We start from the raw sequence: 54,550 nt of genomic DNA, 5'->3' as shown, positions 1-54,550 counted from the left end.
ACATCTGACCTATGCATCTGACACTTTTGACACAAATCCAACATCAATGCTTAAAGCTCTTACAGTGATGCTTCAAATCAAATTGAACAAACAACCTTCTTTTATTGACAACAGAGAGTCAATTGTCAGGTTTTTTTTGTATCCTTTCACTAATTACTTCCCTAATTAATTCTAGTTTACTCATGGAAGAAAGTTATAAATGTCATTTTTTATTTATTGTAGTTATTTTATTAAACAATAATTTTTATGTAGAGAAAGACAGACAATATGATGGAAATAAGAATAAAGACAAAAAAGTAAAAAAATAAAATAAAATAAAAATAATAAAAGACTTCAGCAACTGATGAAGATAAAATATAGAAGAGTTCAAGGTTAAACACATAATCATCCAGATGCAAAATTTTCTGTTACAGCTATCATCTAGTACGCCACAAATTTACTGATATTAATTTATTACAACAGTTCGTAAACTAACAGATTGGATTGGAGTGGCTTGCCTTTTAAATAAACACTAAAACAGCTTGATACTATGATTATTATTTATCCAAAGCGACTTACAAATGAGGACAACAGAAGCAATCATTTGTATTATTAAAACAACTAAAAACAGATCCAAAACTAAAAGCTAAAACTTTATAAATACTACCTATACACATTTAAAAAAAAATAAAGAAATGAAATAAAAATGACAAATGCATACAACAAAATTTCAAAACTTAAAGAGGTGGTTTACTGCGATTTCACTTTTTTCATTTTAAAAAGTGTTTAATGTTGCTGTTGGTGCATGAACAGTATCTGCAAAGTTGCTGCGCTGCAAGTTCAATGTAAGCGGAGATATCGTCTTTTAAAAATCAGGAAGTTTAATGCCTACAAAAACGACTCATACGGGACTACAACGAGATACTTCCCGGGTTGCATACGTAATAAACCCATCAACCCCTCCCTCCGGAACATGCCAAAGAGGGGGCAAGGCCATGTTCTGCGGCTTTGTTGAAGAGGAAGAGTTATAGTGGAGAGTTGTAGCCATGCCGTCGAAACGGTGTTATTTTCACCCAGCTGTCAGGTCTTCTATGTTTGGGCTTCCTACGGACGCTGTAGTTCGTCAACAATGGTTAAAATTTATGTTTGATTATGTTCCTGACAATTACAATCCTAATTTAGCTCTCTGTGCTGCGCATTTTACGGAAGACAGCTTCCAGAATCTACACGAGTTCAATGCCGGATTCACACAGAAACTATTACTAAAACATGGAGCGGTTCCAACTTTAAAACCAGAGGCAGCAGTTGTTGGGCCACAACCTGTAAGTAAGATTTAATCATTTTAAATGTATTTGCATGTATAATTTCAGACGTAATGTTTTAGTTTTATCAAGGTCGTAAACAAATACCAATGCTGGCTTTAGTAGCTAGTTAGTTCGATGCTATTTCGTGTGTCTATGACAAGCGCGTACAAACATTTTGGACCCGAATTTGTAATTATGTACTAATTTTGTAAATGTATTTTCCATGTATACTTTATGACGTAATTTTTCGATTTGATCAAGAACGTAAACAAGCCAACGCTGTTTGGTTATAGTGGCCAATTAGTTCGATGCTATTTTGTGTGTATAAGACAAACGTGTACTAAATGATATGTAATCACAACAGCAAACTTCCATTCAGAAACGTTTTATAAGAGCCGTGCTTGCGGAAGTTCTGCTTGACTCTCTTCATTACCGCTTTCTGGGTCTGATTCTGGCTCAAACTGATACGGCAATATTGACACCATTATTTACATTTGACCGCAGCACATGCAGCTGTCGCCCGTAAAGGTAATGGGCGTGAAGTTTCTGGACAATGTGCAGTACGCAGTTTAGCCAATCACAACACATCGGCCCAACTAACCAATCTGAGCCCATCGCCTGTTTCTGAGGGAGTGGTTTCATAGAATCAGGAAGTCAACCGGGCGTTCAAATGACAGAGGAGAAAGCGGCTTACAATAAAGGTGAAATATATGAAAAATAAGGCGTTTTTTAACAAACGAAACACGAAGACATGTTATATTGCACCCCATAAACACAATCAAGCAAAGAAAAAAAGCAGTAAACCACCCCTTTAACATTTAAATGAAAAACAACAAATAAAGCTAAAAACAATTCAAAATATTAAAGAACAAGAGTATAATAATGATTCTAACATAACACTAAGCTGAACACCAAAAAAAACTACATGTGTATGTACAACCACACACACATACATACACAAATGTATGTGTGTGTATATATATATATATATATATATATATATATATATACATACATACGTACACACACACACACACACGCGCGCACATATTTATAAATTCAATATTTATATTATTTCATTTCCATTTAGTTTGTTGAAATATTAAAATTAATATTAAAATTAAAACTAAAACTTAATAAAAGACCTATACAGACATAATAAATTCAGACATATTTTAACTAAAATACAAATCAAATCAAACGACAGTAGTTTATCAGTAATCCTTAAAAATAACACTGCCAACACTGCTGGACACACTTTCCTTATTTTGTCACAACAAATGGCCAAGCAAGAGCAGACACTGACAAGATACATGATACAGAACGAGACCAAACGCGATTAAAGGAAATTTCTCATTTTCAGATGTACAGAATGTCACCTGCATTGATTTGTAATTTTAAGCAGTCTTATTTATTTTCATTGCTTCATCTCGTCTTCTCCAACTTTCACACCAAGGAAAAGTTTTGTCAGACCAGCTTTAAGGTAACTCAGAGCATCTTTATTTGCTTCCTCAGCTTCAGCGGTTCTTCTCATTTCCTCAAGCTCTCGGACCCAGTTTTCTTTCCCAGCCTCCTTCACTCTGGGGATGAAGAAGTCGAGATGCTGAAGAGTGAAGGCAGAGTCTGGTTTTAATGCGATCTGAGACAGATGCTTGATGTTCTTGTAAGCATTGAACAGAAGAATTAACTTTTGATCCTCAAGCTCCTGCAGATTTTTGTCAAGATCATCCATTATAACAGAAAACCTATTAGGCTCTTCTTGGGAAATTTTATATTCTCTTTTAATATTATCAAAATCCATTGACATGCTCAAGGTGCTGATGATGTATTTCTTGCTTTCTTTGACATGTTTGCTGTGATGACACTTCCCAGTGCACACAGTGCAGAAACCATTTTTCATGACTTCACATTTGCTGAGATCAGAAACCCACCAGCAGTCAAACTCATGACAGTTCTCCTCACAGACGGTGCAGGTCGTCACCTTCCTGTTCTTCCATGAAGCACTTTCAATGGGCACCTTCTCTTTGACTGTCTTTTTGACTGTAATAGTGCAAGTTTTGTAAGTCTCAATTTTTTCCTTGTTTTCTCTCATTGCCTTCTGAATCTGAAGTATTTCAGACTTCCTTGACTCTTTCTCTTCAACTCGCATCTTTAAGTTGCAGAAGGACACTTCTAACTGAATGCGCTCAATGAGGACATCTAAAGTCAACTCTAAACTTCTTCTGTTCTTTTCATCCAGAGACTGAAGAAATCGCTTCATCTCTGCCATGCAGCTTTCCCAAGCATCTCTTTGAGCACGAAGGTAAAGGCTCTCATTGTTTTGTGCTTCAGCCTGCCGATTGTTGAATAAGAAATAAACAGGTTGGCCGCTTTTGTCTCTTCTGCAGGGGATTTTAACTTTATTGATGGCACTGAGGATGTTTTTGGGTGCCATACCATCAGAATGTGTGATTAAAAACACAATGTTGTTCATAATGTCTTTTCCAAACAAAGACAGAATTGAACTGATAATGTAATGCTGTCTGTCTGAGAGACGATTCTTAGATGCTTGAATCACGAAACACACGGCATCAACTTCACGAACTCCATCACTGCTCTGAAACAGAGTGGCTAAATTTGCAGCAACTTTCAGATCTTTTTCCAGTCCTCTAGTGTCTCCGTAGCCTGGAGTATCAATGATGGTGAGAGATATGGGACTCTCTACACAATAGACCTCATACATGGTTATTTCAGAGGTTTGTGATTCTGATTGGTCTCCAGCTTCTTCTTCTGTGATTTCATACCATATTGTTTCCTCAAACTTCACTCCCAGTAAGTAGTTGACCATGGTGTTGATGAGAGTCGTCTTGCCAGCTCCAGTCTCTCCCACCAGCAGAACAATTTTGTTTTGTTTACTGGTGTCCTTTTTCCCATAAGTCCATTTTCTGACTTTCCCACTTTCATCAAACACTCTTCTCTTTGTGTCTAGACGAAATCGTTTCGGAGGACCTTGATGAATTAGAGTCAGTTTGCTGGATGAAAGTCTGTAAAATACAGTATAGAGGCAATGTTTCTCAGAATATTCATGTAGCAAGAATTTAAGACTATTAGTTGCAGTCTGTATACAGACATTCTTCTACATAGATTTTCAAAATGTGATTTAGGAACACAATACAAATTGATATCCGTTTTTACTTTGAGGTGAGTGGTCTTCTCTTAGCATGTAGCATGCATGTTACTTTTAAAAATGGTATGGATGCCAGTCCAGTTAAGTTTTGATGTGAATGATTAGTCTATGTGAAAACTTATATGTACATTTTGTCTCAGATGTAGTTAATTTTCCACGTTCAGCTCCATCTCACACACAGTTCAGCACATAAACCAGCCAAATAATACTCTTTTTACCATGAGCTTTAGACAGAGAGAACACAAATCTGCAAGGACACAAAAATCGGGCTGCACGTGGATGTTGTGTATGGACATCAGTGGACTGTGCTGATAACGAAAATTACATCAAACAGACTATCTGCGAACTGGAGCAGAACATGGACAAAAGAGGTGTAGTTTCACCTTCAGATGGTTGAGAGATAATTAATTTTTTTATTATTTTTAAAAAGTGTTTATACCACAGTCTAATTATACCAAGTTCTCTAAAGCCTCCCTACTCAATTCTATCGCGGTGCGTATGCACACATTCAGGAGCATTATACACATCTACTCAACACTGCACGTCACTCTCTCTAATTAATAAATAAAAATAGTTACTGAATTGCTACATTTAGTGCTAGCCTGTCCAGCAGGAGGTACAGGCAGTCGCCTAGGGCCCCCGGCTTATGGGTACCTAACCCTAACCCTAACCCCACGGCTGTGAGGTTGTCAGTTGAATTTCTAGGTGTGTTCTACCTGAAGCGGCGCTACACAGATCGATCAGTGTTTGATATCAAAGTACCGCGAGAGATCTAGAGAGCAGACAGCTCTGCATTCACTCTCGCTATACTTTGATGTCATGCATCAATTGATCTCCGCAGCGGTGCTTCAAGTAGAACACACCAGGGCTGTACAGTGTGACATATATGTCAAACCTACTATGAAAACATCAGTCTGTGCGATGGATAAATTTGCCACAGTAGCACGCATGCATGGGTTTGAGCCTGTTTACAAACCTGTTGTCATTTAATGACATTTTTGCCCCAAATTCATTTCATAACATCACTCGAGAGTGATGAAGGCTGTCGATTAGCATGTCATTATAAATAGACTTTATTCATATAAAAATAAAAGACATGGCTTGAAGAATAGAGTCATACGTTTATTGTCTTCATGTTTCATCAGTTAAAAAGTATCTTTTATATGTATTTTATTGTTACAGTGATAGTGTATGCCTTTGTCCATATTAGGGATTTCCTTGAACATCATATGATTTTTGACTTCTACAAGTTTCAGTTATGGATTTACTGTGTGAGAGTGCCCTCTGGCTATCAGTATGAATGAAACATTACATTACATGTGTGCACTCACTAATGCTCACAACACCTTATTTTGGGTAAAAATAGGAAAAATTATACTTCTTGCTAAGTTTTTCTCCAGTGTACATGAGTTGTTTCCCTCTCTCAGTGAATCCATAAGATTTCCTGACAATAGTTAAAAAATTACTGTTAAAGATTGTTAATCATCATAATTTATAATAAATGCTTAGACCTTTCTAAACAATTACAGTTATAGGCCTCCTGTATGTTAACCCTTGTGCATCAATTAAAAAAAAGTTACACATAGGTCCATAGTGGACAAAAATGTCCATGTCAAAAAATGGTCATGAAAATTTGAAGCTTGGGAGCACAGACTTAAGTTTGGTCTCGTTTTAAAGAAGACCCATGGTAGGTTATTGTTAAAGTAAAAAAAAGTTCAATAAGTGAAACCAAAAAAAAAAAGTTATACAGGTTTAAGTTTATGAAAATGATTTATGAACAATATTTTATATAATACATATATTTTATGAAATATGTTGAACTCTAAACTTGCTAGAAAATCAAAGCCATTAATCTAAACAAGGTGTGTTCCAAATTTGAGGTTGATATCTCAAAAAATTAGCTTTCAGTAAAATTTTGTTTGGGCGCAATACCACATTTAGATGCCAGTAGAACTCTGCTGGTGCACACAGTGGTTGGATTTGTGATTTGCAGTAGAGTTTTTCTCTATCAAATAGTACAATAACACCAAAGCACATACACAGTTTTTTTATGACACATACAAACCACACTCCGACATCCATACCAACACACCCACCCAATTATAGCTGCATTATTTATCCAATTGGCTCCATAATATGCAGAAAACAGGAATAATGCGAGTATTTGCTTAATAGACCCTTTATAGACCAAACCTGAAAAAATGGCACCATCTGGTAAAAAATTAAATTTTGAAGCCTTGCCAAAAGAATGAAAGCCTATTAAAAAAAATTGCATCATTTTACAGTTAAACGGCACTGCGATTAAAAATAGCAATTTCAATGGGTTTCAATGGGGACATTTTTGTCCAAAATGTCCTGAGAGGAAGTATTTTTTGTACCTAGAGCAAAACAGATTTATTAAAAGGAAATGGTGGTGAAATAGTAAAATTCCAATAAAAATACACACCTGTACCAAATTTAACGCAGCTGCCAATAACACAGTCAAAATGATTAAAAAAAAAACCTAAAAAAAAACTGAAAAGGACAAAAATGTCCAAAAGGTCGCACAAGGGTTAAGTTCTCACTGCAGTTTTCTGTAAAATATGTTGATAATAATTATTATGAATAATTATTTTGTTTAATGTTTTTATTTAGTATTAACAACATCAGAATTATTAGTAATTATATTTATATATAAAAACTATATTTTTGGTCAAATTGTGCAGCCCTATAAACAGGCACAACAAGCTTGGTGTTCTTTATCATTTTTGGCAAATAAAGAAAAAGTTTTGGAATTCACTGTATATTGCCTCTCAGAATAATCTCTCATAACGTCATGAAGTCTTGTTACACATCGATGCTATTTTTAATTCATTTGAAATGAAAGAATGATAGAGAGTGTGGATTCTAACTTAAACACTTCTGATTGGTCACTGCATTCAAGAAATCAACAGATATGTCTGATTGGCTACTTTGCTCAACGGTGCAATAACACGTTGTAAATAGAAACCGCTGGTGCTCCACAGAGCACGAACACAAATACACAATGGAGTGTTCACCAAATCTATTTCTATTTCAATCAGAATAGCCTGCATTTCTAATAATTTATGCATAAGTGTGTTTATTATGTTTATTCTCTGTTTATTTTATTACGTTTTTGTGTATAATTCATTTATATTTTATTTAATTTGTTTCATGTATATCTTTTTACATTCATTTTTCAATTGTTCAAGCTTACCTGCTTATTTTTTCAAATTTGTTTAATTTTTTTTTATTATTATTTTTTATACATATGTTGAATATGTTACACAAGACATTTAGGCTTAAATATTGAAATTGTCATTTTATGTGCCATCTCCACTCGTCAAATTGCTATGACAGTTTTTACACTAGTGGGGCTCTATGATCTTGCCTAGGGCCCCACAACCCTATGGACCGACACTGTCTACATTATATTCAGGGGCGCTGCTATGGTTTCTGGGCCCTCTGAACAGCATATTGATTCGGGCCCCCTGCGATTGCGTTCCAGGCCCCCTCTCCCTCGTCAGGTCCTAACCTTCCCCCCATTACAGCGCCCCTGATTATATTTCTCAGCAGCAAGGCTTGAACTCGCTACATTTAAACTCATTGACTATTAGTAGACAGACGCTGAGCACACACACACACACACACACTCTCTCTCTCTCTCTCTTTTTCTCTCTCTCTCTCGATAATTAATTCAAATAAATGCAGTCTTCCCTTGCTAGTGTGCACTACTCAATTTTAATGCATGGAGGCGTGTGTCATGTGGTTACTGCCACCATGTCGTGCATTAAAATCGAGTAGTGCACTGTGCACACTTAGCCATGGATTTTCATCCTGTAGAAAGCAAATAAATTTCAACTCACCCGAAACTCATGGTTATCGCTGGATTGAATGTGTTCCCACAGAAGACCATCACTGTCACACTCCAGTCTGCTTACAACAAAACAGCTCATGTAAGTATGTAAATAAATAAATAAATACTATATTTCTTTACTTTTGCTATTAAATGAAAATATAAACTAATATTCTCACACACCAGCCTTTGTGTCGAGTGTCTGTTAGAACAAAAAGCTTTACCGAACATATAATGATTTGACAAGCCTAACTGGCTGAAGTCCCTCTTAACCAAATGTGCTTTCAATGTAATTTAGAATCTAAACAGTCTGAATAAAATGACAGGAACAACACTTTAATTTTTGTGTCTTGTCATAAATGTGTGCGCTTCATCTCATCTAGTCATTTATTCAGCAGTATCTGGCTGATCTTTTAACACCTTACACTCCAAATCGCAATTTGCAATCTTCTCAGTGTGGTCTCTTAGCTGTTCCCAAAAAACTGCTTCATTCCAGGGGTGACAGGGCCTTCTCATCTTACGCTCACAAAACTGTGGAATTCTCTCCCAGCTGACATTAGGGATGCAAACTCATTAGATATTTTTAAAACTTCTCTTAAAACATTTTCAGGATACATTTTACTTGATTAGTTTTCTATTGTGTTGTTCTTTGTTATCTGCCTTTCCCTATCTGTCTGTCACTACAAGTTATGTCTTGACGACATAAGTGGTCAAACTTGGGAGCACCAATCACCTCTGACTTTAAGAGAAAATGCCAATGAAAATTATCATAACTAGTTACCTACCCTTACGAAAATTAACCATGGTTTTTTTGTAGTAACCATGGTTTAACTATGGTTTTTGCAGTAAAACCATAGTAACTACAAAATCAACCATGGTTTTACCACAGTAACCATAGTTAAACTATGGTTTTTGTAGTAAAACCATAATAACTACATAATAAACCATGGTTTTACTATGGTTTTTGTTGTAAAACCATAGTAACTACAAAATCAACCATGGTTTTACCACAGTAACCATGGTTTAACTATGGTTTTTGTAGTAAAACCATAATAACTACATAATAAACCATGGTTTTACTATGGTTTTTGTTGTAAAACCATAGTAACTACAAAATGAACCATGGTTTTACCACAGTAACCATAGTTAAACTATGTTTTTTTGTAGTAAAACCATAGTAACTACATAATAAACCATGGTTTATGTTACGGGGCTGACGAGACGAGAGGCGTGCGGATCCATTTGCAGACTTTATTATTGGCAAGAGACGTGGTCGTACAGGCAGGGTCAAATAACAGCAAACAGGTATAACAAGGACGAGACGAAGAGTGATCTAAGACAAGCGTGGGTCGATGATAGGCGAACAGTATCCAAGGGGGCGAGACAGGAGAGGTAGTCAAAACGTCAGCGATAGTCCAGGCAGGGGCAAACACAATCCAACAAAGGCAAGGCTAGGCTAGGCGAGGCGAGGCAAAACTAGGGAAACCAACGGGACTTCGTAGAGCAGCGATAATGCATACAATACTCGGCAACGAGGGAGAGAATGTCCAGGGTTGAAATAGTGTGTGTGATTAGTGATGCTGTGTGATCAGGTGTGCGTGTGATTAGTGCAATGAGTGATTGGTGACAGCTGTGTGCGTGTGATTGGTGAGATGGCTGATGGGAAATGCAGTCCATGTGATGTGTGGTGTAAAAGTCCATGTGGTGAGCGGGTGACCTCTAGTGGTGAATGAACGGGAGTGCAGACCAGATTCGTGACAGTTTAACTATGGTTTTAGTAGTAAAGCCATAGTAACTACGAAATTAATCATGGTTTTACTGCAGTAACCATGATTTATCTATAGTTTTTTAGTTATTTCTTACTCTTTAAAAAAAAAATAGGGCTCAATAAAATAATCATAATTAATCTCATGATTTCTGAAAATGAAACAATCAAATTTGGCAAATGTGTTGTCAGTTATTACAAAAAATACACTCTTAAAAAATGGTTATTTGGCAGGGTGTATGGTTCCATGAAGAACCTTTAATATCCAAAAGAACCTATCCATTGCACAAAAGGTTCTTTAGACTATTTAATGGTTCTTCACAATCAACATTTTTGTAAATATTTTTTTCTGGAAAGTGAGATCAAGTGAGCTAAATGTTCCTAGCTGCCTGGTCCAGAACTCATTCCAGACTCATTTTCTTTTAGTTGTGTTCAATTAAAGCTCAATAAAGCATTAATTTTTAGTTATAAATAGTGTTTAATTAAAAAAACACCAGTAGATCAGTCCTTTTATACTTTTTACTCCTATTTTAATGCTGTTTTGCATGACTCAAAAAATGTATTATGCTTATTTAGCAAAAGCAAAGTTTAGTATAAAAATCATGTTTTAAATGAAATAAAAAGGCTGAGTGATACAAATCTTAAAATATTATTATTTTTTATTTATCCCACTATCATACATTTTGCACCAATGTATTTGGTCGTAGAACTACGAAATGAGTTTCAAATTCGCGATTTAAAGAAAGATTTTAAGCAGTTAGTGAATGCTGCATGACTGTGACATTCAAACGCTGCAGCGGCGGGAGTTGCCATGGAAACGGTGAGCAACACTGTAACTGACGAACAGTAAACCTCCGTCTCTCGCTGCTGTTTTCACTGCTTTCAGGTGAGTTTAGTCCCTAAAATCACACAAATATCACATACAACTGTTCCAGACACTTTCTTACATGTTTCTGTTGAATATTTACTTCACAGAAATGTTTTACAGTCTTCGAAAAAGTCCGCTAGCATCTGTTTTCATATGAGGTAACGTAGACTAATGTTCCGTACACTTTTCGCCCTTCGCCGCACGCCAGCGACCACTCCTCCGCTGTTGTAAGCCAGACAAGCATGTTTGTGTGATCATTCTCTGGGGGAATACCCATTGCACAGTCCACACTTTGATTGATGTCTTTTGGACCAATAGTTTTTGAGAAAAGTGGGGAAAAGTACCTCCTCCGCACGTGTACGGAAGATGATAAGCGTTAACGGTGTTCCGTACAGGCTATAATGATGTTCCGTACAGAGCGCATACTTTGATTTAAACGACGAAAATGGACATTTAACGGGTCAGCTGAGAGCTATTTATTTATTTTAACTGAAGAAAACAACATTTCAACGAATAAGAAGGGTGAGTACCTTTTTATTTGTTTAAAATTTACTTTAAATTACTAGAGGACCATGTGAGCTAGGCCTTATTGTGTCGTGATATTGATTATGGCATGTGGGTTAAGGATGAACCATGTGAAACATTAGTGAAGACAAAGAAGAGCAAACAATTTGAACTGATTCTAAATATTTAATGATTAACCAATGTGATTTAAAAACATAAATGATCAGGATGCGTGTGTGTGTGTGTGTGTGTGTGTGTGTTTACAACTATTTACTGTTCATTTTCTGTGTGCACTATTTACATTGTGTGTGTGTGTTTTTATGTGGACAGACAACATTTATGGCAAAGCCAGGCGGTGTCTGGCACTTCCTCCACCTCTGCGCATTCCAGGTGGAACCACAAATGGCACAGGTCACACTGGACCCATTCATCAATGGCCTCATCTGCTGAGCCAGGTGGGACCACTCTACGGCAGAGAGCGCAGTGTTCTCCATCTTCAGTCGAAGGAGGTGCCTGCTTCTTTTGCCTTTTGGCCTCCTGGGCTTGTCTTTTTTCCTCCTTCTTCTTTGCCATCTCTTCCTTGCGCTTTCTCTTCTTTTCTTCCTTCTCTTTCTCCTCAGTTTCTTTTTCTACCAACAGGTCGAAGTACTCGTCGCTGGTGATGACACGGGCTGGCAACGGAATGCGACGCCTCACCTTCTCCTTCCTCTCCAGGGCTGGACTTATGAGGATGTTAGCCAGACTCTCTGGAATTACATCTGCTGTTACCAGATAATTTTTGTGGGCCACTTTATTAATGTTGCAGGTGGGGCAAGGTGTTTGAGTGATGGATGATGTGTGAGTGGTGGGAGTGATAGATGGTGTGTCTGATGGAGTGGCGGGAGCGATGGATGGTGTGGCTGATGGAGTGGCGGGAGCGATGGATGGTGTGGCTGATGGAGTGGCGGGAGCGATGGATGGTGTGGCTGTTGGTGTGGCGTCACTTCCATCTGCAGATAGGAGCACTCTCACCACCTAAGAAAATAAAACATATGTAAAACTCATTAACACACTTGAAAAGAAATGCAAGTAGCTTAGAGGATGAATTATTGTATTAATGTTAAAATTACCTGGGTTGTGTCCACAGCAGCCCTGGACAGAGGAACGATGCCAGCCTTGCGGAACCCAGCCTTGACATTTTGGGCTGTGACAGCAGTTGGATACACATGTTTGAGGAGAGCTGAAAACTGCTTCTTCCCCACAACAATGTCCCCTCGCACCAGACCCATCCTGGAGGCCATGGTGGAGAAAGCAGTTTTCAGTGGGTTGAAAACCGCGATATCCAGGGGCTGTAGAATGTGTGTGGTGTGGGCAGGTAGGCAGAGAATTTCAACTTTATTTTCTCTGCAGAACATGATTACGTCTCTTGAGACATGTGTCTCGTGTTGGTCCATGATTAATATTAGTGGTCTCTCCTCAGGAGCATATCTAATAAAATGGTGGAGCCATTTCAGGAAGAGCTCCGAGTCCATGTAACCCTTCTCCTGGATGCCATAAAGGGCGTTGGGGGGCCCATCCAGCCTATAGGCGTTACTTGGGAGGCAGCCGGGGTAAATGATGAAGGGTGGAATGCTGTTCCCGGCTGCATTCACACAGCAGTGGACCGTGATGTGCTCCCTGGTCGTCTGCTGCTGCTGGTAGACATGTTTCCTCCCAGTCTGGCACAGGACCTTTTCCCTGGACCGAGGCTTGTCTCCAAAGCCGGTCTCATCGCAATTGTAAATGAGATGCGGCTTGTCCTCCAAACTATGCTTCACATAAAGGGCCTCATACAACTTGAAGAACCCTTCAATGGCTTCTGGTTGTGGGATTACAAATTTATTTAAATGTTTAATTTAGATTCCAATGTAATAGTGTACAAACTGAAGAAGTTATATACATTGTATTTAGCATTTATGGTGAAGATGATGACATCAGATGAACGATTCAAGAGGTCCCTGCCAGTTCCTGTTCTCTTATTGTAAGTCTAATGAGCCAGACGACGGAGACTCTTGCCTTTTGTTTGTAATTGCTCTTGATGCCCCTGCCCCAATCTTTGGGCAGTTAGGCTGATTAGATTAGGAGTGGTTAAATGGGGCAGGATTCTATACCTGAATACCTCATTTGCATGCTTAAAGGTCGTCACCCAGGTGCTTTGTTTTCACTCCTAAGCACTGCCCCCTAAATGTATTTAAAACTACAATGTATCACTGCTTTTAGTTAGACTTGGATGACTACAGCGACGCGCAGCGAGTTCTCAATAAAGAGTAACTTCTGGATGAAAGATATCCCAACGTCTCCTGGTCTCTGCTTCGTAGAAGAGAAAAGTTCACAACAGATGGTGCCGTGACCCGGATAGAGTTCCAGCTTCCTCACCTGAATCCAGTTTGAAAACTTCAAGTTCAAACAAAGATCTGCTTCCAGACTGCATCTTTTGGAATCCAGCGAAAACTTCAAGCTGAACAAAGATTTCCAGACTGAATTTTTCTCTCAACCAAGGTTGTGGTGAGTGCTGTCTCTAATCCAAAAGAACCTTTAAGACCAGTACAAATTTGTTTATCCTCTGCGCCGTCAGAGAAGAGTTAACAGACAGCTGTAGGGTTTGGTTAACTAAGTTTTCCTCTAAAAAAATTAACTTTTAGAGATGAAGTTACCCTCTTTCCAGGCAGGGAAGTTTAGCATCAAGTGCTAATATTGTTTTATCCTCTGTTCTGTGTAGGCAGGGAAGATTGGCATTTACGTGCTAGTTATTTTGGTTTATCCTCTTTTCACAGAGAAGTTTAGCATTTCATGCTAATAATTTTGGTTTATCCTCTGTTGATCAGAGAAGTTTTAGTGTTTTGATTGTGTGGTAACAAAGTTAACAGTAGTTAAGCTGTGTTAACAAGTGTACCCTCTGTTGATCAGAGAAGTTTTAGTGTTTTTGTTTGTGTGGTACAGAAGAAACGTACAAAATGGTTAGAAGGAATGCTAGGCTGATTCCAACAACAGAAAAGGGTGGTCTTGCGACTCCTTTGTGGTCAGATAGCGAATTCAAATCACTGTTAGGAGTGCAAATGAACCTAATAGTCACTGAAAAAGTTAGACAAGAACTAATTCAGAAATATGAGATCCATCCAGATAAGACTTGGTCTGTAGATGAGTGTAAAAAGGTATTAGGAGCATGTGTTTGCAAGAACAATGTGAAAGGCATTATCTGCTGCCACAGAGAATTTGGTTTAGCACTAGCTACACAACAATCTCAGCGTAACTCAGAGCTAGAGAAACAGAACAATGAGCTTCAAGCTAGAGTGTCCTCTTTGACTAAGAAATTGAACCGCAACAAAGCTGCAGCAAAAACTGATGTGGAAGTTAGTCAGCCGGATAAAATTTACCCTGATTTACAAGCATTCTTTGAAAGAGATGTAGCTCTCCAATCAGTAATTGATGTGCCTGTAAATTCGGTCAATGTTTGTGGTGCTCGGAGAAGATCTCTCAGAATTGAGGAAACTGAAAGTGTTCCCCTCAACTCTTCTGTTGTGCAAGTACAAACTGTTGCCAAAACACTAGGACCTAAAGATATAGAGAGACTGTCTCAGAGCTTACCCTCAGCACGCACACATTTTTCTGAATTTAGAAGAGTATTGATCAGTAAAATGCGCCTTTACGACATGTCTTTAACAGAGGTAACGCAGTTGATGTCACAAATTCTAACTGAATCTGAATTCAACAGTTTTGAAACTGCTGTTACTTCTGAACTGCGACATGCAAGTAAAGGTGATTTAAGAGAAGGTATTTTGAAAATCCTAAAGAATATCTTGGGACCCAAAATAGATTGGTCTAGAATTACTACCTGTGTGCAAAAGAAAGAAGAAACTGTGAGTGAATATACTGAGAGATTTTGTCAGTCAGCTGTAATTTACAGTGGAATTGTTGATGACCCTGAAAGTGTGCTAGATGACAAGGGACCCCTAGTTCGTATCTGGTCAGATGGCCTTGTAGCCGAATACAGAAAAGCTTTACCATTCTTAGATCTAACTTGGTCTAACAGAACTCTCAGAAGTAACCTAGACAGGTTAGCTACATGGGAAAGAGATGCTGATGTCAAGGCAAAAGTGAGAGTAGCAGCAGCTACGTTTAACACAACAAAACAAGACAAGAGATGGTCTAAAAGAGAAGGCAAATGCAACTACTGTGAAAAATTAGGACATTGGGAGAAAGAGTGTAGGAAGAAGTTGCAAGATAGTAAAAGAAATGCTATGCATAATTCTGTTCCTCCTCAGCCTGCCTACAACCCTGAAGTAGTTCCGCCAGTGACCACTGAAACTTTAGGACAGCTCGTACAGGCTCTTGTAAGAGCACAACAAGACCAGGAAAAAAACTAATTGTTGGGGCTGTGAGTAGTTACCTTTCCCCTGTAATCCATCACAATGACAAAATAATTTTTGTGAAAGGTAGCATAAAAGAGAAAGAGATAGATTTTTTGCTTGATACAGGTGCAGAGTGTACAGTAATTCCTACAAAATTGGCACAAGTTTTAAACATCCCATATAAGAAAACCAAACTTTGTTTAACTGGCGTAATAGGTGAAGATTCTGTTTTGTATGAAACCCCGCCCATAGAGGTACAATTTGGCCCAAAAACTCTGACTACAAAATTGCTATGTGCTCCATTAAATACAGGTGCAATTTTAGGCATGGATCTTCTGAGACAAGTACATCTAACGTTAGACGTGTCCTCAGAATCCGCTAGCATAAAAATTTCCTCAGCACAAGTTTCTACCAATAATGCAATCCCTACTGAGTATGCTTTCTTACAGAATCATCTAATTTGGGCTAAAGACAAGGATGATTGTGGTTTGTTAACAGGTGTAGAACCAGTTAAATTGACGGGAAATCCACCTCCGGTCACCAAACAATATCCGATTAATAAGGAAGCTATACAGGGAATCAAACCTATTGTAGAAAAGTTGCTGAAGCAAGGAGTGCTAGTTAAAACCAACAGTCCATGTAATTCACCCATATGGCCCATCAAGAAATCAAATGGGACATGGAGACTTACAATAGACTACAGAGTAGCCAATAAACATATTGATAAAATCACCCCCCTAGTGGCAGATCCATCTACAATTTGTAATGGCTTACCATCAGATTGTAAGATTTTTTCAGTAATTGATATGTCTAATGGATTCTTTTCTGTACCGTTGCACTCTGACAGCCAGTCATGGTTAGCTTTCACAGTTGACTATGAACAATACCAGTGGACACGATTGCCACAGGGATTTCAAAACTCCCCAACCATATATCATCAGGCTGTCAGACGTGATTTGTGTGACCCAGAATGTCCAGTCAAACAGTCCACTATGATTCAATATGTCGATGATATTTTGCTTGCCTCAACAGACCACGAGGTACATCAAATTGAATTGACAGCATTGTTGGACTATTTGCATAAAAAAGGACACAAATGCAGCTTTCACAAAGCTCAAATTGCTAAAAAGCAAGTCACATTTCTGGGTCAAACAATTGGTGCAGGAAATAGATCCATTACACAGGATCGAGCGGCTTCAGTCAAAGCCATACCTCCGCCTACTACCATTAAAACACTCCGCTCATTTTTAGGAACAGCAGGTTACTGTAGACCTTGGATTGAAGACTATGCCTCGATTGCAGCCTCTCTATGATTTGTTGAAAGGCCATGGTAAAGATTCAGATACTGTTTGTATGGAAGAAATTCATCTCAAAGCTTTTAATGATTTGAAGAGAGCACTATGTCAAGCACCAGCATTAGGAATTGCCCAATCAGATAGACCCTTTGTGCTTTATGTCCATGAACACTTAGGCTTTATGACTGCATGTCTAATGCAAGATCATGGGGGCAGCTTACGCCCAATTCATTACTATTCTGGTAAACTTGACATAGTCGCTCAAGGTATGGGCCCATGCCTCAGAGCAGTACAGGCAGTTCATCTAGCGCTTCAGGCTTCATCAGGAATGGTGTTAGGTCAGAATGTAAATGTAAAATGCACTCACGCAGTGTCTGCACTAATGAATCAAGCAAAAGTCACTTCTGTCACCTCCTCCCGTTGGGGAAATTGGTTAGCAACGCCACAGCCCCGAACATTGTTATACAGCGTGCACCAGTCACGAACCCATCCTCATGTATGATGTCTGCAATGACTGAAGTTGTGTTAGAGGGTGAAGGTGAAATGACTCATGATTGTGTAACGCTTACATATGCAGCGACAAGTGAAATAGCAGAAACTCCCATAGAGAACGCAGAATTGGAGTTGTTTGTTGATGGTTCAGCTCAAGTTATTGAAGGTAACAGACGAGCAGGATATGCAGTAACTTCCACCACTGAAGTAGTTGCTTCAGGTCGTCTTCAGATCATTTTTCAGCTCAAGCTGCAGAACTAGTAGCCTTAACAAGAGCATGCACGCTAGCTTCAGGATCAGTTGCAAATATCTACACAGATTCCAGGTATGCTTTTGGGGTAATTCATGATTTTGGTGTTATTTGGCAAACCAGACAATTTCTAACTTCTGCTGGATCCCCCATTAAGCATGCTGGATTAGTGAAAGATTTAATGTTTGCCATGAAACTCCCAAAGAAATTAGCGGTGATCAAAGTGAAAGCACACCTCACAACTAATACTACGGAAGCTAAAGGTAATGCTCTTGCTGATGTAGCGGCTAAACAGGCTTGTTTCTATGCAACTGTACAAGTGTGTTCAGGTAGTACAGCACAGAAGACAATTCTACCTCCTGAATCAATCATTGATCTGTATAAAGACGTTCCTCTATATGAAGCATGGACATGGTTAGACAAAGGAGCCACTGTGGATTCATCCGGCTGCTGGACCAAAGGGGGAAAGTATGTTGCTCCCGAATCACTGTTGCCATATTTGGCTCAACAAATACACAATTTGGGTCACAGTGGTCCAGCAACGATGAATCACAGGTTCTCAAATCAATGGTGGAATCCAAAATTCAGAAACATAGCCACTGAAACAGTCAAGAGATGTGTAACATGTCAGAAAAATAATGAGGTACCAGCAGCCACCACACCAGCAGCACATACCCCAGCTCCACCAGGGCCATTTCGTCACCTGCAAGTTGATTACATATCATTGCCCCCTTGTAAAGGAAAAACTGACGTTTTGGTAGTAATAGACAAATTCTCAAGATGGGTAGAAGCTTATCCAACAGGGCGTGCTACAGCTGCACATACTGCTAAATGTCTTGTTACTGATTTCATTCCCAGATGGGGATTACCAGATTGCATTGACTCAGAACAAGGTACCCACTTCACAGGACAGGTAGTCAAGGAAGTATCTAGAATGTTGAAGATTAAGTGGAACCTTCACTGTCCCTATAGGCCACAAGCATCAGGACAGGTTGAACGATCAAACAGAACAATCAAAACCAGGCTAAGCAAAATGCATCAGGAAGGAGTACCATGGGTTGAAGCACTGCCCGCAGTACTGTGTAGTATGAGAGCGTCACCTAACAGATCAGTAGGACTGAGCCCTCATGAGATTATTACTGGGCGTCCTATGCAGATGCCAGGTGTGATTGATCTTAGAAATGCTGATGTTCACATTGCTTCAGATGCCCTGATCGCTTACTGTGAAAACCTCACAAAGGCAGTACAGAGTGCCAGAGAGAGAGTTGAGTCGTGTTGGCAGACTCCACTAGAAGGTGGACACACTATCATCCCAGGTCAATGGGTCATGATAAAGTCGTTCAGAAACAAGCCATTAGAGCCTAAGTGGTACGGACCACATCAAGTGATGTTGATTACAGCAGCTGCAGTATTGTGTCAGGAAGGAAAACTTGGACTCATGTGTCACACTGTAAAGTTGTTCCTCCACCTACAGGGATAGGTTAGGACACATGGACCAGTGAGGAGCCGCAGGGAAGAACCGGATGCAACAGGCTTCGGGGGCCAACCCTGTGGTGAACACACCCTCATAGGCCTTCCCCATCCACTAGTCCACCCTCACCTCACTGTTCTTTAGGTGTCACAGGAATTAAGAAATAGGAAAGAAGGAACAACAATAGCAGACGAGATTGAACAGAGGATACAACCCTAATGTTTGTAGTCTTTAGAACAAATACTGCTGTCTTTTGTTTTCTTTCTTCCTCTGTGCAGATACCACTTGATGGCTGTTCCAAGACCCATGCGCACCGAACTCCTCACCTGCGTATGAAGCCACAACCTCTAAAAGACAACGAGACCCACTGCCGAGCCAACTGTCACGGAAGACAGAACAAAGAAAAAAATACACAACGCAGAGAATCACATACGAGAACTTCAGTCATCCAGCAACATGATCAAGACATTCTTGATCTTTCAGCAAAATTACACCTGATGGCTGAAGATAATTCTTCATGGTTCGGAAACCTGTTAGTATCAAGTGTTTCATGCAACAAATGACTCACGCCCATCACGAGAAATGACAGTTCCAACCAGAAAAGACTATTAAGAACTTCACGGAGCTGCATGTTTGTTTCTGTGTCAGCATGCAGTTCGTCCCTACAGACAATCAACACAGAACAAGTGCTATGTGCCTGTAACGATCACATGTTACAAGAATGAACTTTTAAGTGTCTAAATTTGTATTTTGTGAGAGTTATTAGAACTCTCAAAGGGGGAATTGTGGGATTACAAATTTATTTAAATGTTTAATTTAGATTCCAATGTAATAGTGTACAAACTGAAGAAGTTATATACATTGTATTTAGCATTTATGGTGAAGATGATGACATCAGATGAACGATTCAAGAGGTCCCTGCCAGTTCCTGTTCTCTTATTGTAAGTCTAATGAGCCAGACGACGGAGACTCTTGCCTTTTGTTTGTAATTGCTCTTGATGCCCCTGCCCCAATCTTTGGGCAGTTAGGCTGATTAGATTAGGAGTGGTTAAATGGGGCAGGATTCTATACCTGAATACCTCATTTGCATGCTTAAAGGTCGTCACCCAGGTGCTTTGTTTTCACTCCTAAGCACTGCCCCCTAAATGTATTTAAAACTACAATGTATCACTGCTTTTAGTTAGACTTGGATGACTACAGCGACGCGCAGCGAGTTCTCAATAAAGAGTAACTTCTGGATGAAAGATATCCCAACGTCTCCTGGTCTCTGCTTCGTAGAAGAGAAAAGTTCACAACAGACTGGTGTAGCACCATGGACTCTGGCTCTGTCCAGTGAATCTGCCGTCCTTGAGGCCAATTCTGGATGGAGGGCCTTAAACCTGGACCACCACACATCACTTGGCCCCTTCTCCAGGTTTACAGTGGTGGACTCGGTTCTTCCACTCTCCTTTATTATCCCAGTAGCCAGCACCTTGACAAGGGATCTTGTCACTGGGAAGCCATGGTCCGCCATCCAGAATATAAAGGAAAGGAGAGCCTCTTCCTCTCCAGGTGTCAGGGCCGAATTAGGATGAGGGTTGTGGACATATTTATTTTTTTTATAGTCCTGTAGAGTGGTGTGGGGAATGCCAAATTTTTTTGCTGTTGCCCTTAAACTTGCTCCTGCCTTTACTTCCTCAACTGCCTCCTGTAACTTCTCCTTTGAGTACTGTTTTTTCTTTCCTGACATCTTTCTTTACTGCTTTTCCTTTGAAATATGATGTTATGCTAATCATGTAACTTAATGTTAATTTAACCTTTTAATTCTTTATATTGTTTATATTCTTGTAATTAGATTAGTTAACTTGATGTAACGTATGAAATCTTATTAAATAACTTAAATGTCTGAATATCCTATCATTGTGTTTAACTTTGTTAATGTTAAGTTAAATAACTTGGCAATGAAATAACACTATCAATTGAGTTTTAGCTGACAATTAAAAATGTTTAATTAAGTGAATGTAAGTTAATGCTAACTTAATTGATCCTTTATGAATATAAACATCATCACTGCGCGCAGGATGATGAGCAAACAGCGCCTGCTGCACGTCACAGGCGGAGAGTAGCGCCAAGTGGTCATCGCCCACAATTGACGTTTAAATATTCCCATTTCAAATCATTTATTCAACAAAAGGTATTTTATTTAACAATTTGTGATAACATAATATTCCTTTCATAAAGCCTGTAGTACTGTGAGAAGCATAATTTAAATCGAAATGTACGTTTTCGCTGCTCTAGCTGTCTCCCCACCCAAGCGGCAGTCTCGCGTTTAGCTTGCCCACCGTCCATTTTCAAGCGCAGTGGGCGCACCTAGCAAACTTACTGAAATCTCACTGAAACAAATGGTGGGAGGGTCTCTGTCGTGATCGGGGGTGAAAGAAGGAGAAATAAAGATGACACAGATATATATTTTATGTATGACCTGGAAGTATTTATTCAGTGATTGGCGGTACAAGGTAATCTGTACGGAACATCGTTGTGTACGGAACATGGTTAGTCTACGTTATGTTATAACTGAAGCTTTAGCTCTTGTTCATGAAAGTTTGGGCTTTTAATCACATCTTTATGTGTAGATGAGAGGTTTTGATAGCTTTGTAAAGGGTTTGCAGTCAGTTTGTCAATGGTTTATTGGAAGTTGTCTAAGTTATTTAACCTAAAATATGCTTTATACTGTTAATGGGTGACGTCACTTACATGAAGCACGAATTAACTGAATCTAACATTAGTTCAAAAGTGCTTTGATCTTTCATGGTAAACAAATATTGATTAAAAAAAATTGTTCTGTGGTTTCAGGAGTGATAATATAATCTTTCTACAAAGTAAGAGAAAAGTTATTTTTAACGTGTAATTATATTTTGCAATATTACTATTTTTTTTCCCAAAAACACTGTAATGTTTCCAAAATCTTCACAGTTACTGTATAATTGTTACTATATTGCTTAAATACCATTAATTGGATGGATTTGTGGTCCAAGATGCTGGGATAGGCTTCAGCCCCCAAGACCTTAGAGAGGATAAGTGGTTTGGAGAGTGAATAGATGGATGCATGAACTTCCAAAATACTTTGACTTGCTTTGATTTTGTTTCTATTCCGACTGCTGTTCAGCTTAAAAATACCTTTCCATTATCGTTGTTTGTCATTTTGCATCATTATACCTGTGCTAAACCTATTAAAATTAATTCAATTCAATTCAATTCAAGTTTATTTGTATAGCGCTTTTTACGATACAATCGTTGCAAAGCAGCTTTACAGGAAGTTAAGTTTCTACTATATATATGCATATAGATACGCACACATGCACATATATATACACATACACACAGAAGAAACCCAATATATTTAAGTTGTGACAGACTTAACTTGGTAATGTGTTGTCTGAGGGTTGGCAAAATTAAACTAATGAAAGGTTGTTTTTTTTGTTTGTTTTTTACAGGATCCTATGTACCCAGCCTCAACCATTCATCAGAAGGACTGTGAAAGCAGGAACTCTTTGAACCACCAGTGGCAGTTTCCATGGGATGAAAAAGGGCATAGTAGTGGATGATGAGGTACTGACATTAACCTGCCAAAAAAGGTTCCTCTGTGACATCGCCGCGAAACCCCCTTTTTGGTTCTTTCTGTCACCTTTTTTTAAGAGTGTAGATGAGTGTGCAACTGACCAATAACAACTGAGTATTCCAGCAAGTTGTTTATTAATATTGTGTGTATATATTCTTCTCATTTTTAGGTCCCGAGACCATATGGGGTGAGGATCAAGACAACCAAACCAAAGGTGGACTGTAACCTACTGGACTATATGATAGACTTCATACTGACCACTACTGCCATGTATGCAGCATGAAAAGTTTTTGAAAAGAGGGGCATTTCCTTCACCAAGTAAAAGTGTGGAGGATTCATCTGGCCTTCATCGGCCCCCATGAGGTGACTCGATGTAGAATAAATCAGCTTGCTTTAGGCTTGAAATGACCGAAATCTTCTCGTGAGTTGATATCATTTTAAACATTCTTTAAAGTACTTCTCATTTCTTGTGAATGTATTTTGTTGTATGTGTAAAACTTTTCCAATGAAAGAACCTTTTTTACCTTCATTGATATTGTAATCAAGGTTGTTAATGCGACCTTGATGCACCCAATGGACTGCACACATCTGCCTGTGTTGGGCTTGTGTTTACAGGTTGTATAAAACTAAGCCTGGCTGCAACAACTAATCGATAATTAAAATAATCATCAACGAATTTGAATAGTGCATCAAAACAAACAGACCGCTCATAATTCTGACTAAAATACACATTTTGCTCAAATATTTTTTTGTTAGAAATTAAGTGTAGGTTTAAAACCCTACATGTAACACAAGTAATCATATTTATGAGAGCAGTAACAGTAAAGGCACTATTGTTGGAACTGTCCATTAATATAATATAATATAATTACTCTGTTCAGACGAATGATTGTGTTTGTTCCTCGTACCTCTTACAAGTTAACATTGTGTTTTTTTTGTTTAAATTGTTTTAAATTCTGTTTCAAAATAACAAGCAATCTGTTGTTTTTAGGTTTAGAATGTGTTTATATTTTAACACTTTAATGCTTATAATGTATAGCAGAGCCTACATAGATACATTCATTATATTTGTTTTCATAGACAGGATGTGAAATGACATTCTTTAAAATAATGGATTAAAATTATTTTAATTAAAACATGTATATATTTTATTTATTTATTTGTCATCCAATTACTAGTATTAATTTAAAAAAATCTACAAATAAATTGTTAGTTGCATGCAGCCCTACACAAGATATTGTTAAAGAGGTCGGCGGTATAATGTTGTGTGTGAACATGAAGTCATGTTTATTTGTACAACATGTAATTAATTTCTATAGAGATAATGCATTATTACAGTGAAACAATTTGCTATTTTTATTTTGTAAATTAGCAGAAAACCATCTCTACCACTGCAGTGCTTTATCACTATTTTTTAAATAAAGTTATACTTCATAGTTCTGAATCATTTTGACATGTGACAACAATATTTTGTTTCAGATGATGTAACTGCTATAATAAAGCCTGTATCATAGAATAGTAACTTGTCATTCTGTTTTTATTTTGTAGATGTTTGTTGAATAACTAGGCTTAAATGTAATTTGAGGTACTTTAGTAAAACCATGGTTAAACTATGGTATTACAACCATAGTTAATTTGTGGTACTTGAACCATGGCTTTTAAAACCATGGTTCGCACCAAAAAACCACGGGTACTACAGTCATGGTTAACTACAGTTTTACTATAGTAAAACCATGGTTAATTTTCGTAAGGGTAGGTGGGGACTACTTTCTGGCGCTGCGTAATATCATTGCGCCTGCTGCACCCATGGTATGGAAGCAAAGTTCCTTGATTATTACGCCGGAATGAGAGTATAGTTCCTAGTCATATCGGCCTAGAAAATCTTTTCATTTTCCGTCAGTCTTAGTACACGATGTAACTACAGAAAAGCCAAGTTTTAAATAGGAGAAATATCGAAACTCTTTGGTCATTTTTGAGCGAGATGCTAACGGTCTAATCAGATTCAATGATCTATGGTAAGCTATGCTAAAAGTGCTCCCGCCAGACCCGGAGATCGGCTGAATGGATTCGAAAACGGTAAAACTCAACTGTTTAACTCTTGGGGAGTTGGAAAATGAACCTATTTTCAAAAAAAGTGTAGTGTTCCTTTAAAGCCATCAATGACCATTTATAAGTATAGTAATAATAATAGTAATAATTTTTCTCTCAAACAGGCATAAGATCAGATATCAGATCAGATGAATGTGTAATATGACACATTTGCAAGTACGTCAACATTCTACCGACCCTAACCTTAACCTAAGCCTACTAATACTCTAATGAGAGTTAGTTGACATGTAGTTGCAAAGTTGCTTATAGTCAATAGACTAAGGGGACCATCAAAATAAAATGTAACGTAACATATAAACATTGCATTTATTTATTTTTTTTAGTTGAAATTATTAACATCAAAATTAATATTAGCCTCACAGGGAACACTCAAATAACACTCCACACCTAACCACTTACAAGATGTACTGCAGTAAGATATTATGCAGATCTGAAATAATGTCAAGATATATAGTCCATTATCAATGTAAAAGTAGATTTAATATGGTGTTCATTGTGTTATAAATAATCATAATCTAAAAAGTTATACCCACAAATGCGTAAGCATTATAATGTATTATAAATATGGGCTTCATAGAAAGTGTTACCAAAAACACTATATAAAACTGTGTTCTCCATTATGAATTAGTTTTTCTTGCTTATGATTAAATTATTATTATTTAATTTTGTGAGTATTTAGTTAGTTAATAAATCAGAAAACCTGACCTGATCCAAACATGGATCTCAGTAATACCAAATGTGACCCTGGACCACAAAACCAGTCATAAGGGTAAATTTTTTAAAAATAAATAAGCTTTTCATTGATGTATGGTTTGTTAGGATCGGACAATATTTGGCCGAGATACAACTATTTGAAAATCTGGAATCTGAGGGTGCAAAAAATCTAAATATTGAGAAAATCGCCTTTAAAGTTGTCCAAATGAACTTCTTAGCGCTGCATATTACTAATCAAAATGAAGTTTTGATATATTTACGATGGGAAATTTACAATATATCTTCATGGAACATGATCTTTACTTAATATCCTAATGATTTTTGGCATAAAAGAAAAGTGGATAATTACAATGTATTTTTGGCTATTGCTGCAAATATACCCGTGCTACTTATGACTGGTTTTGTGGTCCATGGTCACAAATAAGTAATACTCAGTAATACCCACAAATGTTGGACCCAGCATATATCTCAAGGTGAAACCTCAGACCCTAATTTGAAAACCCCGTAATAAACGCACATTTGATCTAAGATTATGAAACTGATTTTTAGTTTGATCAAATTATATGAGAATAACATGTATTTTTTAATTATTATTATTATACTTGTTACATCCTTAAAAAATGCATAAAAAGTTCCCTTACCTTGTGTTGATATTCACTGATGTCCTTTACAGTTATACACACTCGTGTCATTTATATATCCTGCTGTATTGCTGAGGGTGGAGACAAGGGGAAGACATACTGCACATACATGAATAACCACATATTTTGCTGCCATTGAAATGAGAATTCATGTTGTTCAATTTCTTCCACTTTTAATTTTCCTTACATAAGAACAATTGACAATATGTTAATGTTAATGGAACATCTGGCACCGTACCAAGACAAGACAACTTCTACTCCTCAACAAAAAGTTATAAATCAGTTCCAGACAGGGACAGGAGAAGAGCAAAATGATTTTATCAAATAGCTTTCATAGCACAATAAAGTGTAAAAAAAAAAAGAAAAGAAAGATAATTGAAAATTCCTGCTTTACAGACTGTGATGCTGAAAATGTTGAGAAGGAAATATTCCTTACTGCTGTGAAGACAACAGCACACAACATGACATCAAACAATAACAGAAAATGCAATGAAATAATGTATGTCAAATGAATATTAGGAAATTAGTAAATATATAGAGAGGACACACACACACACAGTCTTTGAAGGATAGTATAAGATTAAATATACTCTGTCTCTCACTTCCCCATTTGACTTTTGACTTCCTGGAATAACACCAAACTGCTCAAACATGTATGAGCATGACAAATGTTTTCACACAGGCAACTTAATCAGTCTATAGTTAACTCTAACTTGCTGCTCCTTACTGCAACAAACTTAAATGAGGGAAAAAAATTATGAGACCACTGCTGTCTCTAACCCAGACAACTTAGTTAATAATATAACAAATATTTATATATATATATATAAAAATAAGTTAACGCTAACATAAACATCAGGGAGTGTTATGTCATTTTGTGTTGTAAAGGGGCTATATGTAACAGATTTCATGTGTTAATCACTTTCTTATTGACAGTGTGTAAGAAGCTTGTATTGAAACTTAACTAAAAAAAAAAAAAAAAACTTCCCAGAGTTCCTAGGTTGTCTATGAAAGCCTGTAAACTGTTTTTTATGTGAAGGAATGTGACGGGAAAATCAAAAGGATGTTTATGCATGCTCCCGAGAGCCTCTCTTTGTTCTGACACATAAAAATAATGCTAATATCTTCAACAGTAACTTTAGAGGAGGATAATAACACATCTTTTATATTTTAACAGAAAATATTTCATATTTAATGCATTAATGCGTATAGTACACAAAAATGGAACTTGTAACATAATTGTGTTACCTAAACCTTAAATAGAATTACCTCATTAATTTGAGATTGCTCATGCAGGAGGTTTTTGATTCTGCAATCATGTCCTTGTATCATGTTTCTCCCAATGCTAATATATTATCTACAATGTTCATCAAGTGTAGGAAACTGTACCTTCCTGTGAGTGTTTTAAATGCACAGCTTAGAGCTTTCATTATCCAGAACCCTTGACTGGCATCTAGCACCGAGAAGACTTTGGCATTTTGCATGTTTGCTAAGACCTCTTCTAACATGAGTAGTGGGTAATGTTCACATTTAATTCCCTTGTTTAGATCCCATGGGTCAAGTCATATGCAGATGTTATCCTGGCACAGAAGTATAAAGTTTTAAAGTATGCCACACACCCTCTGCCTGTTTTAAACTTAAAGATGTATAACTGGTTTTTAATACAAGCAGTCTTTCTTGTCTGCAAATAAAAGGGCCTCACCACCCACACATACACACACACAATCCCAAAGCGAACAAAGGCTGTAATTAATGATCCCTTTGTGGTTTTCACATGTGGTTCTTAGAGCACTAATTCACTAGTTTGAGGCAATAACAACATCATAAGTGCTTCTCAATATCATGATTGATGCTTAAAATATTTTATAATTTTGTGTTGATAATTCAGACAGTCAGTATTGTGTTTGTGGTTAGTAATTCATGTTAATAGTTGAATACCAATGCAATTATCAAATTTAAAAAAGTATTTAATGTTGGAAAAAGCTTATTTGTTTGGAAGCTCACTCATTTGCATGATGAAGTCAAGTCACCTTTACATAGGTAGATCTTTATACAATACAGATTGTGTCAAATAACTGGCCCAAGTCTCAGCCAAGTTAATTACTCATAACTGGCTCTGAATTGGGCCAGTTATGGCCCATGTGTGGCCCTTGTCTGGAATCCAGACCTGGTCCACACTAGGACCGTAATTCATTGCGGTATGTGGGCCAAGAAAAAGCTGATTGTGTGGGCCAGATCTAGGCCAGAGAAAAATTGCTATGTGGGATCTGAGGTCCTGTATGACCATAGCTGGCCCTGTTCTGGTCCTATAGGCTGGACCAGATGGGTTCCACATGTCAGCCTCAATAAAACCATAACCAAGCCACTTGACACACACCCCTCCCAGATGAATAGTCACAACAACGACAATATTCTGAACAAATATTTAATCATGTTTAATCAGCAAACCAAGTTGAATGAATCTCACACCTAACATACAGCATTATGGTCAGTTCACACTTCCACAAAAACTATAAGAACTATTTAAAAAAAATTGTTTTGCTTGGTCAGTGTGTTCACCCTGTTGGAGTATGGCAGTGTGAATGGGCTTTTAGGAGCTTTGGAAAACAAAACAAAAAACAGTAAAAGAAATATATATTTGTTTAATGTTCACGCAATTAACACAAAATTCTTAAATAAGGTAGTTTCTCTATTTTTGCAATATTTCAGTGTTCATGTCCCTGAATAATATCTGCATGAACCTAAGTCTGAAGAGTACACATAATATCTAGTAGACAGCAATCCTGTGAGTGAGAAGTCTGGTGTGGAGGCTGGATCTTGAACTGACTTCTGTCCAGGTTATCTGTCTTAATGAACTGCCCTGAAATACAATTCAAACAAACAATGTAGTGTGAGGCTCTTACATTCACAATGCTCATTTTGGCAAAATTTGTTTGATGACTGGGTATGTTCATTAACAGAAACGTTTAGCTATGAATTAATGGAGAGAAATAATTTTTATGGGCATCATATGTTTGTTTCACTAATGAAAATAGTTAGAGGGAAAGTCTCTAAATTCATTTGGGTTGTAAAACAGTCTCATCTTAATGATTTGTCTTTGTTGCAATGGTAGCCAGAGGCCTGTGGGTGTATTACAGAAAGATCTTATCTTTAGAATCCTATCTTACCTGTTATGTAACCAGGGCAATTTCAGTTAGGACCTCATTTAGGACGAAAGCTATTGAAAAACAACATTTCCTAAGTGCATTATCTATAGGAAAAGGGTATTACAGAAGCATCCTAACTAAACAAAAAATCATAAAAACTGTCTTAACTTTAGGATAACCCAACTAGTGTCCTACTTCAAGCCTTTTTGAAATCCAACTGTAAAAAAACACATTACGTTAGCCCTTTATACAAGATGAAGAGCAACAACGTTTGATGGTAGAGAGACTTTGGGAGGAGCCAAATAATGTTCAAGTTCTTTATTGTCATTACGCTATATGTGGAGACATACAAATGTCATGCCTCACAGGACCACAGTGCTACATATAGACACAAATAAATAGTACAGTATATATAGTAATGCACCAGTTGTGACCAACATTACAGGGGCCAACCCCTTATAAAAATTTACCATGGTTTTACAACAAATTTAACCAAAAATATAGCTGCAAGCAGCAATTACGGGGCCAAGCACTACAGAAGCAAGCAACAGACCAACTGCAGAAATGAGTAATTGATGACATTGTACAATGCTTTTAGTCAAAACGGCTGAAAAATCATATATAAACCTATAGCAATATGATTTATTGGCTTATCACATTTGACCAATAGGTGGCGTTGTTCGATGTGGAGTGTTCTGTGTGAGGTGACAATGGCACACACAAAGTTTGGTGTCAATATGCCAAAGCATTGCAGAGATACAGCCTCAAGTGTCATTTTGGCATCATGCTTCAAATTCGTTGCTGTGGTATGCGAAAACGTTTTTTTGTCTATCGACACAGAATCCATAACTTTTGGTCAGTATGGTATGAAGATGATATGATTCCATTTTGGTGAAAATCAGACAAACGGTTGAGGAGGAGTTCGAAAAAGTAAGTTTTCAACATAAATCAAAATGGCGGCTATGACATAATTGGTATATATGTTGTCGGCATGACCCACAGAATAATTTGAGACCAGTTTCATTACAATAGACTAATGGAGTCAAAAGTTATTAGCATTTTTGGAAATTTCATTATTAATAATTAATGAATGGTTTAGTACTCGACCAATAAGTGGCGCTGTTACCAAACAGATGTGGCATGGTCAGTGTGAGGTGACAATTTCACGTACAAAATTTGGTGTGAATCTGTCAAAGTTTCGCTGAGATACAGCCTCAGATGCAGTTTGCCATATTTGCAGCAAATTCGTTGATGCGCTAAACGACAACCGTTTGGTATATCGACATGAAATCCATATCAACTTTTTGCCAGCATGGTCTGAAAATGATCCGAGTCAAATTTGGTGAAAATCGGACTAACGGTCTAGGAGGAGTTCGAAAAAGTAGGTTTTCAACATGAATCAAAATGGCTGACAGGAAGTTCAGCCAATTATGGCAAAATTGGTATCGATGTTCTTGGGATGAACCAAGGAATCTATCAACATCAGTTTGATTACAATAGCCTAATGTAAACAAAAGTTATTAGCATTTTTAGAAATTTAATTATAACATTATAACACCCCAAACTTTTTGAGTACCATCAGGGCATGGTGCTGAAGAAGCATACCGAGTTTCGTAACGATACGTCAATGCGTTCATAAAATATAGCATTTTACTACAAAATTCAACATGGCCGATGCCCAAAATGGCTGACATGGGAAAATTGTTTTGACCAGTTTTGTGATTTTTGGCCAAACCATTCACAAGTTATAAGCAAAAATATGCATTTTTCGTATCTCCTGACGAGTTCGAAAAAGTAGGTTTTATGAACAATTTAAAATACCGAAAAAACTAAACCTTACAATTTTTGAAATTTGGACTTCATTTGACTCGGTTTGAGGATTCAGAGGAAAATGGAATTTTCATTTTGTGGCTTACGGATCAAAAGTTATTAACATAAACATGAGTGAAACTTTGGACAAGTGGTGGCGCTAGAGAGTTTGAGTTAGAGACTGTTGTGGTTACTATTGACACTATCCTCTATCAGTGTGCCAAATTTGACAACTTTCCCGCAATCGGTTCTATGGGCTGCCATTGACTTTGCGGCAGAAGAAACGGAAGAAGAATAATAATAAGAACGCTAACAGAAACAATATGTGCCTCCGCACCTTCGGTGCTTGGCCCCTAAAAACATGGTTACTATAGTTAAACCGTGGTAACCACAAATTAAGCGTAGTTTTGCTACACTAGGGTGACCATACTTCTTTTTCCAGGACATGTCTTGGCCAGGACTTTGTTTTTTTTTTTCCTTTTGACGTCAGGTGTGTTCGACTTGAAGCGGCGCTGCACAAACCAATCGGTGTATGACATCAAAGTACCGCGAGAGCGATTCGAAAGCACAAGGAGCATCTGCTCTCTACAGGTCTCATGGTTCTCTGATGTCATACACTGATCGGTCTGCGCAGCGCCGCTTCAAGTCGAACACACCCACGCTCTCTACAGTCCTCATACATTATGTATATGTGTGTTTGCCACCACTGAGAATTACCGGTCATTATGCAAGTTAAAATCAAATCATTGTTTCTCCATTTTGATTTTATGTTTACCTCAGCAGCCACTTGCATGTAGTTGGTTGCTTGCTAACAGATGTGACAGTTATTGAACTCGTTGGAGCGGTTTAAGATTTTCTAACTAGACCATAAGATTTTGTAAGATAAGATAAGAATCCTAAATCCACTTAAGATTTCCTTCTCTAGTATAAATTTGTGAAAAATCCTAAATTCAATTATAATATCTTAAGTTCCTCTAATATGCCCCCATTCTGCAACTGAGTATTAGTTGTGGCTTAGGGCAGGGCATTTCAAAACATGTTCCTGGAGAACCCATAACACTGCATATTTTCAATGTCTCCCTAATCGAACACACCTGTTTCAACTCATCAGCGCATTACAAGAAAATCCAGAGCATGAAATGGGTGTGTTAGATAAGGGAGACAAAACACTGGCCCTGGGGATTGTTCACAGACAACTTGGCACCAAGTTTTGTGTTGGGTTAGGGTTTTGGTGGATTCATTAAAAATACTGAATAATTGTGTGTATGATTGGATCAACCACTGCAGCTATCAACATAGTGTTCATAAGAATAAATGAGCCTAGTGTTTTAGTGTCAAATATGACCTAATAACTATTACACATATAACGTCTACACTTAAAAACATATCCAAAGTTTCACATTAATTAGGTTGAGGATGTCATAATTATAAATGGACTATTTGTTTTTGCACATGACTCTAAATACAGAGTTTAACAAATAAATTATGGTTAATAAGTAGTCAATTAGTTGAATGATGTTTGTTTCAGACCATTTTAGTCTGTCCACACCAGTACTTCGACACCAGGGTTTTAGGTATTCACATGGCCTGATCCAGGAAATCAGCCACCTCTACAATTGTGCATTCATCTTAATGAGTTATACCTTAAGAAAACCAATTTGAAAAAAAAAAAAAAAATGTTTAGCTTAAATATTAGTTTTTAATCAGGTTACAAAGTTGTCAGACTTTCTTGTGTAAATTTTATAGTTAGTCATAACACATTATTTATTAATTTAATTAACCAATAAAATAATTTGTTTAGCATCAGCTCATATTCAGTTGTTAGCCAACATATGTAGGTGAACTATTTCATTACTATTAGACAATCTACAGAAAGTGAAACAAGCTTACAGCCGAAGTTTTAGATTGTAGTTTAAATTGAACCTTTTTATTTTCCGGCATGTGTCACAGTAGGCCAACTGTGGTTCTCAACTTCATCACATGGCTGCAAGTACAGATATAAACCATAGTCTGACTATGAAACCAGACCAAACATTTTGCTAGAACCTTAGGACACGTTTACACAACAACAATGTTCTAAAAACTGACAACAGCATTGTCAAAACAATCCTTGTTCACATGGATCCATGAAGATGACTAAAAACACTGTATTATGCATGTCAGGCCAGTAGCTGGCAGTGTCACTTGGTAAACAAACACTACACACCTGCTGACATACTCTTTTTGAACACATAATAGGCACGGCTATGCATTTTCACGAATTAGAGTTTACATTGTTTACACAGATGTGATACCATTTTCAAAAACTTTGAAACCGGTTTTCAAATGTTTGCCTTTTCCGGCTAACAAAAATCCATTGTCATGTAAATGAACAGCCAAAACGCATATAAGGTTTTCAGTTATTACTTGAAAATAGTGTCATGAAACTGATCCCTTAGCTGTAAGTTTTAACATCTGTATTTTTATGTTTCCTTGATTTTGTTCTCTATTGTACGCGTGTTATGCTTTGGTTTTGGTTAATTTATATGTGATTTCTTACTCTGTCAATTTTGTTTTACTAGCTTTTCTTTAAAACGTTGTGAATAAGAGTTCTCAGATGGAAGTCTTTACATAAAAATAGTGTGTCATAAAAATGGCTAAATAAATAATGTTTGGAAAAAAATCTTATTGGACCATCCCTATCAATAATGTTAGGTGAGAAAAAGTTTGACACCATGATTGGTGATCGTGATCTATGTCAGCCAATACATCTTCCAGTGATCGATGGTCGACCCCAAAACTTCTGATCGGAGCACCGTAATTTTTTTACCAAGCTATATATACTCAAGTTAAGTAAAAGTTAAAGAGGTCAGCTGGCTTGACTCTGAAAGTCTTGACTGATATTGTAATCAAATGAAGAAAATATTAATTTGAGATGACTGAAATTTATTTTAATTTTAACAATTTTTATATATAGACAATCTGATAATCTGAACAAAATAACCATAAACAAAAAGAAAAGTACAGGAAAGGATTTTCAGGATTGAAAAACTAAATAGTGAACAAATTACTGCTTGTGTTTGCATCATCGTTATCATCCAGTACCCAAAATACTCATTTAAAGTAAGTCATGAAGTATTATCGTTTTTTTTTTTTTTAAAGTCCTCCCCCCACATTGAAGGAATTTCAACTTTGCCCACCAAGGAAACGTTTTGTCAGACCAGCTTTAAGGTAACTCAGAGCATCTTTATTTGCTTCCTCAGCTTCAGCGGTTCTTCTCATTTCTTCAAGCTCTCGGACCCAGTTTTCTTTCCCAGCCTCCTTCACTCTGGGGATGAAGAAGTCGAGATGCTGAAGGGTGAAGGCAGAGTCTGGTTTTAATGCGATCTGAGACAGATTCTTGATGGTCTTGTAAGCATTGAACAGAAGAATTGACTTTTGATCCTCAAGCTCCTGCAGATCTTTGTCAAGCGAATCCATTATAATTGAAAACTTCTTGCATTTTTCTTGAGCTTTTTCAAATTCCTTATTAAAGTCATCAAATTCCATCGTCATAAATGAGGATTTGATGATGTATTTCTTGTTCTCTTTGACATGTTTGCTGTGATGACACTTCCCAGTGCACACAGTGCAGTAGCCTTTCTTCATGACTTCACATTTGCTGGGATCAGAAACCCACCAGCAGTCAAACTCATGACAGTTCTCCTCACAGACGGTGCAGGTCGTCGCCTTCCTGTTCTTCCATGAAGCACTTTCAATGGCCACCTTCTCTTTAATAGTGTTTTTGACTTTAATGGTAAAGTTTTTACAATTTTCAATTTTTTCCTTGTTTTGTTTTATTGCCTCCTGAATCTGAAGTTTTTCTGCTTTTTTCAGCTCCTTCTCCTGAATTTGCAACTTTAAGTTGCAGATGGCCGCTTCTAATTGAATGCGCTCTATGAGGACATCTGAAGTCATTTCTAAACTTCTTCTGTTCATTTCATTCATAGACAGAAGGAAATGCCACATGCTGTCCACGCTGGCTTCCCAGGCGTCGCTTTGAGCACGAATGTGACGCTCTTGAGTGTGACGGGCATCAGCCTGCCGATTATTGAATAAGAAATAAACAGGTTGGCCGCTTTTGTCTCTTCTGCAGGGGATTTTAACTTTATTGATGGCACTGAGGATGTTTTTGGGTGCCATACCATCAGAGTGTGTGATTAAAAACACAATGTTGTTCATAATGTCTTTTCCGAACAAAGACAGAATTGAACTGATAATGTAATGCTGCCTGTCTGAGAGACGATTCTTAGATGCTTGAATCACAAAACACACGGCATCAACTTCACGAACTCCAGCACTGCTCTGAAACAGAGTGGCTAAATTCGCTGCGACTTCCAGATCTTTTTCCAGTCCTCTAGTGTCTCCGTAGCCTGGAGTATCAATGATGGTGAGAGATATGGGACTCTCTACAGAATAGACCTCATACATGGTTATTTCAGAGGTTTGTGATTCTGATTGGTCTCCAGCTTCTTCTTCTGTGATTTCATACCATATTTCTTCCTCAAACTTCACCTTCAGTAAGTAGTTGATTACAGTGTTGATAAAAGTCGTCTTGCCAGCTCCAGTCTCTCCAACCAATAGAACAATTTTGTTTTGTTTACTGGTGTCCTTTTTCCCATAAGTCCATTTTCTGACTTTCCCGTTTTCATTAAGGACTTTTCTTTCTGTATGTAGACGGATTCGTTTCGGAGGACCTTGATGAATCAGAATTGATCTGCGTGGGGAATAATTGGCTGTCTGTAAAATAAGAAGGCAAATGTTTCTCAGAATTTTTGTGTTAATTTTACCTAATTAGTTGTAGGGACCTCTGTGCTGCACTGTAAAAAAAAATAATCAAGTTGTAAATAAAACAGTTTATTGGACCATGTTTTACAAGAAAATGCAATTTCAACATTTCTACTTAATTATTTCATAATTTTAATTCAGTGTTTTACTTGCTGTTTCTTTGTAATCGTTTGTGAAAACAATTTTTTTAAGTGTGGGCCACAGGGCTGCACTGTCACCTTGGCCAAGAAATGGCCAATGAAAATTGGTGAGAGGAATTTGCATGCTAAGCCATTGATTTTATTAAGAGAATAAGCCTGCCTAGTAGAGGGGGCTGTAGCCTGAGCAGTCTCTAGTGTAAGTTGTCATGATACCACATTGGCTGCATGATTGAGCTCCCCCAGGATGTGAATGGCATATAGTGATCTGAGCCACCTCCAGAGGACGAGGCAAATGAGAATGCTGGGACCGAAAATGGGGCACTGCATCGTTCATTGTCAGAAACCAACATTTGTGACCCAGAGATAGAGAAAACTGCTCTTTTGGTGAAAATGGGGCGGAACGAGAGATGTCAATAGTGTGTCACCCCCCAGCCCTCCTCTCGGGAGAGAGTGGCAGTATCACCACCCCCAGGATAAGAGTAGTTCCCTCCATCTCTGGGTCGCGGACTTCCTGGAACACTTAGCAGTGCCCTGAGAAGCAGGCTGTGCCGCCTTCTTGCGGGAGGCTTGACGTTATGGCTGGGTCCAAGGTGGAGCAGATGTTGACGCCCAGAGGGGGTCACCCTTGGCATCAAGCTGACAAAGAGGTTCACCTCGGCAGCTTTGCGTCAGATGAATCATGCAGAGGTAGGATGAAAAGCGTCCTTGACAGTGGCGCTGAAGAGGCCAACCTTGGAGATGGGAGTGTCAAGAAAGTGAACTTTGTCAGCATCCCGCATCTCTGCCAGGTTCAGCCAGAGATTACATTCCTGGTCTACTAATGTAGACATCACCTGTCTGAGGGACCACGCCTTGACCTTCATTGCTCGAAGAGTGAAGGTGGTCACCGTACACAGCTCCTGCATCAACCCCAGGTCAGAACTACCGTAATACAGGCAATGAGTGGATGCACGCTGACATCTTATATAACCATATGTGCAGTGGCTTGGCATGCAAATTGCACTTTCTTGTACTACTCAGAGGTGATTGGGCTCACAACTGAGACCCCATTATGTCAGTAAAAAGGAACACAAAACTGTACAGCATTCACACTAACAAAGCAATGTATTTTTAAAATGTCACAACATTGTGCAGTCTAAGGCTGTAAAAACCATAGAGCTATATTCCCAGACATAATAGTATAACCTCTTAGAGGTAAGAATTGTTTCTGTTTTTGTGTATACTTAATATGTACTGTCCCATATGCAGAATTATTACATTAATTCAACTAAATGCTGTGAAAAATCATTCTTTAATAACTATTGCAGATATAGATATTCATACAAGTGCTGATTGATCATTAGTGATGAGCACCTGCTGTTAACAAGAAGAATCACTGAAGGGAAACAAATAACAAGAACAGAAAAAATAGAGAAGAGATTAGCAGAAACACAACAACTATAACTAACTTCCAGCCACAACCTTAGATGAAATCAACTGAAATAAAAGGCATTAAATCTCTCATGATTATTTAATGATTGAGGATGATTAACCAACTCCAAAAACAGCATTATCAGCTTTACTTGTTACTAATCAGTTTGATTTTCTGTCAGACGTCTACAAAAGTTCTTATTGAGAGCTTTAGCTCTGTAGTCAATGTTGATGTTTAATTTATGTTTTTGTTACAGACACCATTATAGTGATCTGTTTTTCATTTAGTTGGGCTCTTGACCCTTTTTTTGTTTCACTAAAAGCACTTGTGCATTGCTAAAGAAATGTATTATTGGTAATGAGCCCAATGCCCAGCCAGGCAAGAATTGCAGCAGAGGGAAGGCAATCAAAAGTAGAGTCACCTTAGTAAGTTGATGTATATAAAAATGTTTTACATTTAACTAACATTTAGTGTAGGCCGGCTATTCAACTTGAACCTCAAAATTAATAATCAATAAATTCTTGAGCACCAACAGAAGCCCATACTAGTTCTGTAAGTTCTCTTTAGTGTGTGTGTGTATATATATATATATATATATACATATATACTGTATGTGTGTGTGTGTGTGTTTCATTGTTGCAACAACAATTCCATTCTAATTTTAAGTGTCATTATTTAAAAAGATTTTATTGATGCTGTTTCGTAGACTTTTGGTTGTTATGCTTTTAAATAGTATGCCATTGGCTATGTATATTGTTGTGTTTTTTTTTTTTTTGTATCATATTTTGAAAAGTAGTTGATGATAATTAAAATGCATCTCCTGCAGGTTCAGATAGTTCCCACACCCATTATTTTAACTGAACACGACTGATTTGATGTTTAATAGAAAAGTTTTTTGCTTTTAAAAATGTGAGAGGCAGCACGGTGGAATGGAAAAGAGAACAGTGGTTTTAAAAAAGTAACTCCTTTGAACTTGACACAATGTTTTAAAATGCATCATTATGCGTGATGAGCGCTGTAGGGTTTGATACATAAATATAATTTTAATTTAGCTCAAAGGGAATCATTTATGATTTTATAGGTAATTTGAACAGAATCACTGTTTTGCGGCTGATCACTGAGTCGGCAGCGATTCACTGAACGAGCCGTATAACATCAACTCTGCACTGGATATTAAAATCCAAAATATAGTGAAAGCACTATTAATAAGCACAGTAACAAGATTGGCAGATTAAGACATTAACTTGTAAGCACAAAACACAAGATACTTCTCTTTTAAATATAAATACGACTTTATTTATATAAACCTAAGACAAACTAATCTAACATGAACACACGCATTCACACATTCACACGTTGCAGAAAGAGAGAAAGGATGAGTTTAGAGAATGAGAATGTGAAATCCCAAGTTTATAGCAATATGTGCTATTGCATAGACCTGAACAAACCATCAATCACTTAATTAACCCTCGCATCGAGTTTCTCAATGAGGCTAAATTTTATATTAAATGCACCAGTTCAGTTAGAATCTGGAGTTGTTTTACTTGCGTTGCCTTTGGTTACAGGGATTCCCTTCTGTCGTAGTCGTTTTAGGAAAGGGGTTTTCCCGAGTTGGTGATTGGCTGGAAGTTCAGTAGTCTTTGAAGTGATGTCTTGGGGAGCCAATGGTTGGGCGTTGGCTGAGGATGGTCTTGGAGTCCGTTGCTGGTTGAAGTTTGAAGCGGGTGCAGTCGGAGCTGGACTTTGCGGCAAACTTAACTTTTGAACACGAGACTCAACGGAAAGAAAAGAAACTAAAGTAAAAGAATAAAATGAGTAACGAGACTAGGTGGTTTTTCTTCTCATCGTGGTGTTAAGTAGCAACTGGCCTGTAGGCCAGAGCACGCTCAAAGAGCGCTAAAACAGCGTCAAAACGCAGTGGCGAGAAGAAGAGAGGAGAAGGGAAGAAGGGAGATTTGATGGTGTCCTGAGGTTTTAAACTCGGCTTTTTGGACACATCCCATCTGGTGTCTTGACCAATTAGATAGGCTATTATCTTAGCTAGGTTGTTCCTTCCATCATAAATCAGCATGTTATCAGTCACATGGTCTGAATTTTACACACTCTTGCAAAGTATAATTTTGGATGTGATTTCTATAACCAGAATATGATACATTTGACAAAGAATCAGTTGGAAGAAACGTTTCAAGCTAGAAATGTCAAACTCATACATACCAAACACAACTAACCTTAAAGTCATTCAATAGTTATTAGAAAGACATACATAATATGTGCTTAAAACATGATAGTCTAATGTGTGGTTACATACATAATATAGTGTTATGCCTAGAAAAGTTCCTTTTAGGATGATTTTATATGCATATGAAAAGAAAGTCTCTGTGTAGATCTGTGGGGACCAAAAGACATGTTCTTTGGACAGAAGGATTTCCCTCTGGTTCTTTGTCTTCTATGTGTGGGGGAAGAGTCAATCTAAAGAAGCTTGTGATTTCTCTCGTGGAACACATGTGATGGCCATCTCTTTGACCATTAATCTTGATTATTTACCCCAAATTTGACGATCTCCTTCCTGCGCTGAACACTTATCAATAAGTGTTCTTTTGTCTTAATGTTGCAAACTGTTCTGGAAGAGGCTTGTTAGTTAGGCTTGCTCCAGAGGTCGGAGATAGGCATCTTTACGACGTTGTCATGTTCTCCTGGAATTTCGGCTCCTCATGTTTCGATGTCCTGATCGAATCTTAGTTTTGTCTGACTCGTTCTGATGCTACATACCCCCCTTGATTGGCGATGTGTTGAGTTGGAGACATTGGCAAGCACTGGATAATCAGAGGCAGAAGAAGCAGACACAAACACAGCAAACAACAAGACAACACCTCCATGACAGTTACTGTACTGGTGCAGGGCATCAGGTTATTCGGGTACAGGCGGTTATATTCAATTGGTCAATCTAGTTCGGTAAACTGAATAGTTTTAGTTCAATTTTGGAAATTGTTGTTCTAATTTAGTTTAGTACGTTGATTCTTCGATCAAATTTTGTGATTAGATTTGTTTGTTTCTTCTAAGTTGTCTTAACTTAAGAGTGTTCACCTTTAGTTTCTGGTGACATCATTTGTGGTAAAATGAATTGACCTATCGTGCATGGAGCTCTCTGGCTTCCATTCGGTTTAGAGTGGCTTGCGGATATTAGGTGTGGTGAGTCAATCCTAATATCAGACCTTTGACCCTTGCAGGGCGTCTAGGTGTTTCACCTACTAAAGAAAGAGGGGAAGGAAAAGGATAGGTAAAAGAAGAACAAAAAACAAAGCTGCTGTGGGTTTTCCTAGCATGGTTTGCAACTACTGTTGAGCTAGGATGTCATGTGCAGCTAGGGAGTCATGTACCTTAACTTAGTGTCAGGTGTTCTAACTATGGTGAGGATAGCTGCATGCTCCTTCATGGTGGTGTATGTAACTTTATGTTATGCTAAAATTTGGATATTCTACTTGTGGGAAGAATATGTTTGTTAAATGTGTTATCAGTAGATGTGGTTACATCTGGGTGAAGGTAATGTTGTGTGTGTTACTGGTGTAGTGTAGGTGTGGTCAGATCTGTTTCAGTCTGTGTTGTCTCCCCCCTTTTCGGGTATGTCAGTGAAGACGGGCTCTCTGCATCCTTGGCTTGGATGAGGGCGTGTCCATGATCTAATGGGGGTCAGTCCAGAAAGGCAGGAAGTTCTTTAGCAGACAGTTGGAGGTAGTTTGGCCTGGCTGTGTGAAGCTGGGATGCAAACTTCGTCTCCTATGTTGCATTCCTCTTGTGCTGCCTTCTGGATGTGGCAGACTTTCTGACCTTCTGTGCTTTGGTGATTGCTGTTGCACAGACAGGAATGTGGTTCTTGGAGTTGGAGTTCATTTACCAGTTTGTTATTGAGTGATGGGTGACTGAGGTGATGTTCTCTGGTACCTCAGTTTTCATCAACAGTTGGCCGTGAGAGACTTGCTCGTTCTGGGTGGTTGTTGAACAGGTGTTTGTCATCTCTGATATGGTGGTGTACCATGTGATCGCCGGCCTTCCGTTCTGTCGCTGGTCACAGCGAGCATGATTCAATTTTGTAGTCATCCGTGTTCAGCTTATCTTGAAGGAACTCTTTCAGTTGTTTCATGACTTGTTCCATGTCTTCTGATGGTAAGCTGTCTTGTTCTTGTGCGTACTCAGCGCTGTGCACGTCTGAGTGGTGCTGAGGTGGGTATCGTTGTCGCTTACCCACACGAGTTGCTCTTGGATGAGTCAGGCGATTACTTTTGGATGTCTGATCCTTTGGGTTTCTTGAGAAGCGTGGCTTGTCCCATGGATTTTTCCAGCGGTTGGGCTGATAGCTGTCGTGGACATGGGGGTAACGTTCTCCATGCTCTTGATAGAAAACCCTGGTGTTGTGATGCAACTGGGTGTCGCCCAGTGCAAGGCTAGAGTCTTTGGTGACAGAGTTCAAGAGTGTGGGGGTTTTGTTACCTTTCTTTGAGGCCATCTTCTGCTTGTTGTAGGCCTTCTGTGTTAGATCACGCAACTGTTGGATGGTCATGGAGCGCGGACAGGCCATGACGCCTAGATGGTGACTGACTCCAGGGTGCAGATTTTTTAGGAAGAGGCTTTTGAAGTTCACATCCTCTTCAAGGTCAGGTTCGTTGTGTGCACCAAAGTAAGCTTGTCGGAGTCGGTTGTAGTAAGCTTGTGGAGTCTCTTGTCGACCTTGTTTGGTTTCCAAGGCAGTTAACAGTCCATTTTCGGACTCTGGATCTGTAAATTCTCTAATCAGGACCTCACAAAGTAGCTGGTAGTCTGACTTCGTTCGACTGGGCTGTCGATCTAGGAAGTTTCGTACCTCGGGACCGGACGTTGCTCTAAGGAGGTACAACCTGTCTCTGTCAGTCACATGAGGTCTCATTTCTAGATAAAAGTCGATATCTTGCAGATGAGCCTCGATGGTGTGGCCCTCTGTGGAGTTCGGGTTGAACTTGCTGATGTTTTTAGACAGCTTGTCGAGGTCTTTGACGGTCATCCCAAGTGCAGCTCCAAGGTCTGCTTAGATGGGAGGTTTCCTTTTGTTGACAGGAAAGAGTTCTGTGGCGAAGGCAGGTGAGGTTTTGGGTTGTGGCCCTTCGCTTCTTTCGTTGCGTACCAGTTCTTGGACGTAGGACTCGGCTCTGCTCAGCAGTCGTGAGGGTGAGAGATGTTTCTCTTGCCTTGGCTCTTGTTTCTGCTCATAAGCATGTTTGAGTTCTTTTCTGACCATATAGAGCTCATAGTTGGTATCGTCTAGTTGTTGGGTCAGATTGTCCATTTCAGTTCCATACCTTTCAAGGTGGTCTTTCAGGGTACTGATTTCAGCATTCTTGTTGCTGATGTCATTCTTGGCTTTCTCTAGTAGCTGTTCGGCATACTGGAGTCTGTTTACCAGGTCTTTCTGGGCAGCTTTTGCATGTTGTTGGTCGAGCTGAGCTGCTGTCAGGGCTGCTTGGAGCTCCTTAACTTGTTCCGTTTTTTCCTGCTCCCTCTCGTTGGGTGCTTTGGGTTGATCTTGAACTTTCACTTCCAGCTTGTCTATGCGGCGTTGAGCACATGTCAGCTCCTCTTGAAGATGGGTGATGTGCTTGTCGCTCAGTTTCAGCTGGGTTGTGAAGGCATAGCTTAGGGAGCTGGTGATTTTGACTAGCCCCTCGTGGTTGGTGTTCTGGCTCGAATCTTGTGTCAGAAATCTTCTCAGAATTAGGATTATTATTAAAAATAATAACAGTTCAAGGGTCTTGGGGGTGAGGCTGTCTGTCGTGCCTCTCAGCCAAGTGTTCCCATCTTCCCCTTGGGCAAAGGGGGCTGCAGTCTGCGGCATGTTAGCACGCTGGGGAGAAGAGAGACTGACACAGATCTGTGTGGAGTAGAAGCCTACGTGTGGTGGGACAACTAAGTGTTGTGTCAGTGATTTTGAACCGCTAGTGTAGTGTGGTGATGACTGTGTTGGTCTCAGGGTATCTAGGTAGACTAGAGATGTGAAGACTTCGTCACTTCTAATGAGGAAGAGGGAAAAGAGAGAAAAAGGTGAAAAACAAATTCAATTAAAGAATCAATTCCTTTTTTTTTTTCAAATGAGGAAAATTCTTTTTTTTTTCAATTAAATGTTATCAAGGAGGCAAACAATATTATTAAATCTGTTTTAGACAAACGAATATAATAATTATGATATCTCTTTCTTAGTCTGACAGGATTGACAACATACACCTTTCAGTTGGACCGCTCACCAGGGAGGCTGTGAGGCAACGGTTACCCAAAACTTATCTGTTAAATTGATCTCAGAGTTGGATGAGATGTTAAAATTTGGATTGCGTTTTCAAATGTGGGGAGGCTAGGAAGAACGAAAGAGGGTTTGATTACAATCAAATTCTTAAGGATGATTCTCCTTTTGACAGGATTGTGTATTTCATTCACTTAGAATCGATTGATGGTTCTTACAGGTCCCTACAAATGTGAAAAGTGAAGAGGAAAGAAAGCAGAAGGGAAGGAGACAGTAGATTAAGTGGATCGGGTCCACTAGCAAGTTGTTATGCCCAACTACGAGTGGAGCGTTATTTTCAGTTGCTGCACAACTAATAACAAATAAATAAATTTCGGGTGAAAGAGATTTGTCTCTCTAATTTATTTGAACTCGTAGTGAGGGATAACAATGTCTCCTATTAAGGCTCAGGTTTGTCGTTCCCAAGCTAGGATACACAGAGAAAAGAAAATGGTAAGACAAAGTAAACTTGAAAAGTAATAAATAGGTAAAATAAGCAAAAATGAAATTAAATAAAGGATGAATAAATAGTCTAGCTAGTCACTTGCTAATCATGCTAGCAACATGCTAGTCACATGCTAGTCACATGCTAATCATGCTAGCGGCATGCTAATAACATGCTAATCATGCTAGCGACATGTTAGTAACTTGCTAATAATGCTAGCAACATGCTAGTCACTTGCTGATCATGCTAACGACATGCTAATCATGCTAGAAACATGTTAGCGACATGCTAGTCACTTACTAATCATGCTAGTAGCATGTTAATCATGCTAGAAACATGCTAGCAACTTGTTAATCATGCTAGCGACATGCTAATGGCATGCTAATCATGCTAGAAACATGCTAGTAACACCCTAGCAACATGCTAGTCACTTGCTAATCATGCTATAATCATGCAAGTAACATGCTAACAACATGCTAGTCACTTGCTAATCATGCTAGCAACATGCTAGTGGCATGCTAATCATGCTAGAAACATGCTAGCGACAAGCTAGTAACTTGCTAATAATGCTAGTAGCATGTTAATCATGCTAGCAACATGCTAGTCACTTGCTAATCATGCTAGAAACATGCTAGCGACAGGCTAATCATGCTAGCAACATGCTAGTAACTTGCTAATCATGCTAGCGACATGCTAGTCACTTGCTAATCATGCTAGAAACATGCTAGTAACATGCTAGTCACTTGCTAATCATGCTAGTAAGCATGCTAAACATGCTAGCAACATGCTAGTAACTTGGTAATCATGCTAGTGACATGCTACTAACATGCTAATCATGCTAGAGACATGCTAGCAACACGGTAGTAGCATGTTAATCATGCTAGCAACAATGCTAATCATACTAGCAACAATGCTAATCATACTAGCAACATGCTAGTAACTTGTTAATCATGCTAGGAACATGCTAGTCACTTACTAATCATGCTAACAAGATTCTAGTAACACCCTAGCAACCACCCCAGGTACCTTAGCAACCGCATAGCAACACCTTAGCAACCTCTCTGGGTACCCTAGCAACCACATAGCAACACCCTAGCAGCCACCCCAAGTACCCTAGCAACCGCATAGCAACACCTTAGCAACCAGCCAGGGTACCTTAGCAACTGCATAGAAACTCCTTAGCAACCACCCCGGGTACCCTAGCAACCGCATAGCAACACCCTAGCAACCACCCCGAGTACCTTAGCAACTGCATAGCAACACCTTAGCAACCACCCAGGGTACCCTAGCAACCACCCGAGTACCTTAGCAACCGCATAGCAACACCTTAGTAACCACCCAGGGTACCCTAGCAACCGCATAGCAACACCCTAGCAACCACCCCGGGTACCTTAGCAACCACGTAGCAACACCCTAGCAACCGCATAGCAACACCTTAGCAACCACTCCGGGTGCCCTAGAAACACCCTAGCAACCACCCTGAGTACCTTAGCAACCGCATAGCAACACCCTAGCAACCACCCCAGGTACCCTAGCAACCACATAGCAACACCCTAGCAGCCACCCCAAGTACCCTAGCAACTGCATAGCAACACCTTAGCAACCACACTCGGTGCCTTAGCAACCACATAGCAACACCCTAGAAACCACCAGAGTTAGCCTAGCAACCATGATAGCAATCACTCTAAGTACCCTAGCAATCACTCTGAGCTCCTTAGAATCTGTCTATCTATCTATCGATCTATCTAATCTATCTATCTATCTAATCTATCTATCTATCTATCTAAAGTCTATCTGTCTTTCTGTCTATCTATCTATCTATCTATCTATAATCTGACTCTATCTATCTATGTATCAGACTTTAAGCTTTTAAAACTACTTTAAACTTCAAACTATTTCAGACTGTAATCCATCAAACTTAAAACGTTTAACATTTTTCAAACTTAAACTTTTTAAACTTCTTAAACTTTTTTTAAACTTTTCAAACTTTTTAAACTTTTCTAACTTTCTGGTCCGGCTTTCTCAAGCCAACTTAAAGTTTGTCTTGACGAACTTTTTGATCTAGTTATTATTCTTCTTCTTAGACTAAATTTCTGAATGCATCTCCTCCTAGAGCTTTCAAGCTAGAATCACCAAACTCAGCCCAGCTGTTCAGACCGATCTCACTTAGTGTGCTATATCTTTTCTAACTGATTGGACTTATAGTTTTCATAAAACTGAAGATTAAAAATCATAAAATCCCATTGATTTACCATTACGGAATGTTCAAATGAGCCAAGACAATTCAAACTCCAACTGTCAAAATACAACTTTTAAACTCCCAGAATCCTTTGAGACTCAATCAAGCTTCCCTTCTATGTACTATTTCTAATCCATTCAAACTCATCTATCTAATATTTCTAATCTTTCTATCTATCCTAGCAACATACTAACCATGCTAGAAACATGCTAGTGACATGCTAGTCACTTGCTAGTCATGCTAGCAACATGCTAGTAGCATGCTAATCATGTTAGAAACATGCTAACGACATGCTAGTCACTTGCTAATCATGCTAGCAACATGCTAGTAACATGCTAGTAACATGCTAATCATGTTAGAAACATGCTAGCGACATGCTAGTCACTGGCTAGTCATGCTAGCAAGATGCTAGTCACTTGCTAATCATGTTAGAAACATGCTAGTCATGCTAGCAAGATGCTAGTCACTTGCTAATCATGTTAGAAACATGCTAGCAACATGCTAGTCACTTGCTAGTCATGCTAGCAAGATGCTAGTCACTTGCTAATCATGCTAGCAAAATGCTAGTAACATGCTAATCATGTTAGAAACATGCTAGCAACATGCTAGTCACTTGCTAGTCATGCTAGCAACATGCTAGTAGCATGCTAATCATGTTAGAAACATGCTAGCGACATGCTTGTCACTTGCTAATCATGCTAGCAACATGCTAGTAATATGCTAATCATGTTAGAAACATTCTAGCGACATGCTAGCCATGCTAGCAATATGCTAGTCACTTGTTAATCATGCTAGCAATATGCTAGTAACATGCTAATCATGTTAAAAACATGCTAGCGACATGCTAGTCACTTGCTAATCATGCTAGCAATATGCTAGCAACATGATAGCAACATGCTAGTCACTTGCTAATCATGCTAGTAACATGTTAATCATGCTATCAACCTTTTTCTGGTTTTTACCTTTTAAAAACTAGTAAATGAACACTTAACTAGCCTATTTCAAACTGAAAACCTTTAAACTTCAAGCATTCACAACTGCTTTAAACATTCAGGCTAGGCTTTCTCAAGCCAACCTAAAGTTTGTCTCGACAAACTTTTTAATCTAGTTAGGTTGGCTTGAGAGAGCCAACCTACTGATCTGCTACTTAAGCTTATTAGGTTGGCTTGAAAGAGCCAACCTACTGATCTGCTACTTAAGCTTATTATTATTCTTATTATTATTATTCTTAGACTAAATTTCTGAATGCATCTCCTCCTAGAGCTTTCAAGCTAGAATCACCAAACTCAGCCCAGCTGTTCAGACTGATCTCACTTAGTGTGCTATATCTTTTCTAACTGATTGGACTTATAGGTTTCATAAAACTGAAGATTAAAAATTATAAAATCCCATTGATTTAGCATTACGGAATGTTCAAATGAGCCAAGACAATTCAAACTCCAACTGTCAAAATACAACTTTGAAACTCCCAGAATCCTTTGAGACTCAATCAAGCTTCCCTTCTATGTACTATTTCTAATCCATTCAAACTCATCTATCTAATATTTCTATTCTTTCTATCTATCCTAGCAACATACTAACCATGCTAGAAACATGCTAGCGACATGCTAGTCATGCTAGCAAGATGCTAGTCACTTGCTAATCATGCTAGCAACAGGCTAGTAACATGCTAGCGACATGCTAGTCACATGCTAGTAACATGCTAATCATGCTAGCAACATGCTAGTAACATGCTAATCATGTTAGAAACATGCTAGCGACATGCTAGTCACTTGCTAAACATGCTAGCGACATGCTAGTCACTTGCTAATCATGCTAGTAACATGCTAATCATGTTAGAAACATGCTAGCGACATGCTAGTCACTTGCTAATCATGCAAGCAACATGCTAGTAACATGCTAATCATGTTAGAAACATGCTAGCGACATGCTAGTCACTTGCTAATCATGCTAGCAACATGCTAGTGACATGTTAATCATGTTAAAAACATGCTAGCGACATGCTAGTCACTTGCTAATCATGCTAGCAACATGCTAATCATGCTAGCAACATGCTAGTCACTTGCTAATCATGCTAATAACATGCTGATCATGTTATCAACCTTTTTCTGGTTTTTAACTTTTAAAAACTAGTAAATGAACACTTAACTAGCCTATTTCAAACTGAAAACCTTTAAACTTCAAGCTTTCACAACTACTTTAAACATTCAGGCTAGGCTTTCTCAAGCCAACCTAAAGTTTGTCTCGACGAACTTTTTAATCTAGTTATTATTATTCTTCTTCTTCTTCTTAGACTAAATTTCTGAATGCATCTCCTCCTAGAGCTTTCAAGCTAGAATCACCAAACTCAGCCCAGCTGTTCAGACTGATCTCACTTAGTGTGCTATATCTTTTCTAACTGATTGGACTTATAGTTTTCATAAAACTGAAGATTAAAAATCATAAAATCCCATTGATTTACCATTACGGAATGTTCAAATGAGCCAAGACAATTCAAACTCCAACTGTCAAAATACAATTTTTAAACTCCCAGAATCCTTTGAGACTCAATCAAGCTTCCCTTCTATGTACTATTTCTAATCCATTCAAACTCATCTATCTAATATTTCTAATCTTTCTATCTATCCTAACAACATACTAACCATGCTAGCGACATGCTAGTAGCATGCTAATCATATTAGAAACATGCTAGCAACATGCTAGTCACTTGCTAGTCATGCTAGCAAGATGCTAGTCACTTGCTAGTCATGCTAGCAAGATGCTAGTCACTTGCTAATCATGCTAACAACATGCTAGTAACAGCTAATCATGTTAGAAACATGCTAGCGACATGCTAGTCACTTGTTAGTCATGCTAGCAACATACTAGTAGCATGCTAATCATGTTAGAAAAATGCTAGCAACATGCTAGTCATGCTAGCAAGATGCTAGTCACTTGCTAATCATGCTAGCAACATGCTAGTAACATGCTAATCATGTTAGAAACATGCTAGCGACATGCTAGTCACTTGTTAGTCATGCTAACAACATGCTAGTAACATGCTAATCATGTTAGAAACATGCTAGCGACATGCTAGTCACTTGCCAGTCATGCTAGCAAGATGCTAGTCACTTGCTAATCATGCTGGCAACATGCTAGTAACATGCTAATCATGATAGAAACATGCTAACGACATGTTAGTCACTTGTTAGTCATGCTAGCAAGATGCTAGTCACTTGCTAATCATGCTAGCAACATGCTAGTAACATGCTAATCATGTTAGAAACATGCCAGCGACATGCTAGTCACTTGTTAGTCATGCTAGCGACATGCTAGTCACTTGCTAGTCATGCTAGCAAGATGTTAGTCACTTGCTAATCATGCTAACAACATGCTAGTAACAGCTAATCATGTTAGAAACATGCTAGCGACATGCTAGTCACTTGTTAGTCATGCTAGCAACATACTAGTAGCATGCTAATCATGTTAGAAAAATGCTAGCAACATGCTAGTCATGCTAGCAAGATGCTAGTCACTTGCTAATCATGCTAGCAACATGCTAGTAACATGCTAATCATGTTAGAAACATGCTAGCGACATGCTAGTCACTTGTTAGTCATGCTAACAACATGCTAGTAACATGCTAATCATGTTAGAAACATGCTAGCGACATGCTAGTCACTTGCCAGTCATGCTAGCAAGATGCTAGTCACTTGCTAATCATGCTAGCAACATGCTAGTAACATGCTAATCATGTTAGAAACATGCTAGCAACATGCTAGTCACTTGCTAGTCATGCTAGAAGATGCTAGTCACTTCTAATCATGCTAGAACATGCTAGAACATGCTAATCATGTTAGAAACATGCCAGCGACATGCTAGTCACTTGTTAGTCATGCTAGCGACATGCTAGTCACTTGCTAGTCATGCTAGAAGATGCTAGTCACTTGCTAATCATGTTAGCAACATGCTAGTAACATGCTAATCATGTTAGAAACATGCTGGCGACATGCTAGTCACTTGCTAATCATGCTAGTAACATGCTAATCATGCTATCAACCTTTTTCTGGTTTTTACCTTTTAAAAACCAGTAAATGAATACTTAACTAGCCTATTTTAAACTGAAAACCTTTAAACTTCAAGCTTTCACAACTGCTTTAAACATTCAGGCTAGGCTTTCTCAAGCCAACCTAAAGTTTGTCTCAACGAACTTTTTAATCTAGTTATTATTATTCTTCTTAGACTAAATTTCTGAATGCATCTCCTCCTAGAGCTTTCAAGCTAGAATCACCAAACTCAGCCCAGCTGTTCAGACCGATCTCACTTAGTGTGCTATATCTTTTCTAACTGATTGGACTTATAGTTTTCATAAAACTGAAGATTAAAAATCATAAAATCCCATTGATTTAGCATTACGGAATGTTCAAATGAGCCAAGACAATTCAAACTCCAACTGTCAAAATACAACTTTTAAACTCCCAGAATCCTTTGAGACTCAATCAAGCTTCCCTTCTATGTACTATTTCTAATCCATTCAAACTCATCTATCTAATATTTCTAATCTTTCTATCTATCCTAGCAGCATACTAACCATGCTAGAAACATGCTAGCGACATGCTAGTAGCATGCTAATCATGTTAGAAACATCCTAGCGACATGGTAGTCACTTGCTAGTCATGCTAGCAAGATGCTAGCCACTTGCTAATCATGCTAGCAACATGCTAATCATGTTAGCAACATGCTAATCATGTTAGAACATGCTAATCATGCTAACAACATGCTAGTCATGCTAATCATGCTAGCAACATGCTAGTCATGCTAGCAACATACTAGTAGCATGCTAATCATGTTAGAAACATGCTAGCAACATGCTAGTCATGCTAGCAAACATGCTAATCGTGTTAGAAACATGCTAGCGACATGCTAGTAACATGCTAATCATGTTAGAAACATGCTAGCGACTTGCTAGTCATGCTAGCAAGATGCTAGTCACTTGCAAATCATGCTAGTAACATGCTAATCATGTTATCAACCTTTTTCTGGTTTTTACCTTTTAAAAACCAGTAAATGAATACTTAACTAGCCTATTTCAAACTGAAAACCTTTAAACTTCAAGCTTTCACAACTGCTTGAAACATTCAGGCTAGGCTTTCTCAAGCCAACCTAAAGTTTGTCTCGACGAACTTTTTAATCTAGTTAGGTTGGCTTGAGAGAGCCAACCTACTGATCTGCTACTTAAGCTTATTAAGTTGGCTTGAGAAAGCCAACTTACTGATATTGTACTTAAACTTCTTATTATTATTCTTCTGAGACTAAAATTTCTGACTGCTACTCCTCCTAGAGCTTTAACTCTACAGACTTCAAACTCGCACCAGATCTTCAGACTGATCTCGCCGGGTGTGCTATATCTTTTCTAACTGATCAGATTTACGGTTTTCATATAACTGAAGATTAAAAATCCCATAGACTTACATTGAATAGTCTTGGCTCATCTGAACATTCCGTCAAACTCCAACTGTCAAAATTTAAATCTAAACACACTGAAGCCCATTAGACTCAATCAGACTTCCCTTCTATATACTATTTCTAACCCAATCAAACTCATCTATCTCTCTATCTGAGATCTATCTCACACACACACACACACACAGACACGCCTCACACACACACACACACACACACACACACACACACAGACACGCCTCACACACACAAACAAACAAATAAATAAACAAACATAGACCTTTCAATCATAAGACCTGTTTTTCCTGTTTACACTGTGTCCTTTCAATATGACCCCAAAATTGAAAGAGTAATTGTAAAACATTTATAAATTTTTAATCATACAAATAATATATTTTTTTTGTTTGTTTGTTTACTTCTCATCTATACATTAATGCTGTGTTTTGGGAGATACTTTTGTACCTGTTTACCACAAAAATCCTCAACTACACCATTAGCTTGCATGTGAAATATTACATTTTTATGAATAAATCTCTTAAATGATGATCTAAATTTAATTTAAACTGTTTCTGGATATTGATCTAGGTGTTAGGTGTACAATACTGCCATCTGGTGGTTAGAGAAAACTTGTAGAAATCAGTTTTGAAAGAATAGTGTAATGACCATATATATCCAGCAGAGGCCCATAGAGAGCCATTCATTTTTCTGGAAGTGGTCAGCTGCTCCTCACAACTTTTATGATATATATTTTGTAATTATATATTGAAACATTATAAAATACATTAAAACAGTATTTTTCCCAAAGGTTAGAATTTGTTTTGTTTGTTTCATGCATTTTGAAGTGCTCGCTTTTGCAATAATGTTACAAAAATTTTTTTTTTTTACATAAATGTAAATAAAATCAAAACGAAGAAAAAAAAAAAAAAAACTAAACTAAACAACAACTGCAATAAGCAGATATGAATGGCGGTATGTGTGTAAGAGAGTGTGTGTGTAATGCACGTGAGTGAGTATGCTCGCTCCACATTACATTTGTGCTCTAGTATCAGGCTTTAATTTTGTTGTGTGGACATTTTCAGATTTATGCAGAATTATTGATTTTATTTGCCAATTTCTATAAAATGTTTTTGTTGCAGTCACACGTCTTTTTCTACATTGCATTTGTGATCTAGTACCAGGCCTTCATTTCTGTGTGAAAATTTTCAGAATTATGCTGGATTTATTATTATTTTTGACAAATTAAAAAATATGTGTTCAGATGAGCCCAGACCTTGCCAGCTCCAACTGTCAAAATACAAATCTAAACACACTGAAGCCCATTAGACTCAATCAGACTTCCTTCTATGTACTGTTTCTAACCCATTCAAACTCATCTATCTAATGTTTCTTATCTATCTATCTATCTGTCTATATACACAATATTTGTTATAAAATGATCAAGAAAGACAAAATCAAGTGTATAATTGAAAGAGTAATTGTAAAAATTTATAATTTTTAATCATACAAATAATATATATATATATATATTTTTTGTTTATTTCTATTAATGCTGTGTTTTGGGAGATATGAAGTACTTTTATACCTGTTTACCACAAAATCCTCAACTACACCATTAGCTTGCATGTGAAATATTACATTTTATGAATAAATCTCTTAAATGATGATCTAAATTTAATTTAAACTGTTTCTGGATATTGATCTAGGTGTTAGGTGTACAATACTGCCATCTGGTGGTTAGAGAAAACTTGTAGAAATCACAGTTTTTGAAAGAATAGTGTAATGACCATATATATCCAGCAGAGGCCCATAGAGAGCCATTCATTTTTCTGGGGTCAACTGCTCCTCTCACAACTTTTATGATATATATTTGGTAATTATATATTTAAACATTATAAAATACACAACTTTTATGATACATATTTTGTAATTATATATTTAAACATTATAAAATACATTAAAACAGTATAAGTGCTCGCTTTTGCAATAATGCCACATAAATTTGCAGAAATGCCACACAAGTTGTCACTAAAACTTGATTGCAGGTACGTATTTATTTCAATCTAAAAAATAAAATATTTTTGTTTGTTTTTGACATAAATGTAAATAAAATCAAAACGAAAAAAAAAAACCTAAACTAAAAACAACAACTGCAATAAGCAGATATGAATGGCGGTATGTGTGTAAGAGAGTGTGTGTGTACGTGCGTGAGTGAGTATGCTCGTTCCACATTACATTTGTGCTCTAGTATCAGACTTTAATTTTGTTGTGTGGACATTTTCAGATTTATGCAGAATTTATTGATTTTATTTGCCAATTTCTATAAAATGTTTTTGTTGCAGTCACACGTGTGTATGCCTTTTTCTACATTGCATTTGTGATGAAGTACCAGGCCTTTATTTCTGTCTGAAAATTTTAAGACCTATGCTGGATTTATT

The 54,550-nt window shown here is 38.0% G+C and overlaps 3 protein-coding genes across 3 annotated transcripts; all 3 read right to left on the bottom strand.

The window, feature by feature from the left end:
- Positions 1-231: 231 nt before the first annotated feature.
- Positions 232-27,333, bottom strand: LOC131539544 (uncharacterized). Its single transcript, XM_058774172.1, has 3 exons — positions 26,380-27,333; positions 8,316-8,382; positions 232-4,306 (listed from the first exon to the last, which is right to left on the bottom strand). The coding sequence occupies exons 2-3, from the start codon at positions 8,363-8,365 to the stop codon at positions 2,701-2,703; spliced, it is 1,656 nt and encodes a 551-aa protein (XP_058630155.1). The 5' UTR covers positions 8,366-8,382; positions 26,380-27,333; the 3' UTR covers positions 232-2,700.
- LOC131539545 (transcription factor 19-like) lies at positions 11,703-12,953 on the bottom strand. The gene is made up of 2 exons (XM_058774173.1): positions 12,552-12,953; positions 11,703-12,456 (listed from the first exon to the last, which is right to left on the bottom strand). The coding sequence occupies exons 1-2, from the start codon at positions 12,951-12,953 to the stop codon at positions 11,761-11,763; spliced, it is 1,098 nt and encodes a 365-aa protein (XP_058630156.1). The 3' UTR covers positions 11,703-11,760.
- Positions 27,334-34,242: 6,909 nt separating the features above from the next.
- LOC131539179 (uncharacterized) lies at positions 34,243-36,912 on the bottom strand. Its single transcript, XM_058773538.1, has 2 exons — positions 36,744-36,912; positions 34,243-36,142 (listed from the first exon to the last, which is right to left on the bottom strand). Exons 1-2 carry the CDS (start codon positions 36,910-36,912, stop codon positions 34,500-34,502), a joined length of 1,812 nt encoding a protein of 603 aa, XP_058629521.1. The 3' UTR covers positions 34,243-34,499.
- Positions 36,913-54,550: the final 17,638 nt, after the last annotated feature.

The sequence above is a fragment of the Onychostoma macrolepis genome, chromosome 04 (genome assembly GCF_012432095.1).
Source record: "Onychostoma macrolepis isolate SWU-2019 chromosome 04, ASM1243209v1, whole genome shotgun sequence".
NCBI lineage: Eukaryota > Metazoa > Chordata > Actinopteri > Cypriniformes > Cyprinidae > Onychostoma > Onychostoma macrolepis.
This window is presented reverse-complemented; position numbering and strand designations above follow the sequence as displayed.

Coding starts and splice junctions, on each gene's coding strand:
- LOC131539544 (XM_058774172.1), bottom strand. CDS start 8,365: ATGGTCTTCTGTGGGAACACATTCAATCCAGCGATAACCATGAGTTTC. Junction 4,307..8,315: donor GCGATAACCATGAGTTTCGG/GTGAGTTGAAAT, acceptor TGTATTTTACAG/ACTTTCATCCAGCAAACTGA.
- LOC131539545 (XM_058774173.1), bottom strand. CDS start 12,953: ATGGACTCGGAGCTCTTCCTGAAATGGCTCCACCATTTTATTAGATAT. Junction 12,457..12,551: donor CTGCTGTGGACACAACCCAG/GTAATTTTAACA, acceptor TTATTTTCTTAG/GTGGTGAGAGTGCTCCTATC.
- LOC131539179 (XM_058773538.1), bottom strand. CDS start 36,912: ATGCCAAGGGTGACCCCCTCTGGGCGTCAACATCTGCTCCACCTTGGA. Junction 36,143..36,743: donor CTACTCTTATCCTGGGGGTG/GTGATACTGCCA, acceptor ACAACTAATTAG/GTAAAATTAACACAAAAATT.